Source organism: Papaver somniferum, chromosome 7 (assembly GCF_003573695.1).
Source record: "Papaver somniferum cultivar HN1 chromosome 7, ASM357369v1, whole genome shotgun sequence".
NCBI classification, from domain to species: domain Eukaryota; kingdom Viridiplantae; phylum Streptophyta; class Magnoliopsida; order Ranunculales; family Papaveraceae; genus Papaver; species Papaver somniferum.
Window position 1 is genome coordinate 76,422,455 of NC_039364.1, and position 72,089 is coordinate 76,494,543.

The following is a 72,089-nucleotide window of genomic DNA, read 5'->3' on the forward strand; positions in this document are numbered from 1 at the left end:
ATTTATACCCAATTTATCAATTTAGGGTTTCCCCAAATTCCCAAATTCAACAGTTGAAATTAGGGTTCGACTTTACCTAATTTGACGTGACAAATCACTCAAAAAGGTCGACCCATTTCTTCTCTGACTCTCCTGCTCCTCTCCATGCCTTCCAATTGCGTTTCTAACTCGACCTAATTCATCAATCTCTCACCTAGGGTTTCAGAGATAGAAAAGAGGAGAGATTGATGAAATAGATGGGTAGAAGGCTAGGGTAATGATGGGTTTTGGTTGTTAGAGTGGTAGGATGGTGATGGTAGTTGTGGCAGGTGGCTGAGGCAGTGGAGAAGGTGGTGGCAGGGAGTGGTGGTTCTGCAGAGGTGAGGGAGAAGATGAGATCGATGGTTTGGGAAGAAGGGAGTGTTTGGTTTGCTGCTCGACTTGGGATGTAGGTGTTTGGTACTATGGTGTGTGTCGGGGACAGCAAATGTTGATGCACAGCGAAGATAAGACGTGGGATGTGGAGATGGTGGATCGATCTAACGGCGAGATAGAAGAAAGCGAGGAGCGACCGTTGGATGCGGAAGTACAACGAAATTGACGGCTCAAGATGGAGTTAGGTGCTATAGTGTTTGACATGAGCTTCAGATTTTGATGCACTATGATGAAGCGACCGTAGGATGCTGAGATGATCCAATCTGACGGCTCCTCTTCAAGCCCAGTTCTAGCCTTTTGGTCTTGCGCACAACATTCTTCGCGGCTTCCTTGTGTGATTCCTCTTGGCTTCCACCACTTTTCTGCTTTTTTTGCTCCGTAATTCATCCAAACTTTATTTACAACCTAAAAATGCAAAATTAATTAATAAAAATATTTATTCTTGAAAACAATGAAAATACAGAATATGGGATAAAATGTAGAATTAATGCACAAAAGATGAGTTAAATGCCAAGAAAAATATATAGAAATATGCACTTTTTAGCACTCATAAAATACCCCCAAACCTGAATTTTACTTGTCCTCAAGTAAAACAAAACTAAGGAAATCCTACCTATACCACTGTCGCCGGTCTCTCGAATGCATTTAGCGTATGCACTAAGCCTTTTAAACCACTAAGTGTCCCTAGTGGACGAGTTGAAGTCTCGTGAAGGTTTGCTTAGAACGTACCTACAAAGTTCTAGGACAAAATATAAGCTCAGATTCCATGAAATGTGACATGTGCAAGACAGTAGAAGCTCACAGCAAAATGGAGATGTCAATCTAGCTATCAAAGGCACAATCCTAGCACTGATAACAAATAAAGACATGTGATAAGAGTGTAAAGTGTATCTACACATGTGTAAAGAAATATCGGACGTTATGACTACTAATCACCAAGAGATAGTTTCTCAGGCTAAGAACCGAGGTCGAAATCTAGTTAGCTGTCCGGACTTTACGAGAATTGTGAATGAGTTGGAGGTATTTCACAATTACTCGCGTTGTACATCAATGGCATACACCCTTCCTTGCTTATTACAATAAAACAATAAAAGATGACTCTTTACATGACTCTTATTTACATTGACTACTCTCTTTTATTTTTGGAACAAGAGAGGATGGAATTGATAAATACTTGATTTATTTTATTTTTTTGATTTTTTTTTTCTGAATATATACATCGTTTTTTTTTTTTTTTTTTTTGAAAAAAAGATTTACAACATGGTAACTCTTTTGATACATAAGCAAAAAGAAACAAAAATTACATGACACTTTGCAAGAGGTAGCCCTTTTTGATGCACCCAGTTAAATTCGATGGTTGTCTTTCTTAATGTAACCTCCACCTTCTATCCCAACCAACCAAAGAACAAGCTAGTCAAGTTTCGTTCAGTAAGTGATTGGCAACTAAAACTTCCGATAGAACACTTCAAGGATGAGGCTATACATGTACTGGTAGATCGTGCGCGTGCAAGTTTCTTATCACTATGTGAATTGTGCTAGAATCAGGGTGCCTAAATATATAGACTAAGAATCCTTATGTTTACATACATGCACAAGAGTCAACATTTCAAGGTAAATGAGCTCCATTTTTATGTTTTTATCATTTTCTATTTTTTCATTTTTTTATTTTCATTTTTTCATTTTTTTCATTTTTTTTTTTCAAAAAGAAAGAGTTCAGTTTTCAATTATAGCATGTGATCGTGGTATCTATACCATACCCCCAAATATAAACTAAACATTGTCCTCAATGTTTCAAAATATGAAAAGAATTATAACATACGAACAGGATTATGCTGAGTAGAGAAAAAGGAAAGAGAATACTCGATTTGACGGCGAAAGCAAAATTAGAACTCCGTTATTCAAGGCAAAAATCCAACATATTTCAGTTAAGAGTCACATTGGATTAGAAAAATATGTACAAAAGAAACAAAAGATTTATCTAAGAAACTATCTACTAGATTCTATACAAGAAAATTTGGTTTTTAATGGGATTGGACTTTTGGGGAAAAATTTGGTTTTGTCGGGAGACATTTGGTTTTGATGGGAAAAAGAAAAAATTTGGTTTTTAGGGAAACATTTGGAAAACTTTGGTTTTTATGGGAGAAAAACATTTGGTTTTTAATGGGTTTTGAAAAGAAAAATTTGGTTTTAAAATCGGGAGCAAGCGCACATTGGTGGAAGAATGCACAGCCCACTAGAAATTTTAAAACAGCCCACAACTTGTGTGAAGTGAATCCCAACGAATTAGTTTGAATTGAGCCCAGCAAAAGGTTTTGAAAAAGAATAGGTCCAACTGTTTGGGTTCAGGAGCCCAGAAGTTCAGTTTCAGTTTGGTTTTGGGCTAACAGAATAGCCAAAATTCGAGGCCCAGTTGGGCTTAAAAATTGTTTTTCCAATTTTAATTTGGGTCAAGCCCAGAGTTCAGAAATTCAAATTTCAGGGTTGAAACCCACAGTTCAGAAACAAAATAAGCCCACAGTTCAGCTTAAATACAGGCCCACAGTTTAGTTAAACTACAAGCCCAGCATTCAGTCTTAAAATTACAAGCCCAAAAATTGGGTTTACTGATGGGTTTAGGCTTACTAGTTAGCACAACCCAGCTGCTCAGTAATTACAGTTGCACAGCCCAGTTGGGCTTGGTTCACAGCAACAACAACTTCAGCAAGAGCACCAGAGGCTCATCAGCAACAGCAACAAGAAGAAGAAGCAGCAGCAGTAGGAGGCAGCAAGACAGCAGCAACAACAACACGGAAAACAGCAGCAGCACCAGAGGCTGGCTGTAGCAAAAGAAGGAGTTGACAGCAACAGCAGCATCAGTTCAGCCACAGCACAGCAGCAAGTAGCACCAGCAGCAAGTAGTTCAGTGCAGCAGCAACAAGAAGAAGACGAAAGAGTAGCAGCACAGCTGCAGCAACAACATCAAGAGCACCAGAGGCTCAGCACCAGCAGCAGAAACTCCACAGCAACAGAAGACAAACAGCAGCAACACCAACTACCTGACACTCATTGTGTGTGATCAGTACACAGAAAAGGCAGGGAAAAAAGGAAAACTGCATAAAGCAGTGCAGTTTGCAGCTGTAGTTGGCAAGGCCAAGATGCTTGACAGATAATATGCATCTACAGATGCAGATGGGGGTGCAGATGCAATGAATGATGCAGATGCGGTGAATGGAATGCAGATGCAGTGATGCAATGATGCAATATGCTTACAGCTAAGTTAAAGATGCAGCTAAAGACACTAAGGTTAAGTTAGAGACACTAAGCATAAGTTAGAGACACTAAGGCTAAGTTCAAGTTGCAGCTAAAAAGCTAAAAACACTAAAAGAGCTAAAACAGTTACACTAAGTTAAGGTTACAGCTAACGTTACAGCTAGGTTACAACTAAGATGCAGCTAAGGTTACACTAACAGCAAAGCAAGAGCAAGAAAGCTAAAGACACAAAAAAAATTTTTTTCTTTTTTTTCAACTACATAGCACCAGTCCCCGGCAACGGCGCAAAAAACTTGGCAGGCTTGGGAATGTGTGTAAAATAAGAGAATAAGAAGCCTACATGTTATAACCGCAAGTGCACGGTGTCGTGATGTAGTGTGTGCAAGTGCGAGTCGATCCACAGAGACTTGTGTGTGTAAGTTGAAGTTTCCTAAACTATTCTAAATTAAGCAGTGACAGTAAACAAGAATGTGAACTTCAGTGGCAGTGAGCCAAAGGCAGTGATAAAGAAACAAAGGCAGTGAGCCAAAGAACACAGAGTGTAAACACTAAGAATGAAGGTACTAGGGCAGTGAATCCACCACTAACTTATACTAGTTATTCTACTAGTGATCCTAACCTTGTCCTTATAGTTGATAACAGGGGAGATGCAAGTCTTATGTGTATCTAAGGTAACTCCTATATGAATAAATCAATCACAACAGCTAAGGTATTTCTCCAAAGCATCAACTGTCTGTTTAAGGCACATCTGATCAAAGGGTCAAGATGTGTAATGAATCATGAGCTGCAGTTCTACAACACTGGAGTGTTCTAACTACAATGGATGCATGACATTCATTGTGAAAGGCTAGTGTTGAAGCCCTAAGACTGAGTTTCAATTTAAACATTTAAGCACAACAAGATTAATGCCATTAGCATGAATAATAAGTAACAAACTAGAGCTTCATCTAAACCCTAGCAGATGGAATTAAAACATCATGAACATAATTGACAGTGCAAAACAATTGAAAATAACACAGTTGAGGAACTGGCTAGTCCAGTCCTCTTGGGTGAATCTCTGGCTAGCCTAGGCATGGTTACAACACACACCCACACATCATATTTATACCCAATTTATCAATTTAGGGTTTCCCCAAATCCCCAAATTCAACAGTTGAAATTAGGGTTCGACTTTACCTAATTTGACGTGACAAATCACTCAAGAAGGTCGACCCATTTCTTCTCTTACTCTCCTGCCCCTCTCCATGCCTTCCAATTGCGTTTCTAACTCGACCTAATTCATCAATCTCTCACCTAGGGTTTCAGAGATAGAAAAGAGGAGATATTGATGAAATAGATGGGTAGAAGGCTAGGGTAATGATGGGTTTTGGTTGTTAGAGTGGTAGGATGGTGATGGTAGCTGTGGCAGGTGGTTGAGGCAGTGGAGAAGGTGATGGCAGGGAGTGGTGGTTCTGCAGAGGTGAGGGAGAAGATGAGATCGATGGTTTTGGGAAGAAGGGAGTGTTTGGTTTGCTTCTCGACTTGGGATGTAGGTGTTTGGTATTATGGTGTGTGTCGGGGACACCAAATGTTGATGCACAGCGAAGATGAGACGTGGGATGTGGAGATGGTGGATCGATCTAAAGGCGAGATGGAAGGAAGCGAGGAGCGACCGTTGGATGCGGAAGTACAACGAAATTGACGGCTCAAGATGGAGTTAGGTGCTATAGTGTTTGACTGGAGCTTCAGATTTTGATGCACTATAATGAAGCGACCGTAGGATGCTGAGATGATCCAATATGACGGCTGAAGATGAAGGCGGGTATGGATATTGGAAATGGGTTTGGGTGAGGGGTTTGGGCCTTGGGTATGCCAAGCCCATATCTTCTTTAAGAACAATTCTTCCTCTTCAAGCCCAGTTCTAGCCTTTTGGTCTTGCGCACAACATTCTTCGCGGCTTCCTTGTGTGATTCCTCTTGGCTTCCACCACTTTTCTGCTCTTTTTGCTCCGTAATTCATCCAAACTTTATTTACAACCTAAAAATGCAAAATTAATTAATAAAAATATTTATTCTTGAAAACAATGAAAATACAGAATATGGGATAAAATGTAGAATTAATGCACAAAAGATGAGTTAAATGCCAAGAAAAATATATAAAAATATGCACTTTTTAGCACTCATCACTCACGGGAGATCCTGATACACCTAAAGCCCAGTCATGCGCGAAGGACATGCCTAGCGGAGACAGAGCTAAGTAACTATCCTTAAACTAATGTTTTATATCTATTAGGTATATCAAATAGGTTTTAAATCTCTTAGTGTTGAGACGTGTAAATTCCTCAACACTCACTACTGTGTTGTTAGGCATGCTTCCTCAACACATCCTTTCCTCTTAGTGTTGAGACGTGTAAATTCCTCAACACTCACTACTGTGCTTCTAGGCATGCTTCCTCAACACATCCTTTCTCTTAGTGTTAAGACGTGTAAATTCCTCAATACTCACTACTGTGTTGCCAGGCATGCTGCCTCAACAGACCTTTCCTCTTCGTGTTGAGACTGTAAATTCCTCAAAACTCACTACTATGTTGTCAGGCATGCTGCCTCAACACACTCTTGGTGTTGAGACGTGTAAATTCCTCAACACTGCTATTATGTTGTCAGGCATACTGCCTCAACACATCCTTTCCTCTTAGTGCTGTTGAGACGTGTAAATTCCTCAACACTCACTATTGTGTTGCTAGGCATGCTTCCTCAACACATCCTTTCTCTTAGTGTTGATACGTGTAAATTCCTCAACACTCGCTACTGTGTTGCCAGGCATGTTTCCTCAACACACTTTTCCTCTTCGTGTTGAGACGTGTAAATTCCTCAACACTCACTACTGTGTTGTCAGGCATGTTGCCTCAACACACTCTCCTCTTGGTGTTGAGACGTGCAAATTCCTCAACACCACTATTATGTTGTCAGGCATACTGCCTCAACATATTTTTCCTCTTAGTGTTGAGACGTGTAAATTCCTTAACACTCACTACTGTGTTGCTAGGCATGCTTCCTCAACACACCTTTCCTCTTAGTGTTGAGACGTGTAAATTCCTCAACACTCACTACTGTGTTGCTAGGCATGCTTCCTCAACACATCCTTTCCTCTTAGTGTTGAGAGTGTAAATTCCTCAACACTCACTGTTGTGTTGCTAGGCATGCTTCCTCAACACACCTTTCCTCTTAGTGTTGAGACGTGTAAATTCCTCAACACTCACTACTGTGTTGCTAGGCATGCTTCCTCAACACATCCTTCCTCTTAATGTTGAGACGTGTAAATTCCTAAGCACTCACTACTGTGTTTCCAGGAATGCTTCCAAAACACACCTTTCCTCTTAGTGTTGAGACGTGTAAATTCCTCAACACTCACTATTGTGTTGCCAGGCATGCTGCCACAATACACCTTTCCTCTTAGTGTTGAGACGTGTAAATTCCTCAACACTCACTACCGTGTTGCTAGGCATGCTTCCTCAACACATCCTTCCTCTTAGTGTTGAGACGTGTAAATTCCTCAACACTTACTACTGTGTTGCTAGGCATGCTTCCTCAACACATCCTTCCTCTTAGTGTCGAGACGTGTAAATTCCTCAGCACTCACTATTGTGTTGCCAGGCATGTTGCCACAACACACCTTTTCTCTTAGTGTTGATACGTGTAAATTCCCCAGCTCTCACTACTGTGTTGCCAGGCATGCTGCCTCAACACACCTTTTCCTCTTAGTGTTGAGACGTGTAAATTCCTCAACACTCACCACTGTGTTGCCAGGAAAACTGCTTCAACACATTTTTTATCCTAGTGTTGAGACGTTCAAACTCCACAACACTCACCACTGTGTTGCCAGGTAAACTGCCTCAACACATTTTTCCTCTTAGTGTTGAGACATTCAAACTCCTCAACACTCACCATCCGTGCTACCAGGAAAACTGCCTCAACACATATTTTTCCTTAGTGTTGAGACGTGGAAATTTCATCAACACTCACCACTGTGTTGCCAGACAAACTTCCACAACACATCTTTCCTCCTAATGTTGAGACGTTCAAACTCCTCAACACTCACTGTTGTTGTCATGGTGCTGACGGCTTCACCACCTCAACACTCATCTTTGTGTTAAGTATCACTGCGCCAACACTCCATGGCATCAGCACCCTGTGTCCAAGCCGGAAGTATGCCAACACAAAGATCATAGACTACTCATGCCTCCTGACAAAGGTTAGCCAAATATTCCTGACAATATCTTCATGACTTGCCGTTTTGATTTTATCCTTGTCTGTCACCATCTCATGCTTACCCCGCAACAATGCCACTGTTCCGAGCTAAGCATGGGACTTAATGTTGATGGTGGTTTTTAGCTTAAGGTTAAAATTGTAAAACCTTGCATCTGATGTGACGTCACTTTGTAAGAAAACGGAGCCATGAGTGTTAACCTCTCCACTGGCATATTTATTGAGCCGTTCAGTATATTTACATGAAATTTATCCAGACTGGTGCATGTAGCAACCATCCCAGATGTTTTGTAAATTTCGGCGCCCTGCCTATATTACTTATTAATATGATAATCACTGAGTACTTTTCTTTTGCTATGTTCCCAGGCGGAACCTTTAATATCGGTATGGCATGACGAATTTGTGTTCACTCGCAGCAGAGTAGCACGGATTTCCAAGTACCGAAGTTAAGACCATTGCACAAAACGCTCAGACAGAAAACACACTGCACTCTGTAAATTACGAATTTTTTGGCAGCACACAAAATCCAATTAATTTTGTGATAACTCACAAAAAACTCATGAACCTGACTAATTTGCAAAATTAGGATTTTTGCACCCTGTGTAATATATTAGACCCCCTTGGTCGAAATTACGCTTAAACAACTAAGCAATTGATCCACCGCGGATTAATAGGTGCACAGTCCTGCCCAAAATCACAAAACAAAGAGTAGCGGAGCCGTGGAGAAGGAGCAACAATGAGAGGAAGTGTGGCCACACCACAGGCCACCCGACGCCACTTGCCACGTCCCATGTTACCTAACCGACCCTACTCCTTTGTCGGCCAATCAGGTCGTCCTAAACCTGCCACACTCCCACGAGTTGTGGTTGGGCCCATACTTGTCGGCCCTATTCCCCATCGACCAATCAGATCGCATTAAACCTGCCACGCAAACCAAAAGGGTAGCCATGCCCATGCTTGGCCGGCTCCCTACTTTCATTGACCAATCAGGTTTCTCTAAACCTGCCACAACCTTAAAAGAGGTGGAAATTGTGTCAAGAGGTCGCCATACTAGGTTGGCTTCCCAAAACTATGCCAGCATACTAACGACATGCCAAACATGCCAAAAACAAACATGCTAGGCGCACATGCCAATCGCACACGCCAAACAGGCATGCCAAGTGCACATGCCAAACGCGCCACTTACCGCGATAGCATGCCAAAACTTGCCAACTCACTCTCCGTGTTCAGCTTCACAACGCACTTCAATTTGACTAGCCTGAACCCTAGGCGTGGCCATGCTCTAGTGGCGGTGGATGAAACTCTAATTTTTAATCGTGGCCCAAAACTATGTTACCTCGGGCCCGCAAAATGCCGCAAGCCGTACGGATTTAGGAAACCCTAAAAAAGGCGCCACACCATGGCCACTCGTGGAAATATTTGTTCATGTGGCCGTTTCTACATGGTGGCCTGCCTACGGCTTCTCCGGCATGACTCTGGCATCGTTTGTATAAAATGCCATGACGCGGGCACCTACCGCATGCTACATGCCAAATATGCTAATTAGGGTTTCGACATGCCAAACCCTAATTTAGGCAAAGTTTCCACGCCAACCGATCCAAACAATGTTCCACAGAACATGGGGATCAATGTGGTCATTAAAACCGATGTTGCCACACCACGTTTGAGTCTAACACCAACGTGCCAAAATTTCAGTGGCCATGGCTACGCCAGGCGCTACTTACACTGTGCCGCTGGCATGCACAAACTATGCCAGCCACTCCACCACGCCACTGGCATGCACGAACTATTCCAACCATGCCGCAATGTCACTAGCGTACACTAAAGGCGCCATTGTACCATTATCAGGCGCCAACAGAAGGTAGCCATAATCGACGACTACCTTTCCTCATGAGATGCAATCTCAGCCATCCAAGTCCGCCATCGAGCTGACAGGCTTGTGGCACTTTTTAGGCGACCAGCCGCCTAAATCTAGTGGTCATGGCTACGCCAGGCGCCGCTTGCACCACCGTCCCACTGGCATGCACGAGCCATGCTAGTCGTGCCGCAGTGCCACTGGCATACACCAAAAACGCCACTGTGCCATTATCATTCGCCAACAGAAGGTATCCATAATCAACGGCTACCCTTCCTCATGAGATCCAATCTCAGCCATCCAAGTTCTCCACCGAACTGACGGACTTGTGGAAAGTTTTAGGCGACCAGCCAAGACGTGCCTAATAGCATCACATGTTATTTAATTGCGGCAAGACTCTTGACTTTGACTTGCCGCACATAGCAACCTGCTACACGTTTTCCACGAAAACACTCGAGACATCAAACATGTCACAAACTGAGGGATACTCATCAGGGTATTGGTCTGGCAGTTTACAGTGTGCGGCGTGCAATACGCCCATTATAAGAAAGTGTCATGAAGCGGGACAATTAGTGGTGGCAAGAAGTAGCGGGTGTAAACGGATCCACTTCCTTCATCATGGAAGCATGGGTTTCTGACGGTTATACGTTAATCCACTCTTCCATCATCCAATCGTTCCCACTTCCTACGAGACCAGGGTACGTTTAAATATGACTTGTATAAATAGGCTTCACCTATTTCCACCAAACAACAAGTTTTTGGTCGACAACAACATAGTATCCAGAAATCACTAAGAACTGATAGCTTTTCACTCTGCAAGCCAGTTCCACTTTCTGATACAAGTCATAAAACAAGCGACGTCTTCAGAATTAGCCATTCTGGTCTCAACACTCTCTTCGCTTCCCACCCTAAGACCAACCCTTCTCCTTCACTTTGTGACCGAAACAATCCTGGAACGGCCATTTCTTGGTTTAGGCCAGGATTGTACAGATTGATCTCTCGAATCAAAAGTACTCCCGTACAGTGCATTGTTTAGGGTTTAGATTTGTTTCATCCACACACCCAAAATTACCAAAATCGGGAGAAACAGTTTTCACCCACAAACAGTGTTGTAATGTTTCTCTTTTATTGTTCAAAGTTATTCCTTAATAGCTAAAGGAAGAAAATCCCAGGATCGAAAGATAAATAAGTTAAGAATCTTTTGTTTAAGGTTTTTAATTTTATTTTAGGAAAACGAGAATAGTAATGTGCATTTACTAGTTGAAGATTTTCCAAAGAGATTTTCTGTCAATATTTTGGATAGAGCATTTCCAGGAATTATGGAAACCGAATTTGGAATATATTGCATATCTTGAGAATATTTTCGGTTTTGGAAATTCCTTGGTATCCAAACTTCCTTGTCTATAAATACTTGAAGTTTGCATTTCTAGCAAACTAATCCTTCGTACAGCAAGAACTTTCTCAGTTGTGTTGTTACTGGTGAAGCCGCCTATTCGGAGAGGAGAGTAACCTAATTAGGCGAAATCTCTTACGGTCGTTCAGTTTAAAGTCTTATTTGGGATTGAGAAGCTCTATTAGTACCGATGGTGGGAAACTAGATGATTGCATTGTTATTTTAGTTTTCGATTATTGACTTGATTGACTAACGGTTGTTGAATCTTTGATTGCACCTAGTTTGTTTATTCTTGAGAACCTTGTCTTCTGATATAAGGCTCACTCAAACTAGATCAAGGATTTAACGTTTCTACAGATCTAAGTTTTTCTAGATCTGTAAGATAGATTCATTGATTTGCCATTGTTAACAGACTCCGTTCTGTGCGACAAATCAATAAGGAATCAAGTATGTTTTTGCAGGTTGTTACTTTGAAGATTAATTAGAAGATTGAAGACTTTAAAGATTTGAAGAAGAAGTTGTTGTGAATCATTAAGAAGATCTACTAGATCTAGTCCCAAAGAGAACGTTTGTTCTGCTAGGATATTTGGTATCAAATATCTATTGAAAACTTCGGTTCTGCTAGATATTATCAAAACAAGAATACTGTTGAAGCTGAGTAACTAAGATTTTAGTTTACTTAGTAGTGTCTACACGAAGTTGCAGGTTTATTTTTTGTAGCGTCTTAATTCATTAAGTATTCAATTCTGGACTAGGTCCCGGGGTTTTTCTACAAGATTGTAGTTTTCCTCGTTAACAAAATTTTGGTGTGTGCTTTACTTTATTTCCGCATTATAATTGTTTTTATATTATAATTAAAGTAATTACACTTGTAATGTTAACTAGGCACTTGATATTTATCTTATAAGGTTTTACTATTATCAAGTGAACACTTTGTTGTTGTATTGTCTCGATTTCATATCCATAGACGATCACACAAAGTATATTGGATTTCTCCACTTGACTTTGATATTCTCACATTGTTAGGCCAGTCTGGACTAACCCTATCTCGGGTGGACACTGTGTTGAAATATTCCTTGAGTGATTGTATCTCCAAGAGGTTTATACACAATGGGTCTTGTATAGGTTGTGATCAAAATAAAAGATTGTGGTGTATTTGGGTACCATCGTCTTTTCAAAATGATTATTTGATCAATACGAAACATCCCAAGTTAACATCAAATGATCGTCTCACACTAATCATGTAAGATGTTCAAGGTAATTTTCACATGATCATCTTGACTTAATATTTAGTTTCCAACAAATGAATTGTTTACAATTAAAGTTTTCAAGTAGATGATGAAGCATTCTAAGCTTTAAACTCGTATTTCGAAAATTATATAAACGAGATAAACTCGACTCGAAAGTCCAAATGTGTATAACACAAAGTGTATATTGCTATATGACTTAGTCTCATTAGTAGATAGAATTGAATAGACTTCTGAGTGATAGATAAGTTTTAGTCTCCACATACTTTTTGTCGTCGAAGTTCCTCCAAGCTCTTCAGTAGATCTTCTTCTTCAATCGGTGAATGTCGTGAAGTCAAATGCTCAATTACACACTTTTATCCTAATCCGAGAGATAGCTATAAGTAGAGTAGAAATCAAGATATAATTTTGATCAACTAAACTTGACAAACAAGCTTGAGATAGCAACGTTTGCGAGTTCGACCGAGCAGTGCTCTAACAATGATCTTACCAGAGAAAGGGATATTTTATTTTAGTCATGGGGACCTGGCCTTTTAGATACCATATCCAAACAGACTGAGTAACCCGACTGCTAGCTGAGACCAGACCAACCCACTATATAAAATCCCCTTAATTCTCTTCCAATCCTATTCAATCCATGGTGAGAGGGTGAGGACTGAACCCATGAGCACCACTATTTGGAGATAACGAGAAATCCCCACTACTAGAGAGGGATTCTCTCCAAATACATGAGTTAAACTAATGAACCTATTACGCTTAGTTTTAAGTCTACTACAATAGAGACAAATCCTAAGAAATAGCGATAGAAACTAATTGAACATGACTTCTCTTATATATAGCTCGTGCATTTATTATCAATACCGCAAAAAGTTCAAAAGTTAAAGACCAAATCTTAATTCTTAATTGACGATCCAACTTAAATATTATTTTTTCTCCAAAACCAAAATAAATTCTAACTTTTTTAAATCCGAACTAAATTATATTTCAAATTATCTCTAATTGTTTCTCATTATTCTCACAAATTAATCGATTATAAACCTCAATTCTTACTTTTCCCGCAAAACAAGGTAAACCCTAAGTTTTACTTTTTCCTAAATTAATGTTAGTTTTTCTCTCAATCATGATTAAACTAATGTGGACTGAGGGTACATTCTAATTATTCCCTTAAAAAATCTCCACAACAACACGAATCCAAATGGGATTAACTAATGATTTGATTATTTTTCTTTAATCACCCTTTTAAAACTCCATAAGCATATTCTATAAAAACAAAATTAATAATCTAAGATCAATCGTGCTACTTGACCCGTTGTATAACAGCTGAGTGATAGCGATTCCTGACGTAGCAAACACCGTGGCAGAGAGATGTTTTTCTTTTTATTCACGTTGCCAAAAACTAATAGAAAGGGAATAAAGAGATAAAAGAAGTTCTAATTTTAATCAGAAAATACGAACTACAATTGAGAGAACCATCAAACTTATATAAAAGCTGGCGATGACTGATGGGGTTCTTCATCGCAAATCATTATCATTCTTCCAAATTAAGAAATTGTATATAGTACTTCTTCCTAGTACTTCTCGAGTTAAAAAAGAAAATGTTTGTTGTGTTACTGCTTGAAACTAAATGGTAGTTTCATACAATATTTGGGGTATAAGAAGATTTATCCATGGACAGTTAAGATTTAAGAAACCAGTATACATAAACAAAATTATTTTATTTATTTTTTGATCTAAATCTTTTCGTCGAAACTTATAATTAAATTGAGGTAAAATCCTGAGAAATTGGATTATTCTAGATCTTAATTCATGTTACCTTTTTATGTAACTTCATCCCATCATACTAATTGAAGCAGAGATTTCAAAACTATGATATTTGTTGATTCTTTCAGTAGTTTCAAAATTTTGGTTGTTATGGCCATTATATATGATGGTCTATGATTTAGCAAAAAAAAAAATTGATTGTGTCTTTTTTTATCGATGATTTTTCTCTGTTTAGATTTTAAATTATAAATGGATTACAACAGAAACCTCAAAATCAAATGTCTAATTCATCATTAAGGTTAACAATGCATACTTCAATCTTCTCATCAAAACAAGAAACTCTAGTTGCAGAACTAAGAAGAAATAGGATGAGTTTTCTACCTAAAACAAAATATGGAACATTCTAACATGTATTACACGTGAGATAGCCATGTCAAAGTTGTGGTTACTATAAAGCTTCCTATATAGCATTTTCGATCTAATATCATCCTTTTTTCTCAATTAGGATTACATAAATTTGACTACTCTTCAAAATCATCAATTACGTCAAATGCCTCAACAAAAAAAAACAAAAAAAGTTTATGTCACAGATTTTGCATCAATTCAATTATGAAAATTATGTCATTTTAAAAACACGTCATAACACTATGTGTTCAATTTTCGGGCATGATATAATACAACACACTTAAATCTTTTGAACAATACAGCACGGCACATGACACGCTTCGTATGCTCCGTTGTATGCCATGTTGTGCCAACATAAATTACACCTATAACAAGTTACATGTTTGATGAGGAAAACAGTGGAAATTTTATAGAAGCAGATTCAATGAATTTGCAGTCAAATACGTAAATAAACGCCTACATTCAGTTAGATATCAATCTACCCAAAAAATCTTGCCAACCCTATCAATTACTCGCACTTCCTTCTCCGAAGGAGACAGAAAAAAATCTGTTGACACATTCTATCCTAGTTCAGCTTAACGTTAAGCGAAGTGAAAAACTTGTATATTTCCTGAATTCGGTTTAAAGTCGCCATTTAGAAGCTCTCATCCGAAAAATCAGAAAAATAAATCAATCCAAAGACGAAGGAGACCCCTAAATTAAGATCAAATAAGAATGACTCCTCGAGAAAAGATAAAGATATTTCTCTTAATCACGTTGTTTAAGAGTAAAAAGTATTTATCTATCAAGTTTTAGTAGGATGTTGACAAACCTCACAAACCTATGTTGTTTTTCCAAATTAAATAGGTAACAGTGACGCATACAAGTATACAACCAATATGAAAACGTAGATGTAAGGCCAAAAGATTTAAAGCTTATCAATTACTCAAACGATCCATAGATTTTTTTGAGTAAGAGTTTGATAGTCCCTGATGACAAAGACCGACAAAATACTATACGCTATGCTATAGCTGTGGTCCTATCTCCTGTTGGTGTCTGGTAAAGAATTGAATGGGTTTATAGAGAGCCGTTATAGAGTGTGCAAAACGGATGCACGGTATGAATCTGTCTTCCGGCTTCCTTTTGGCTGCTTTTCCCTTAAGTGAATAGAGACGCAATGATCGGAATGGGACCTCATCTCGACTTCCTAAAATAAAGGTGGTTATTTCCAAGATTTCTACAATTAAAGATCCAGTACCGCTCCAGTACCGCAGGGAAGAAGCATCTAACACATCATGATGGCAAGGAAGCCTTACAAGCAACTTTGGTAAGTGTTGAAAAGGTCTTGCACCCAATATGAACAGAAAACAAAAATCCTCCAGACTCTCGGGAATGAGCAAGCATCCTGTCATCCGGAGACTGAGTTCTCATGTATTGATATAACCTCTCATGTTCATGCATTACATGATTCACAATATGAAAGAAAAACAGTCCAAGGGAGCAGTAAACTGGGGGGGAAGACTCATTTTCAGTATATAGCTATATTCCTTTCCTTGAGCAAGTGGTATAAATTACTATTTTTATAATTTTAAAGACATAAAAAGGCACAACATAGGACCATTAATAATGCAACATTGCAACTTTGTGCATTAGTTGTTACTGCTTTTCACTTGGAAGATAAAACCCTGAGTGCCATATTGTGAGCAAAAACACGACATTGTTGGTAGAGAAACAAACCCAGCTGAAACCATAGTCGAGCAAGGAAATTTTACACTGATTATGTTTCTCCCAAAGCAAGCAGCCAACCAGTTTGTCACCATTGGACAGGAATCCTGTGGAAAACCAAACACTAGATGTGATTAATACTTAAAAGAGTAGAAGACATAATTAATAATTTTGCAATAAGTTGAAGTGCCAAGTGAAAAGATAACCCATGAATTAATAGAAGAGAAGTAGTTCAGAGGAAATAAATACGAGCACATTATTTGTCTCAAAAATGTAACAATTCACCAGCTCAAACACTGGGAATCAGTAGTCAATTTTAACCTAAATTAAAAAGGAATTCATTAGTCGCAACGAAAACACGGAAAATGAAAGTTTGAGCACCGATTGTACATACTATCTTCTAGATGATGGCATATTTACCGAGACCCTGCAGCAAGGATCACTGATGCTAATAAGTTCCACAAAGTAGTAGATACGCTAACCAAAAAGTTCATAGAAAAACACAATGGACTGCAGTAATTTACATTTTTCTGTCAAAACTATTACTCTACCTTCCCTGAAGTTTCCCGCCGAAATTTGCCTGATGTCTCCCAGTAATGTCTCCCTTGTTTTCAGAAGTGGCCAACCTTGTTCGATCATGAACTCCAACCCCACGCACATCAGATTGTACTCCATTTATTTCCAGATGGTCTTTCTGTTTACCCGAAATTTGCACATTCACAAGGCCGTGAACCATGTTAGAGCAATTATCATTAGACTTTCGATCCTTAACTACTGAAGGTTGTGAAGGCTTCTTTAGTCTGAGATTTTGTGCCATTGGGGTCACAGCAATAGAAGTGAAGGATGAGGAGTAAGATGGAGAAGCTACTGCAGCTGCAGCTGCCACTTTCGCGAGTGCTGTAGTAGCTGATATGATTTCTTGAGCTCCTTCGCGGAGGTGAATAAAGTCCCCTTCAACTACAAATAACTGAGACGCAAAGTAAGAACTCCAGATGACACGATATACTTGGAGAACAATGAGCGAGAGAGAGACATACTAAAAAGGTGAACTTACTTCAGGATGACCACGCAAGAAATCATCAAGCCTTCCGTATATTTTCTTATAATCATGCCAATGGAAAGGCACCAGCATTTTTCCAAGTCTATTAGACAGCTATGTTTTTTTTAAGAAAAAAAAGGAGGTATCAAATTGTGGGTCAGATAAATAAGATAACAAAGGTTGAAAATGGCCTATGACTATGCAAAAACTCACAGTAGAACTAATCTTAATTCGACCACCAGATCCAGCTGGAATTGCACGGACAAGGCAAACCAACAATGATCTTTCATCTAAGAGATTTGGATCTGGATGTAAGAGTCGTGGTTGTTCCACCGGCAGAGTGCAGCCTTCATGCGAATCACTGCTCACGGTATCGGTTTTCTCCTGCAGAATTCTATGGTTAGCTCATCTAATAAATAACAAGGTAACTCGTACGTAACAACCAAGAAATCAACGGGGTACGAGAAGTTAATATATCTATTTCCAAACTTTTAAAATCAAAGATAGAAAATTTCAGAGTTGAAAATATAATTGCGGGGGTTACACACCTTTGTCCCAGTGATCTGTTTAAAAGTCTCTAAAGCTAATGCATCTTGATTCTCAGAAGATTCTTCTTCTAAAAATTGTTCCGCAGGCTGGAAGGGAAGTATAAACATTACTGTCAGTTAGAGAAAGAAATATCTACCCAATAAAGCTTCCGCTCATGAAGAAAATACCTGTGCTGCTTCACTGGATTTTAGAGTATTAGGCTCTTTACTAGAACTGATTTGAGCCTCTAAACGTTCAGGATATAGCACTAGTCCATTTGACAAAAAATTAGTGTCATACTGAACGCTCGGCCTTATATTCTTCCCAGCTGGTTGATATGGGTTCTGATTTGGAACATGTGAACTCTCAGATACAACCTACGGAAGAAAACGAAATAATGACTACTCTTAAGAAACACCACCAACATTTATAACACCAAAGAAGTTTTTTTTATTATTATACCTGATGATTCTGCCAATGTTGGTGAGATACAATACTAGGGATTGGTTGACAATGTTCCAATTGAGGTTGTGGAATACCTTGTTGATGCATGACAGAAGGATGGACTGCAGTAACATGCCCATTTGGAAGGTATGCACCCATTTCGACAAGGGAGGGTAAAATAACTGATACCCCAGGTCGTTCAGTCTAATGAAGGATAAAGGAGAGACAACTGAATGAGAAATCCCATATGAGTTTTGAGAGTGAAAAAAAATCAAATCAAAACAGAATATAATAGAAGAAAATGGTTGGCCCAAAAATCGAACCCCATCTCAAGAAGTAGGTACTAATAATACTGGCAAAAAAACGTGAGAATGCACAAAAAGCCAGCAACATACTTACCAAATAATATAATATTCTTATCACTTCAGCTCTATGTTGTCTGAGGCATCGCCAAGGCGCCAAAGTGGCCTGGGATGCCAGCAAGGCGCCGCCTTTTTCAGAAGTACTTTAACTCTTTAAAAAACCCTATATCCAGCATTTAGGCTTCTAACTTACACTTAAACCCAAGGGGACGCCTTGCAGTTTGGGTCTCTTTCATTCAAATTAGGCGTTTTACTTACAAGATATCTCACATGACACTTACTGAAGTCACTACTGAAAGAAACCCATATCAGCAGCTACGTACAACAATTTTTATCTGAAGTGTGTCACATCTAACTATTTCGGTCTGGGTATATGAATATTTTGAACTCCATTCTACCGAAGGAACATATTCCAATTAAAATATACAGTCGAATTTTTTTTTACTATGTCGATCCAAGTTCTTCTCGCCAAATGTCTCTAAATTCTATGATCATAGTTTTCTCGTCATTTTGTACAATTAGATGTTACCATCTTGAAAAAGATTCCTGGTTCTTCTTTTAGCTGTGCTACTGGAAAGTTATACTCCCTCCGTTTATGGAAAGAGTTGCTATTGTTTTTTCAAATTGGCCTGTTTTTAGGCTCAAATGAAAAAGCGATAGTACCTCTTTTCTAGAAACAGAGGTAGTGTATAGTAATATAACACCAAATCTAGAGATATATCATCTCTCAGCCAGCCATTAGTAAGTCCTGGAGCCAACCTCGGTGACCAATATATATTTATAATTGATGAAAATTGGCCTCACGGGATGAGCAATGGTTTATATATTTGGAGAAGTTCCTGCTCAATCATTTGAAGCAAAGTTCCCTATATAACCCTCTCCTTATACTCTATTTGGCAACCAAGATAAACTAAAAGGATAAGATATCAAAAACACCTTTCTTTAGTCTCTTCAATCTAGAAGTCGGCACACCTGATACTACAACTAAAGGTATATCAGAGTTTGCCTAGTGATAGTTACACCAAGTAGATTTAATAAGGGAACAATATCAGTCATCTGCATGGGTTTGTCAATTTAATAGAGGTACCAGTTATCTCATACAGCAATCTCAATTCAATGCAATACAGAGCTATGCTACGCTTAATCTTATAGTGGAAACTAAAAAAGAACACGGTAATCAAACCTAAACATTAGAAACAGGGTATAGGTAAACATTTTGAGGGACTATAATCTCTTCTACTACCCCAAACAAGGCATTAGAAAGTAGAAAAGTTTACCTCAATTCACATAAAAGTAATATCTAAGAATGTGAACCCTCAATCTTACCTTACTCAATGCATTGTTTGTTTCACCATTCATCAAGACTTCGGAGTTACCACTTACACCAGCAGCATTCACATTAAATTGGTTTCCCTTATCCTCTCCCTGCACAGATGCATCTTTAGATTGTGCATGACCTACACGTGATTCACTGACGGATGTACCACTCCTTTCTCTTGCCTCGGTCAGCTCCAACTTAAGTTGTCGAATGGTTTGCAAATGATGCATCTCAACATCCGCAAACTAGCATCATCAACATAAACAAATTGGAAACTAAAACTAGTAATCCGGCAAAATATAAGGATACTACAGTTCATACATATAAATAATGTCAAAGGTGTGAATGAAGATTTCAACAACAAAAAGTAACACACTATCCAACCTGTCTTTGACAGCCAACCCAAAACTGGTTGAACTCGTCTGTCCTTTCTCTTAACTCAGCTTGTAGCGAGTGGTTGGCTGTTGATTGTAAAGCATCCATTTCTTGTGCACGTTGAATCCATGTTTGGGCATCTCTCAGCTGTTCATCTTTGTAGGCAATGGCTTCTTGTGCTACCCGATGCTGCAGGACATATAGATGTTAGGAAAACTAAAGAAACTTTGTCAAGCTGGATAACACGATATTAACTGCAACATTTCTTCTGGAAATACATGCACACACTAAGATGTAGAGTGACATTCATGTGCTTCAAGTTTTTTTATTTCTTTTTAATGAAGCTTTTTTATAAATTAGCAACAAATAGAAAACGATGCACATAACAGCTTAGTAATAACTTAGAAAGATTACATCATGTTTCTTGGTCAAATATCGTATTTGTCACATGAACTTCTAAGATAACGATATAGATTTAATATTATCGAAATGACAAGAAAGCATAGAGATAAAATTAATAATCAGAACCTGTTCTTCCATTTCACGAATCTGCCTTTCTTTCTCTTGACTATATTCTTTAAGATCGTGAATTTGTTTCAGATTTTGGGCTCTTTCAGCTTCTGAGTTGTCAAGTTCTCTTCTGCAAACAACATACACATTCTAAATCATTATCATAAATAACCTCGTCCCCAATTTATGTCAGGTTGGAGGTGGTAAATGAGAGGGTTTTGCTTGTGTAGATACTCCAACTGCAGTCCCACTCTTTGAAGTCTTTACCATCAGTTCTTTCTTAAAAATCATTCTCACTTATTTAAGACTTTATCGCAAACCAAATTGCAGTCTGGTTTACATGCACTAAATTCTACATGGATGATACCTACTTCATAGTCAGACAAGGATACATGGGTAGGAGGTTAAAAGGTATATAATGAGCTTGATATAAGTGGCCGGTGAACAACAATAGAGCTGAGACTACATTCATAACAAGTAACAGACAAGGTTTCTCAAAAACAACACACCGGAAGCTAGCCAACTCTTTGTTTTGCTTTCTAAGAAGATCCTCCTTCGCCCATGCCTGAAAAGATGGAATTAACTTTTTCGTTATTTTGTAATCTACAGGGTATCAATAACATGAAAGAGAAAAGTGAAGTTGCTCAACAGAACAAAGTCAATATAAAACTAAATGCAGAGGATGCACAACCTACCGCTTCATTATCTATAGTGATAGCACGAAGCTCTCTATCTTTCTCTTCCATTTGTAATTCCATCTCGTGTATGATGCTTTCCCTTTCTTCCAGCTGCTCCTACACAGATAAATAAAATAAAATAGAAGTCATCATATGACACTCAAACATTGTCTTTGTTCTTTCAATGAAACAAAACAATTGTGGTGATGATCCACTACATGCAGTAAACCTCAATAAGAGATGAAGAACCAAGAGAATTCGAACAGGAAACTGATCTATTTGTGCAAGACTCTAAGGTTGCTGCTGCAGAACATGCACCTTTGTGCTATTGCAACGTGAAAAAACATTAGATACTATAAAAATATACCAGCAGAAATATCTTGCCCCATGTTGTACAAGTCTGAACAATGATAAGTTATTCTGCCGTAATTGTCATCTTTTATAATTTGCATTGTGACAGGATCCAAGTTTGTGGTTCACTAACTTCAATATATTAGGGAGTGAAGCAGGCTCTTACACTCACTTTTTAGACAGTAATGTTAAACCATTTCTGTTTTAAGTTCAGAGTTTACATTACTCTGGCTAGCTGATTCCAGTTTGGGTTTCATGTGAACCGTGATAACCAAATTAGAATACTCCTATTTAAAAGAAATTCATCAATCACTAGCTAACTTTTCGTACACCAATTACAAAGCTTGGAAGAAAACCTCTTTAAATATATACCGTCGAGGATAGAGACCAAACCTTTAGTTCCGCATATGCATTCACGTGTTCCTTCATCTGAACATCAAAGCTGTTTTTCATTTCAACAATAGCAGATCTAGCCATTATCTGAGCTCGAAGCTCAACCTCCATATTATGCAGATCCTCTCTTTGTCTATACACACTATGAATTCTTTGTTGTAACATCTCATTGTCAAGTCCTCCCCCATCATCTATCGTAATAGAACAGTAATCCCCATGATTTGGCTGAGTTCCATGCTGAACCTTTTTCATTATACACATCAAACTTAAATACAGAAACTACAACTTTTTTACTTTTTTTTTTTTGACTTAAAAAGGGCAAATTTTATAAAAGAGAACTTAGTATCACCAAAGTAGTGACACAAGGAAACAAAAGTTACATGGATGTATGCATCACTGTTAGAGCAAGAGCTATGGGATAGAGTGGTTTAGCACTCTATCCCTTTCAAAACGAACGAGGGACTAGGTGATAGACTACAAATCCCACTATGCTATAGAGAAGGTGACACACTATCCGGCAAATTATGTGCCGTATACAAAAAAACAAGCACGAGATAATGAGTTGATAAAGAGTTAAACGGGGCCTACTGCTGTACGGGGTTTGAAGTTTGAACGAACAACAAATAAGACTGACTTTTCCGAACAAAACTAAACCACATTACCCTAGTTTGCTTTTAAACGGACAATAATGTGCCGTATCATTTCTTATCATTTCTTATATATGCAGTGAACGGTTAACTGTCCCCCGTATTATCTCTCATTCATTCAAACGGCTGACTAATAGCCGTATAGTGGGGACTTCCGACTACTCTTTCATTTGAACGAGTTCATGATTGAGTTTGGGGTGAAAGGGGGTTTCCCTCTACCCATAGTAGCCTCAAATTTGATCAAATTCTCTAAAGTCGTTCATTTTGTTTGAGTCTCTCAACCCCATAGCCCTTGCTCTTACATAACTAAGTAGACAAATCAAACTACAACTTTTTTACTCTCCAAAAATAAAGCTTTACCTCATATACGGTTCTCTCATCAGACTGCCCAAACTTCATTCTATTCACTTCCTGCCAATCAAATTACTTCATTTGTTAAAATTGCTAACAAGCAAACAAACAAAAAACCAAAAGAAAAAGAAAAAAAGCAACCCTAGCTTAATAAAAGGAAATGGGAATCATTAGTAGTACATACCTCATTAGTGTTGTTTCGAACCCCTACATGGTTCGAAACATTACCCTCCATCGTATCAAAAGCTGCTAAAACCCTAACTCTCTCTTTCCTTTTTGAGCAACCAGCTTATAAATAAATAGACATTGATAGGTCTACTTGTCTAATTTCCTGCAAATCAAAACCTTAGTATTATTTGGCCAAAAAATTTAACAAAACCAAAATGGGAAAAAGAAAACCCTTCACTGAAAGCGAAAACAAAGAAAGAAAAAAAAAAGAACAGCTCGAGCAAACCCATACATAGATAGTCAGCTCAAGAAGTTGAAAATGAAACCAAAATGAAAAAAAAAAAAAAAAATTGGATGATTTACCAGAAAAAGGATGAATCTTTTTTCTTCTAGAGACTACAGAGAGAGATGGGAAAGGTCAAAAAAGAAAAGGCGGAGGGATTCTAGAGAGAGAAATTGGATCTGGTTTAATTAGACTCCCGCCATTTAATAGTAAAAAGACTTCTGTGTGGATTGGGAGATTTGGATTCTAGAGAGAGAACGAAACCTTACCCCTCCATCCCTTCCGGTTGAAGGCTGTCTCAAGGCATACCCAATTTTTTGGAAGCATACAAAGTTTATTCTAACTGGTGTAAGTTGATGAGAGGTGTTTTCTAAGGCTAGTTGAATTAGTTAGAGAACTTTGATTATTTTTTTTATTTGCTCCCTCCGTTCCTTTTTAATAGGCTGGTTTTCATAAATAAATGTTTCAAAAAAATAGACCGGTTTCCTAATTGGGAAAGTCAAATGTTACTTTAATTTTTCGGGACCACTTTTCTCTTAAGTTCTTTTGATGACAAGTGTCATGTGAACTATTTCACTTCACTTCTTTTACTAACAAGTGTCATGCAGACCATTTCACTTCACTTCATTTATTGACAAGTGTCATGAGGGCCACTTTCAACGATTAGTTTTCTTAATTTCCTTAAATTTCTCTAAAAACAAAACCAGCCTATTAAAAAGAAACGGAGGGAATATCTTTTTATTTATTTTTCTATGTTAAGATATTATTTTTATTAATTTTATTTTAAAAAGAATTTATGAAAAGTGCCACAGAGGGCTTTTATTAGAAAAGCAAATCAAGTCAAATAATTACAAAGAGGGAGTTGGCAGCCGAGCAACAAGCTGGGCACCAACACCTTTCTGAACAGTAATACTAATTATATGGAAAAGGGAGCCTCCAACTTTGGAATTAATATTCTGACTCGCGAGACAGTTCTTCAACCTTCTCAGAAGCGCACGGGAATCCTCACCTAGTTCACCAAACGTTGAAAAAGTTAGAACACCAAACGCGTAACCGTGTGTGGAACACATGTCTTGATATTTATTACGTTTGTGTGTAACGGCAGCTGAAATAACGTGTCCAAGTGAGAAGTTGGTGGTTCTAGTACTTGTGAAAGGTGAGACACCTGTGACGTCAAAGCACACATCCCAACCGTTCTCCCAGTTGTAAATGAGTAGGTCTGCAGGTCTCAAGGCATGAGCATCATCGGACAAGATGCCACCAGGGGAAGATATTATTATTATTATTATTATAAATTATTTTTTTAGGATAGATATTATTACATGAAACTAGTTGGAAGCCTAACAAGCTAAGCTCCAACGACATACTATTACATTAATTGAACGGGTTGCTGCGCTAACCTACCAGCGAGCCCCATGGGTAACCTAGCCAAGGGAGCCGAAACGGCGGGAGGGGGCTGAGATTGTGTCACAAGGGGGGAAAACTAACACTACCTTCCATGTTAATTCCTGCAATATTACGCCATTGGGGACTCGAACCTGGGACCTCCTGGAGAGCATTAAACTTTGGAAAACGGGGATGACCAGCTGAGCTAGGGGCCCGTTTTGACAAAAGAATCGAATACAAGGTACAATATCGATAGAGATGCCACAGTGGCTTAAATTGAGAAGGACAAAAACACAAATTACAATTACAAAGATTTGGCTAGGAGACGTGCAACAAATTGCGCCCCAATGCCTTTTTATTATTATTATTATTTATTATTTCTTTAAATAAGATTATTTCTCTTTATTGGATGGATATTATTACATGAAACTAGTTGGAAGCCTAACAAGCTAAGCTCCAACGACATACTATTACATTAATTGAACAGGTTGTTGTGCTAATGACATACTATTACATTATTATTATTATTTTTTATAATGTTTTGGACTACCTTTTCTTCTCGTTTTCGTCGAAACTTCTTCTTTCTTTCTCGTTTTTTTTTCTCGTCGAATCCATCAATTTTCAGATCAACTGTACTTCTTCTTCGTAGATTCACTTAGGGGTTTTAAAGAATCGAATTTCTCAGTTTATTGAGTGTGGGTTAGTTGAATCAAAGAGTTGATTAGGGTTTGCTTTGATTAGGGTTTGCTTTAATTGAAAGTGGTGTTTCTGTGTTAGGGGGGTTTCTCTGTTGAGATTGATAGTTGTGTGATTTTGAAGGTGAATTCGTGACGGGTTTTGTGGTTTAGTTGCAAGGGAATCAAATAGCTCTCCATCCTCAGAGTAGGGATTTGAGTTCTTGTTGTTTTTCCAGCATCAGTTTTTGGAAATTTGAAGTGAAGTCTTCCCTGCAGATTCTATTAGGGGTTTCAGAGTGTGAGGATTCAATTATTTATTCTGTAAATCTTCTTTGCAGATTCAATTAAGGGTTTTGAAGTCTGGTTTCTCCCAGGTTAAAGAGGGGTATTTCTTTGGTAGTAGCCAGAGCTAATTGGTGTTTTGAAGCTTCCGTTTGGTGTTCTGTTACTCTTCTTTGTTGGTTCAATCAGGGGTTTGAAGCCTTGATTTTCTCAGTTTGAAGAGGGGATTTTTCATTGGTTGAAGCAAGAGTTTCAGTGGGTAGAGATTTCTTAAGGAGTTTAACTACCACCTGAGTTATGTAAGTGGTTTCTTTAACCTGGTTTTTCTTTGTTTGTAAGTGTTGTTATGATTTCTTAAGGAATTTAACCACCACCTGGTTCTGTAAGTGGTTTCTTCACTCTGGGTGTTTTTTTTATCACAGATTTTGCTCTGGGTGTTTATTATCACAGATTTTCATAGACGTGTTAGTAAAAATCAAATTTGAGCTTTGATTTTTTTTTGTGTGAAAGTGGTTGTTGATACAGCAGTACGGGTGTGCGGGTTCAAGTTTCAGGGTTAGCACATTATAGTAATTGGTTTGGATTTATGCTTTGTGAATGTTTCAACATAATTAGAAGTGTTGAAACTCCAATTGCTCACTTCTGTTCTTTGAGAAAGGTTTAGTTAAGCAGTTTCTTTGAGTATTTAGTGTGTGGGGAGTTTCCCGTAGAAATTTGAAGGTTTTGTTGCAGTAAGTGGGTTTTCTCAGTGGGAAGGTATTCTTTGAGCAGATTTGGAAGTTTTCCTGTGAAGGTTTGTTGTTTTTGTCGTAATTAGTGGGTCAATGAATGACATTTTAAGTTTTCGATTGGGGTTTGCCTAATTTGAATCCTTAATCTCCCATTCCTTAACTTCTAGTTGGCCCTGATTCTTTGTTTTGTAACTGTGAAGATTTGAGAGTTTGTGAAGGTTATACTGTTGAATTAGTCTGAGTGTGTTTTGTCTGAAGGAGGTGTTTCAGTGCATATCAGAGTTTCTTGTATTTCAAGATCAATGCCTACAACTCGATCTACAACCTCATACACTCCGAGAATTCAACACATAGATGAAGATGAAGTCGTGGATTTTACATCTTGTTCGTCGCCATTGCCTCAGACTTCATCCACCTCATCTCATAATGGTAAGGTTCCTTGTATCTTGAGTACTAACAAACCAACCATGACCAATGGAGGACGTATTCAGTGTCCTTTCAAAAAATTTGATGGGTGTTCTAATGGGACTGGTGGTAATGGATACAGCAAGTCGGGTTTTTACAGGCATTTGCGTGATAGACATCTACCAAATACAGAGTGTAAACATGCTTGCAGCGAGAGAATCAGATCTAGCAGAATAGTTTATGAAGCTTGGGAACGAACACTAAATCAGTTACAGATGTGGTTGTGTGCGCCATGTATGCATATACAGGCTTGGAAGAAATCCTGTGCGTCTCATGTAGGTGATGTCACTGTTGGACCACTTACTGGTAATTCTGTGGAATTTCTCATTCATGGAATTGTCAAACCTCTTGAAACCCCTGACACAATTCCATCAGTTGTGCGAGATGACGTCACAGATGTTGTCCTCAACTTAGAATTACTAAATCTTGTTTATCAGAAGCGGTTCACGACCATTGCTAGCATCCCCCCACCATGCAGGCTTCATTTTTCAAGGACTTTAAAGATCGCGTTGGATAAGGTATTATCTAATCCTACAGATTTAGCATCATGGTTACAGCTTTTACTATTGCCAATATGCACCTTAAATCTTTACATGCCTAAGAACTCAAGGGAAGAGAGGGCTGGAATTAGAAAGAAGCTTCAGATGGATAGTATCCACCAAGCTTTGGTTCAGTGGAAGGAAAGTGGTGGGTGTGTTCATCTCATTGAACAACTTTTGGCTGAATCCGAGAAGAGTCAGCAAGTCTGTAAATCAAACAAGAAGAAGAAGTCTAACCTTAATGTGCAAGCATGTAAGAAGAAATTGAGTCAAGGACGTTACACTGCAGCTGTGAAGGTCTTATCCTCCGATGGTATATCTCTGGACAATGCAGACACTCTACAAGAGTTAATCCAGGATCACCCAAATCCTCCACCACCATCTATCCCCCCTGAACCAGTTGAAGCTGCTGCTTTGTATGTTGATTCTAAAGCTGTCCTTGATGCCTTGAAGAGTTTTCCTAAAGGCACGACATGTGGCAGAGATGTGCTTAGGGCTCAGCATCTCTTAGATGCTTTGAGTGTTGCGGCTACTGCTGTGAGTGATGAGCTTTTAGCATCCATTACGGGGGTAGTGAATTTATGGTTGGATGGACAATGTCCATCTGCTTTAGGGGAGTACATTGCGAGTGCTCCCTTAACTCCTCTTCTCAAGCCTGGAGGTGGGCTACGACCAATTTCTGTTGGTACAATTTGGCGAAGATTATGTTCGAAGCTAGCTGCTAAATCAGTTTGTAAGGATCCTTCTTTATATCTATGGGATCCTCAGTTCGGGGTTGGGGTTCCTGTGGAGCAGAAGGTATTCTTCACGCTACTTACAGGATTTTAGAGATGAAAGGTACACAAAATACTATGTCCATGCTTCTAATTGACTTCTCTAATGCTTTTAATATGGTTGATCGAACCAAGTTAATTCAGGAATTTATACTTAGATGCCCTAGTATCTCCAGATGGGTGGATTTTTGTTATGCATCTCCAGCAAGACTTTATTATAATGAGGTTGTACTTTCATCTACTTGTGGGGTCCAACAAGGGGATCCGTTGGGTCCTCTATTATTTTCCTTGGTTCTTCACCCTCTAGTGAACATGATTTCAGGACAGTGCAAACTGGATTTTCATGCATGATACCTTGATGATGGTACCATTGCTGGTGATAGTATGGAAGTAGCTAAAGCGCTGTCGATAATTCAGGCTGAAGGCAGTAGCCGTGGGATACATCTTAATGTTCGCAAGACAGAGTTATTTTGGCCCTGCGTTGATCCTAGAAGTCAAGCTGACGGAGTCTTTCCAGCTAACATTAGTAGACCTACTCGTGGTGTTAAGCTGTTGGGAGGGCCGGTGAGTTGTAATCTGCAGTTTTGCAGTGACCTTGTGAAGCATAAAATTGATAAAACTTTACAGCTCATGGAGTCTGTAAAGCAATTACATGACCCGCAGAGTGAGTTATTACTATTACGTAGTTGCGCAGGTGTTTCAAAGCTGTATTTCAATCTGAGAACTACCCAACCTGAGGCTGTTCAACAAATTATTTCTTGTTATGATCGTCCCTTGATACAGTTTCTGCACCATATTGTTACAGGAGATGGTGCATGGTTTGGGCTCCAGAAACAACGTATTTCTACGCTGCCAATGAAGGATGGGGGTTTGGGAGTTCACACGATGGAAGATACGAGTAAATACTGCTTTCTTGCTTCTTGTTATCAAACAAGAAACCTGCATGATATCATCCTTAATCTTCCACCGGAATCTGAGCTAAGCCTTTGCTTTCAGCGTGCCTTGTCACTGTTCATGCAGGTATGTGAGCTGTCTTCTTTCAATATCAACACTATTGCCACACGTCCTATGAAATATTTGTCAATACAGTATTTTGAGGTTGTTAAGAAAGATATGCCTTCCAAATTTGTTATGTCAGAACGTGATACTATAATTTGGCAAAGCAATAGGCTTGATCACGCTCAGGATTACCTCAAAGCTATACCAATATGTGGGCTTAATCAGACACTTGGACCTCGTCAATTCAGGGCAGTTGTTAGTTATAGACTTGGAATACCTATGTTTAATAATATTGATGTTTGTGCTTGTTGTAAGAGGAAAATGGATGTTTATGGTGATCATGCTCTTCATTGTGCAAGTGAGGTGGGCGTAAAGTTTAGACATGATTTTGTTAGGGATATTGTTTCGGATATATTTTACAAGGCTGGAGTTCCAACTAGAAAAGAGGTCAATCTTTGGCTCTCATCAGATGATGGTAAGGATTTGAAATCGACCGACATTCTTGTATGTAATTGGGTTAACGGGAAAGATTTTTGTTTTGATGTTACGGGTGTTTCACCTTTTTTCGGTATTCATGGTCGAACTTTCGTTCCGGGTGTCGCCATTTCTAATGTTATTTCACGCAAGAGGGCGAAATATTTGGATAAGGTATCTAATCATGGGTTTGGTTTTGGCGTTCTTGTTTTCTCCACTTTAGGCGAACTTAGTGAAGACATGGTGTTTCTTTTGAAGAGGTTGAGAAATTGTATAGCTAATTATGATCTCAATTACAAAATAGGTAATTCTTTTTTTAATAGATTAGGTATTTCAATTCAAAAAGGTGTAGGGGCTCAACTTGTTGCTAGGTAGCCATCTATCGACATTGTACCTTGTGTTTGATTCTTTTATTATTATTATTATTATTATTATTATTATTATCATTATTATTATTATTATTATTATGAGGAGCTAATCTTTTTTTTAATTATAAACACCACCTCAGAGGGCTTAAAAAGAAAAACAAAGTAATTACACAGGGTTAGCTAGGAGTCTAGTAACAATCTGTGCACCCACGCCTTTTTGAATAATAATACCTAAACGATGAAAAAGAGAACTACCTAGTTTTCTATTAACATCATAACTAACCATGCAAGTTTTCAACCTCTTCACAAAGAGAATAATGTCTTCACCATGTTCTCCCATAGTCAAGAACGTTAAAACTTTAAAACCATAACCAAGAGATGAACACTTGTCCGCGTATTTGTTATTCTTACGTGTGATAGCAGCCGATATAGCGTACCCCGGAGTGAAGCTTCGATTACCACCTTTGGTGAAGGGAGAAACCCCGATAATATCAAAGCAGACATCTTGGCCATTCTCCCAGTTGTATACCATAATATCAGCCGGCCTTAGAGATGAACACTTGTCCGCGTATTATTATTATTAATAATATTTATTATTATAAAAACCGAAAAGTATTTACACATGGTTTGCTAGGAGTCTAGCAACAATCTGCGCTCCCACGCCTTTTTGAATAACAATACCTAACCTATGAAAGAGAGAACCACCAATCTTATAGTTGGAATCATAACTAACTAAGCAATTCCTTAGATGTTTCAGAAAATAAATAGTGTCGACTCCGAGTTCACCTAATGTAGAGAAAGCCAAAACACCAAAAATGTACCCATGAGTCACACATTTGTCGAGATATTTAGTGCATTTACGAGTGACATCCGCAGAAATAGCATGTTCGGGTATAAAATTGCAAGTACTAGCACTTGTGAAGGGAGACGCACCCGTGACATCGAAGCATATATCCTTCCCATCTTCCCAACTATACACAAGAATATCAGCTGGTTTCAAGCCATTTTCAGTATCCGACAAAAAACCCAATTATTAATGTTTTCCTTATTATTATTGTGATTGTGATTATATTATTATTATTATATGGAAAATAATACTAATACACATCGATAGAAGGTATCCGAGCGACAAGCTGGGCATCAACGCATTTTTGAATAATAATACCTAATCTATGGAAAAGATAACCTCCGATTTTGCAATTTGCATCTTGGCTGGCGAGTCAATTCTTCAACCTTTTTAAAAAAAAAACACATGTTTCTTCGTGTAATTCGTCTAAGGTTGTGAAAGCTAGAACACCAAACTCATAACCATGTGTTGAACACTTGTCCAAATATTCATTACGCTTGTGAGTAATGGCCATAGAAATAGCACAACCTCGAGTGAAGTCGCTAGTCTGGGAAGTTGTGAAGGGAGAAACCCCGGTAACATCAAAACACACATCACGACCATTTATCCAATTGTATACAAGTATGTCTGGGGGTTTCATAGACGTGGCATTCTCGGATAAAAAGGCCATAGGCACCTCCTTGCGAGCAACAACCCCTGCCTTATAACAAATGTCTGCTAAAGCATCCCTTACCAAGTCAAGCTGGGTAGACTAGCAACTTCGATATGTATTACTATTATAAAAAAAATAAAATAATACTAATACACATCGATAGAAGGTAGCCGAGCGACAAGCTGGGCACCAGCACCTTTTTGAATAATAATACCTAATCTATGGAAAAGAGAACCTCCGATTTTGCAATTTGCATCTTGGCTGGCGAGACAATTCTTCAACCTCTTTAAAAAAAGCACATGTGTCTTCGCCTAGTTCGCCTAGGGTTGTGAAATCTAGAATGCCAAACTCATAACCATGTGTCGAACACATGTCCAAATATTTATTACGCTTGTGAGTAATGGCCATAGAAATAGCACGACCTGGAGTGAAGTTGCTAGACTGGGCAGTTGCAAAGGGAGAAACCCCGGTAAAATCAAAACACGCATCACGACCGTTTATCCAATTGTGTACAAGTATGTCTGGGGGTTTCATAGCCGTGACATTCTCGGATAAAAAGGCCATGGGCACCTACTTGTGAGCAGCAACACCTGCCTTATAACAAATGTCTGCTAAAGCATTCCTTACCAAGTCATGCCTTATTATTATTATTATTATTATTTATTTTATTTAGAAGAAGAAAGAACAACTTGTAATAAACGAGTATTTACAAGTGGTTAGTTGGCAGCCTAGCGACAATCTGGGCTCCAACTCCTTTTTTTTATTATTATTATGAAGGCAATATATTAATCAAACAAAGGAAATTTACAAAGAGTTGGTGGGTAGCCTAGCAACAAGCTGGGCGCCGACACCCTTTTGAATAATAATGTCTAACCTATGGAATAGTGAACTAATAATTCTATGGTTAGCATCATGACTAGACATACAGTTGCTTAACCTCTTCAAAAATACAATAAAATCCTCACTCAACTCTCCTAATGTAGTGAATGCCAAGAAACCAAACCCATGTCCATTAGCTGAGCATGTGTCCAAATATTTGTTGTTCTTGCGCGTGACAGCAGATGTAATAGCTTGCCCAGCAGTAAAAATGTGAGTTCTAGCACTCGTGAAAGGCGAGACACCTGTAATATCAAAACAAACATCTTTACAGCCTTCCCAGTTATACACTAAAATGTCAGCGGGTTTCAAGTCATTAGTGTCGTTCGATAGGAAGCCTAGTGAAACTTCTTTTCTGGCAGCAACCCCTGCTTTATAGCATATGTCTGCAGTAGCGTCTCGAACCATGTCATGCCTAAATTTTACACCCACTTCCTTGGCACAATGTAGGGCGTGATCACCGTAGATATCCATAGGTCGTTGGCATATCAAACACAAGTTGTCTTCAACAAACAATGACATGGCAAGTCTATACTGCAAAACAGACCTGAATTGCCTAGGCCCAACATCTTGGTGCAGACCATGAATAGGAATAGCTTTCAAAAATTCCATAGCATGCTCTTTTCTGTTACACAGCCAAATGAGTGATTCACGTTCGCTCAAAGTAAAACTAGAGGCTAAATATTCCTTGACAACACCAAAGTAAATTACCGCCAAAGACTTCATGAACTGGGGGGGGGGGGGGGTGTGTCATTGATGTTAAACTCAGAAATAGATAACCCACAAACTTGTGTAAATACCTGAAGAGCGTGTTCAAAGCTGCGGCTTAACTCAGCTGAAGGAGAGATCTTCAAGATGGTGTGTTGCAATTGTTGGGTTTGAGCAGTAGATGCCAAATTACAGTAGGTGCCTATATCAACCATCGTGTATACTCCCAAGCCTCCATCCTTGATCGGCAAAGTGACTAAGCGCTGCTGGACAAGACCTAAACCTGCACCATCACCAACTATGATATGTCTCAAATATTGAAATAAGTGTTCATCAAAACGGGAAGTTACAGCATGAATTTCCAAAGGACTTGTTGTCCTGAGAGTGAAATAGAGTCTAGAGACGCCGGTGCAATTACGCATGAGTAAAAGTTCACACTGAGGGTCTTGCAATTTCTTGATCTTTTGCATCATCTGAATGGTTTTATCAACCCTGTTGAGAACCATGTTGCTACAAAATTGCGCATCAAGGCTGACAGGACCTCCTAGCAGCTTTACTCCAGTTGAAGCTTTACCAATATTTGCAGGAAAGAGACCATCTTCGCTGCACCTGGGATCTGGTGAGGGCCAGAAGAGTTCAGTTTTCGACAAGTTCAGATATAAGCCCCTCTTAGGTCCTTTATTTTGTATGATCTTCAAGGCCTTCTCCACCTCAAGCGTATCATCTGCAAGTGTACCATCATCAAGGTACCAGGAATTAAATTCCAAGGTACATTGTGAAGCAATTTGAGAAATAAGGGGGTGCAATGCAAGCACAAACAATAGGGGGACAAGTGGGTCACCCTGCTGGACACCTTTAGCTGATGAAAGAACTACATCGTTGTAGTACAATCTAGAAGGTGAAGAATAACAAAACTCGACCCATTTTGCAATGCTTGGGAAGTGAGTTCTAACCTCCCGAATCAAAGTATATCTGTCAACAAGATTGAAAGAATTCGAAAAATCTATGAGCATCATGGTCTGTGTGTTGCAGTCACCCTTCATCTCCAACAATCTGTTAGCCGCGTGTAAAATGGCTTCACCACCACATGGAATACCAACACCAAATTGGTGATTACCCAGATATGAAGTGACCTTATTTCATACTGAGGTAACAGCCATCTTAGAGCATAATCTTCTCCAGATTATGCCAACAACGATTGGCCTAACACACCACCTGGTTTTAGCAACGGAATCAAAGGCGCACTAGCCACGTACTCGCCTAGAATTGGAGGACAAGCACCAGATTAACCACACAAGTAATCGAATCAAGTAGTTCGTCTGCAACAATTGCAACGTTAATTTGGTGCTCTTAAGCCATCTCTACCGCATGACGTGCCTGTGGGAAAGCTTTTTAAAGCAGACAAAACTGATTTAGCATCCACAGATAAAGGAGGTGATGAAATATCCTTAACGGGTATGTGCGGAGAAGGTCCATCAGGATGTTTCTGCTGAATGTCCAACAGTGTGTCTGGATTGGGCGGTGCTATATAATTTGAATTAAGGACTCTGATAGCAGCAGAGTAATGGCCATAACTAAGCTTCTTTCTGCACGCTTCTAGTTTAGTATTCTCCTTTTTCGTCTTGCTGTATTGTTGTAGTTTGATGTTATGCTTACATAGGTCGAGCAACTTCTCAGCCATAATGAAACATGCATTGGGTTCTTTCCATTGTTGCAGGGCTTGATTAATTGCAGCAGTTTGCAATTTCTTCCTCATACCAGAACGCTCTTCCGAAGAACATTTAGGCACATAAAGATTTAAAGTGCAAGATGGTAGCAAGAGGAGTTGTAGCCAAACATCTAAGTCATTGGGTTGTGATATAACTTTGTCTAAAGCAATTTTTAAGTTCTTGAAAACCTTAAACGACATTGAGAAGGAATACTCACAACGGTGGTGATTTGTTTTTGAAAGACCATATTGAGCATTTCCACATTAAGACCCCCTACATCTTCATCAACCCCTGTAGAAGCAGATACATTGTTTGCAGAGTTAACATGAAGAGTAGATTGAGGCCGCATAGTGTCGTCTATAAGAAAATCTGCACCACTACCATTAAATAGTCCTGCAATGACAAACCCAGTGAGATGATTTCTGCAGGGATTCTTCCAGGCATAAGTATGCAAACAATTAATGCATAACCAAGATTGCAGATCAGACAAGGTTCTCTCCCACACATCAAAACAATCCAGATTATTGCGAATTCTCTCCCTACATATATCTTTGGCAATTGCAGTAGGAAAGTGCCTATCTTTTATGTGCCTAAGGATTGCACTCCTTGCATATCCTCTACCCCCAACACCACTGATACAACCATCAAAAATTTTAAAGGGACAAGGGACCTTGTCATTATGAGATGATGAAGTGGTTGCGAACTGAGACGGTGAAGACGAGCCCAAAGGAGAATCTAAAGATGCATCATTGCTGCACTGCTGATACTCATTAGCATTTTGACTAACACAAACATTGTGTCTGACTATTCCTAGTAACCCTTGGCATAGTAACTCAGAGAAACTAACAACAGTAATAGCAACCGCTACCTCAGAAACTCAACAAGATTGCGATAAAATCAATAGAAATCGCAAATCAAACACAATGAGAGAACCAGAAGATAATTAGGACTCAAAGAATGTGAAAATAAAAGTTCAAATTAGGTAAACAATCCCAATTCAACCCTTAAAATACCATTCAATGAAACGCTAATTAAACAACCGAGATAAACAGGACAATGCCTCAAACCAAGAACCCAAAAGCAAACTTCAAACACAAAGCACTGTTCTTCACTATGACGAACAAAAAAAAACCCTATTACTGCTTCAACACACACGCACAACTCTTGAATAAACCTTTTACTACAGCCAACCATACACACAAGGAAACATTAAACCCCTGTTCAAACACACTCAGAAGAAAACAGCTTCAACAACAAGCAACAACCCCTATGCAGAGTCCTAAATACAACACTCTACACCCCTGATCCTGGTTCCTCAAACCCACACAAATTAAAAACCACAGCCAGAAACAACCACAGAACCCCCTACTTTCAATCCTCCAAACTAAAATAAGAAGAATGATTCGCTTAAATTGAAATAACACCAGTAATAACAAGCCCCATCCCCAACAACATCTGCAAGCCTAACCTTCCAAAACCCTAATTATCTATATTCACCCCTGAGGATTGAGAATTAGAAAAATTAAGCCTCTCCTTTGCAATCAAACCACGAAACCCACCATTAATGGAAGACTACCATTATAATAATGGAAGACTACCATCAAGGGCATTTATTAACAAATAATAGTTTTGCATGGGAATGGATAGGAGCCGAGCAACAAGTTGTGCTCCAACACCTTTCTGAATAGCAATTCCTATCCTATGGAAAAGAGAACCGCCTACTTTAAAATTTGCATCATAGCTAGCTAAACAGTTCTTCAGACGCTTCAAAAAGGCAATCATGTCATCTCCTAATTCACCGAATGTTGAGAAGGCTAAAGCGCCAAAATCGTACCCACTAGCTGTACATTTGTCGAAGTATTTTTTGTATTTACGCGTGACTGCAGTAGAAATAGTCTTTTTCGGTGTGAAATTTTGAGCTTCATATCCAGTGAAAGGCGAAACACTCATGACGTCAAAGCAAGTATCTTTCCCATCTCCCTAATTGTAAACAAGAATGTCAGTTGGGCGCAAAGGTGAATTGTTGTATGACATGAATCCTAGCGGAACTTCCTTCCTAGTCGCGACTCCAACTTTATAGCAAATGTCAGAAAGTACATCTCTCACTAAGTCATGCCGAAACTTAAAACCGATGTCTTTTGCGTAATGGAGGGCATAGTCACCAAAGATGTCCATGCATCTGTTACAACTTGAACATACATAATCATTATGAAAAGGGGATACCAAGCCTATATTGTAATATGGCTCTGAAGTGACGAGGTCAAGCACCTTGGTTGAGCCCAACAATAGGTATTGCTTTTAAATAATCTTGTGCATGTTCCACTCTGTTGCTCTGCCAAAGGATTGAGTCGCGTGTTGAAAGAGTGAATTTTGTAGGTAACTCTCTCTTAACAACATCGAAGTAACGAGCTGCCAATGATTTCATGGATGGGGGCAGCAGCACTGGTGTTGAAGTCGTAGGGAGATAAACCACAAATGTTCACATATCTATCACAGACAAACTGAAAATGATGGCTTGGATCAGACACATCTATAGATTGGAGAATTGTATGTTGTAAGCTTTGTGTCTGAATACAGGATGCTAAGTAGCAATACTGGCTCGTATCCGCCATCGTATCCACACCTAAACCACCATCCTTAATTTTATTTTATTTTTTAACTTCTATTAGGAAAAAAAATATATGATTCTTTTTAATATTGTTTTTGGTTTTTCGTTATTAACTTTTTTAGTTTTTTTTTCTTTTCATTTTAATTTTTATTTTAGTTTTTTTTTTTAAAAAAAATCTTCCCTTCTCGTTTCGGCCTTCTCTACTTGAACCGAACTTAAGTTCGGTTGTTTTATTTTTTCGCTCGGGTCAGCCAAACCTAATTGAGTTTGCCAGTTAAAGAATAAAGTTCGGCTGATAACTTATTTTCTGAACCTAAATTTTTTAAAAAAATATACCTAGGTTCGGCTGATAACTTGTCAGCCGAACCTAGGTCTAGGTTTTGTAAAAGAAAATTTTTAAAAAAATCAAAAAACTAAAAAAAAAGTATTATAAAAAAATATATAAATAAAAAATAATTATAAAAATATAAACATAAAGATATTACTGTAATAACTGAAATATGGTAGATAAGGGGTTATTGATTTTACTACCTAGTGGCTCTATTTTGTCTTTATTAAATATGCCTCAAAAAAATTGAGTATGCCACAAAACAACCTTCTTCCGGTTAAGTGATGTTTTGTTTGTTTTGTCCTACCGAAGAGATGTTTTGTTTGTTTTGTTTCTGTCGTACAAGTGAAAACTTAATTGTGGTAAGCTTGGAAGCCGAAATTCCTAAGGTGGGATTATGGGTCTACCGATTGGGTGGAATTACAATTCCCTCATTATGTTTGGTTGTCCAAATTTATTGGATTCACGTTTTCATCAGGATTTATAATTCTACCAAATTTTCCGTTTTGAATACCATCTCTCTGTCTAAAATTAACTGGTTAACTTAAGAGAGGTTTGTGGACTCGTGTCTTTTAGGACATTCTCTTTCTAGAGAGTCTATGAACACTACGTGGAATTTAAGATAAGAAAATCTTATGAATTTTAGGGATTTTTACTCGGCTACCAAACACACGAGAAATTTACATGATTCCCAATATTTATAATCACATGTGATTATATCTCTCTCAGAATTGTGAATTATGCAACCAAACACACCGTTGTTTTTTGCATTTGAACTTTGTTGTTTTTTGTTTGAATAATTCTTAGTCTACCTGGATAAAATCACGGGCATATCATGTGTGAGAGGGGTGGCGGGACCCACTTCCATCATTCCCCATCCAAATGATAGTCGTTACCTATTGATGAATCAACTGAAACATACCAATGACAGTCTTTCTTAGCTAAAACCAGCTCCTTTGGTATGACTTTGACATGATACGTGAACTCCTCCAGCAGCCATTAAATGAACTGTATCTATAAAAACAAGATAGCTAATCGAGCAAAGAAAACAAAAGGTAGAAAGAAAAGAAAGAGAGTAAGCTCATCTGACCGAAGGTCTGACAATGATCTCTGATCCACTGCACAATCTCCTGATTAAATACAATTTTACATGACACATAATATTTCAGAATCTGGATTATGAATCATTTATCGGGTTTTCATCATCTTCTTCTGGGTTGACAAAGAACTCAATATAAGCAATTCGACTAGGTTGTGGATAACCAGCAGAGTCAATGTGTGTGTGTTGAATGGATGATCTTGACACTGAAACCAAGTGTTGGACTTTCAACATTCCACCTCTCCCAATTGTTAGTTTGCTTCCTCTGTTTTCTCTTATGACACTAGTAGGAATGTTCGAAGTTGTTGCCTTAAGAAACTTGTACTTATACCTGCATGTAGGAAAAGAAAAAACAACTTCAGATCTAACAGTGAAGCAAAAGACTCCCAATCTCCCTCCCACATTTTCTCTACCACACAGATATTTCTGGCGCATGTTCTGCTTTTCATTGAAAACAGAGAATCTCTTTACAAAACTCTTGTGTGCAGAGAACTATAAAACAACCATCTTTCTCTCTCTAATATAATGGGTGATTACCTGTAAGAGGTACGTCGATCGCATTGAAATGCCATCAATAAATCAGTGTTTGCGTAGTACATGAAGTCTATCTGTCAAAAGAAAACAAGCATGCTTGATACTGCAATGAGGCTTAAATCCTAGGAACCAATTACTGTTTGGGAGAAGTAAAAAAAAAGAATGGGAAATTTACCTGCAAGTCCCCATGGCCTTCACCTCTAAACGTTACACAGGGTGGGTCGGGTACTAGAGTTATTTGGATACTTGCACCAGGCCACTCAAGATCATCGACAGCCTCCCTTAAAGCTGCAGACTAAGAATTCATGACCAGTGAGGTGAGATATAAAGCGTATGTCATCAGGAGTAATATATTTAGAAGGAAAAACATGAATACCTTAACAGTAAAACTCAAGGGTGTACTTCCTGCTGGCTCAAAATTATGATCCCATGAAATGGTTTCTGGGATTCTGGTCCTCAATTCCGCGTAGATACAAGCATCAGGTGAGTCAATTGACCTGGATTTATATGGATAACTACCATTACTACAAATATACATAAGTTACAGCTACAAAGTTAAGAAAAGGGAAAAAGGAGTTCAACCACGAATTATGACCTACAAAAACTAGTCAGAGATGGTCATGGACTAGACAAGAACCTATATATTGATAATTTGATATCAATCAAAGAGCTAAATAAGCTACCTTAAAACAAGGTTAAATCATATAGGGGCTGTGGTGCTGCCAAATAGCTCCATTTTCAAATTTATTATTGTATAAGGCCATAGCCCTTTAAGAAACCAGGCCGTTAGGGCATATGTGGGTGATGGTGGGAAATGCTGATGGATATTGGCAAGGTCGGGGTGGTAAGTACTCGACTGAGTTTCAGTTCTCTGTTTTCCCAAGAATCTATCTCAAGATAACCGGACGAAGAAAGTGACAAGCAGTGGTGTGAGCATGGGGTTATTCTTCAAGAAATAAGCGGAAGGTTGGTCGATCTTCTTCTGCATTCCAAGTTTCTCAGAGATATTCCAAGTTTCTCTGAGATAAAATGAAGTTTTGGTATATAAAGTGGATAACAGATACACCATGGTGCCACATATTTTGATGTGATTTCTGGGCCTAAAAAAGAGATTGCCAGGGTAAACAATTGCGAGACAGATTCTTATGAACAATAAAATGAGTGGGAAGACGATTGGCAAGGTGACTTGTCAACCAAATCCAAAGGGGATGAGCTGGATATAAGTAGTGCGAGGTTGAAGGATATAAAAACTTCCTAGACTCGGTTCAGTAGTCAATAACGCAACTTTTCTAGGTTAGGTGGCATCAAGGTATATGAGCATTTCCTATGAGTCTTCCATTCAGATATAAGATCTCAAAAAATTGTAAGAGACATTTTCAATGTTGATCGAAAACGAAAATAAGTCAAGATAAAAATAACTAAAAAAAGAACGGGCAGGTAAAATGCATGAAAATATCTATCTACTAAAATACTTTCCTATTAAGATACTTGTGATCAGAATTATGAATTGAGTCTTAGGAGAATTGAAAGCTATCTACTTGATTGCAAGGCTAAAATGCATTCCAGTTCACCAACATATAAGTAATGAAAAGAGAAAACTAAAAACGTACTTGAAAAGAAGCTGCATATCAGAACCAGGGTACCGAATTTCGATTGTATTTAACTGCCCGGGTAAAGAGAATGTGTTCAGACAATCAACAAATAAACCCAAACCCACTCCAAATCTAGGGCGTCCTTCAGCTTTGTAATCATAACTTAGGAATAGCTACAACATCAAATCGAACTTCAGTAATTTGATATTTCATTGGAATTTAAGAATCTGAATTTGAATGAAATGAATCCGTAATAATAATACCTCACGTTTCAGATATACTTTAGCTTGAATACAACCAGAATCTTCAACAATCAACACAATACCATGTTCGGATAATTCAAGAACTGCGTCCTAGAAAAAAATGAATAAAAAGAAAGAAATTATTAGATGATTCTCCTAGAAACAAAACCCTAGAAATGGGAAAACAAAGAATTGGGGAAGAACCCTAGAGTCAGAAACTCTTTCACTAAACCTGATGACGTTTCCATCTAACAGAAGATAAGGCATCAACCATCCCCTGAACGTTATCGATCTGACAGACCAGATCAGGGAAATCCGGTTCTACCTCAGAAGAACTCATATCTTCTTTTCCCGCCAAAATAATCCACAGTTGGGTACAGTGCCCCTCTTGTTAATGCGAGATTATGATTTTATACTATGAATTTATTTATTTTGGAGGGTGGCTGGGTCCTATAGGGGGCATCCGATTCATCTCCGATTTACATTTACACGTTCCCTCCTATCCAAAAACCTTGGGTGCATCGTGCACGAGTACTCCTGTTTTAGTTCGGAACAAGAAACTTATTACAGGGGTCCAAGAAAAGAGTTTTGAGGACTCCTAATGATTCAAATATCCTACAACAAAACTAGTCATAAAACACCAAGGTCTTATGGAGCAAAAAATCCAGCCATATTATCTTTAATAAATAAAAATCATTTGACTAAAAAGTGGCACAAAAATCCCACTTCAAATTATAATGAGTAAATTTAGTTTTTTTTTATTTTATAAAAATCCAAACATACCCTTTATACATTTTCTTCTTTCTTTCTTTCTTCCGTCTCCTTCTCCCCACCGCCAGCAGCAACAAATCTCCACGAACACCAGCAGCAACACCTCCGTCACCACAAGCAGCAACACCTACGTCACCACCAGCATCAATTTCGTCTTCAAAATTTGATTTTCTTCTCCGTAATAGTTGAGAAAGAGGGTTAAATCTAGATCGTGGTTCTTAAAAAGGGGTTAGTGCATCAAACCTCTTTAATTCTTCATTGTAATTCGTATCTCTGTAGTTTAATTTTGCTTTGATTGAGAGTGATGTTGTTGAATCGATTATTGAAATCAGAATTCACAGAAAAGGTAAATCGGAGGTCAAATTTAGGGTTTCTGTTTTGATTGATTTTTTTTATTAAATCTCAATGGTTTGTTAGAATTAAAGTGGGTTTGTTCTGATTTGAAGTAGAGATGGTAGTATGAAGTTTAATTTTAATTTCGTAAAGAATTATGGTTTATAATCTTCCATAAATTAAGAAACTAGGGTTCTTCTTTGACATTGATCTATCTGCAAAATTTAGGGAGAGGGGTTTGATTAAGAAGGAGATGATTGAGAAAAGGATGTTGATGAATTTGAATCTCTGATGAGTTAAGAAGAGGGATCTGATTTTAAGTTGAAATAGTGGAAGAGATTGTTATGTTTCTTAACAAATTAGAAGATTGAGTTGCTGCTGCTGTTTGGTAAATGGGTTTTGGACCTAGAAAGATATTTACTGAGATGTAGTATATCAATTGATAGAGTTATAGATGTCCTTGAAACTGCAGTTGATAGTTGTGATTATTAGTTTAGGTTATGATGAGTTGCAGGGATTATGAAGCTACAAATATGATGAAGGTGATGGCTTGAGATGTTATGGAGTGAACTGATGATGAATTCTTTTAATGGAGATGAAATAGACATTTCAGTTGTTGATAGAAATGAAATAGACATTTCAGTTGTTGAGAATTTGATGTGTTTAGGTTAATTAACTTACAAAAGTTACGGAAACAGACTTGGAAGTTTGTGTTGGTGAAATGAAAATATGTGGAAAAATGATGAAACCAATTTCGGTTTCATCTAGTTTTGGTGAAACCAATTTTGGTTTCCATCATCTTTAATTTGTGTTGTTCTTTTGAAGTAATTGGATTCATTATACTATGACGTTGTTCAATTTTGAAATATAAATTGGTGATTGGTGTTTTCATCATTTGTTTTGAAGTTCTAAGGGAATCTGATTTACTGAGTTTGGGGTTTGTGTTTTCAATTGTATTGGATTTTTGAGGGAATTTGATTTCTGAGTTGGGGTTTTGTGTTTTTTTATGTTTTCATTCTCAATTTATGTGTTTTACTTTTTTTAGGTTGATGACGTTTTGGAGTTAAAATGTTTATAAGAAAACCACCACTTCCTAGAATGCTGCTAAACAATGTCTCATGCATGAGAAATGCCCAATTAATTATTCGAAACATTAATGCATCAGTCGATGACGGAGGTGCACTCATGTTAACAAGAGCAAATGGTGCAGGAAAATCCACTTTCTTAAGAATGTTAGCTTGTTTCTCAAATCCTTCAGCTGGAGAGATCCTACGGAACGGTCACGACATTACAAAGGCAGGAGTTTCTATCCGGGTATAGGCAACTCATTTACCTATCCAGATTGAGGATGCGATGATATTGAGGTTGCCATATAGGTTTCAGAGAAGGAAAACCATGGTGGATTTGCTTGATTGATTGTGGAGATGTATGGAGAGGGTTATCTGGTGGTTTAATTTTTGTTGCAGAGGAAGTGGGATTTTATCCGTTAAGGTAATACGTGTAACCTGATCATAATTTAACCACTTCCTAATAAGAAATTTGTTGTTTAAGTCTGCACATATTATTGTGGATTGAATTGCTAGATACTAATCTATGAATTACAGAAAATAATAGTAGTTAGGCATAAATTTTGAACTTCTCCTTGCCAAAGATGCTTTATACTTAATAAACAATTCCTGTATATGCAATGAGGTCCGTCGTTGCTCCATCATGTATAAAATTGTTGATGTTGTTTTTTGCATCATTTCTTTTGGAAAATGTCGTAGTTCTTAGGCACGTCTTTGCAGGATTCATGCCTTATTGGGTACTATAGTAAGAGATTCTATCCGGGTATAGGGTTGCCTTCTGCTTACAGTATCACTTGAAGTTTTACGACATTAGCAATTTACCATAAACTAACTATACCATCAATATTTAAGTACTGAGGAATCCATATATCTGAAGCATAAGCTCCAGAGCTCCACTAAACAAGCAAAAATTCGGTAGAGAGAGACTGACTTCCTTGAATATATACTTCAATGTCATTACCGTGCTAAGATTATTGTCTGTTTTGTGAATTAGTAGTTTCTCCAATTTGTGTTCAGTTTATTATGCTTTAGACATTAAATTGTATTATGCAAGCCAACTATCTATATTTAATCAGATCTTTTGGTTTATGTGGGCTTCTTATCCTGGGCACGTTATAGTATCAAATATATTAGTCCTGTATTAACCAGTTTTTTCTTCATCTATTGGCAGGTTCAGTTCATCATTGAAGTTTGTGTTGGTGAAATGAAAATATGTGGAAAAATGATGAAACCAATTTCGGTTTCATCATTTTTTCCTAGTTTATTTTGGTTTGGTTTCATCATTGAAGTTGTGTTGGCGAAATGACAATATGTGGAAAAATGATAAAACCTAATTAGGTTTTATCTAGTTTTGGTCATTTTTGCCTAGTTTATTTTGGTTTGGTTTCATCATTGAAGCTGTGTTGGCGAAATGACAATATGTGGAAAAATGATGAAACCTAATTAGGTTTCATCTAGTTTTGGTGAAACCAATTTTGGTTTCATCATTTTTTCTGTTTGGTTTCATCATTTTTTTCTTATTTTGTTGAATATTGATCAATGAAATTCATTTTTTGTGGCGGTGGCGACTGGATGGTGGTGGTGGTCGGCGATAACGATGGTGTTGCTGCTGGTGGTGGTTGGCGACAGTGGTGGTATGTGGTGGTGGTCGGCGGTGGCGCGGTGGTGGTTTTCGGGGATGGAGGTGGTGGCGCTGTGTTGGGTGGCGGTGGTGGCGCTGTGTTGGGTGGCGGTGGCGGCGGCGGTTGGCGCGACGGTGGTGGAGGCGACGGCGGTGGTGGTGGCGGTGGCGCGGCGGTGGTTGACGACGGTGGAGGTGGTGGCACGGTGGTGGTTGGCGGCGGTGGAGGTGGTGGCGTGGTGGAGGTTGGCGGCGGTGGTGGTTGGCGGCGGTGGAGGTGGTGATGGTGGTGGCCGGTGACGGCGGCGGTTGACAGTGGTTGTTTTTGGCGACGTCGGTGGTCAGTGGTGGCGGCACAGTGGTGGTTCTGCTGGTGGTGTTATTTTGTGGTGGTGATAATATAATAGAAATTAATGGTGGGGTTGATTTTTATTTTTGTTGGGGTGATTTAAAATTAAAGGTGGGGTTGTTTTTTATTTTTGTTGGGGTGATTTAAACTATAAGGCTAATATAGACAATTTATGTTAAATGGGGTTTTTGTGGCCAATTTGTTTTGTTGGAGTTTTTGTATATGGATAGTGACACCTTTGGGGTTATAAGTCGCGGCCAAAATGTTCGGCCAAAATCTTCAACAATCAACACAATACCGTGTTCGGATAATTCAAGAACTGCGTCCTAGAAAAAAATGAATAAAAAGAAAGAAATTATTAGATGATTCTCCTAGAAACAAAACCCTAGAAATGGGAAAACAAAGAATTGGGGAAGAACCCTAGAGTTAGAAACTCTTTCACTAAACCTGATGACGTTTCTATCTAACAGAAGATAAGGCATCAACCATGCCCTAAACGTTATCGATCTGACAGACCAGATCAGGGAAATCCGGTTCTACCTCATAAGAACTCATATCTTCTTTTCCCGCTAAAATAATCCACAGTTGGGTACTTCGGTTATTCTTTCCAGTGCCCCTCTTGTTAATGCGAGATTATGATTTTATACTATGAATTTATTTATTTTGGAGGGTGGCTGGGTCCTATAGGGGGCATCCGATTCATCTCCAATTTACATTTACACGTTCCCTCCTATCCAAAAACCTTGGGTGCATCGTGCACGAGTACTCCTCTTTCAGTTCTCAATAAAAAAACCTATTATAGGGGCTCCAAGAAAAGAGTTTTGAGGGCACCTAATGATTCAAATATCCTACAATGAAAATAAGGGGACCCAATTCATAAGAAAAATTCTAAAATACCCTTAACCTATTAAATATTGAAACCTAAAACTAATTTGTTTTCATTCCTCTCCTTTTAAGTTTTAACTCTTCCATTTTCTTCTTCCCCATCACCTTCATCGCTTATTTCTTCGATTAATCATCAATTCTCAAAATAATTTATTATCGGTTAACACCACTTAGTCCGCCCGCAATGACTTTAATAAGGTAAAAATGAAAACAAAACCATCTTATTTCATTAGTTTTAATGCATGGATAGGCGGATCGATCGAATTAGGTTTTCCAAAAAACAGTTTCAGAACTGTCTACGGTTGGGAAACCCAAAAGTATATTCTGGGTTCAAAAATCCTACGGTTTGAAAAAATCATACTTTCATACCGTAACTTGTACTTACGGCTGGGAAGTATGAATTTTCCCAACCGTAGGTTAGCTTATAGTTCGAATTTGGGGGTATTCAAAAGCAGAAATAAGTGATGGTTTTCTTAATTTTTTCTTTTTGTGATCGTCTTCTTCATCGCGACGGGGAATAAGAAGAGAGAAAGAAGAATTATGGGGTATTTTTATGATCCTCATCTTCAACATGATTTATGAATGTAAAGAGAAGGAGAAAATAATAGATTTAGTTTTTTGTATATGATCGTCATCTTCATCATGATGAAATTATAATCATCATCTTCATCATGATTTATGAATGAAAAGAGAAGGAGAAGGTAATAAATTTAATTTTATAATTCATGGAGGGTAATTTAGCCACTACAAAAAATAGTTGGATATGGGGTTTTGTTGATTACTATTTCATAACCCGATTTTGTCATCTTGTGAGCCCTCAAACATGACAAAATATGGGCTCTAAACATTGGGTTTTGAGGGCTCACAAGATGACAAAATCGGGTTATGAAATAGTAATCAACAAAACCCCATATCCAACTATTTTTTGTAGTGGGTAAATTACCCTCCATGAATTATAAAACTAAATTTATTACCTTCTCCATCTCTTTTCATTCATAAATCATGATGAAGATGATGATTATAATTTCATCATGATGAAGATGATGATCATATACAAAAAACTAAATCTATTATCTTCTCCTTCTCTTTTCATTCATAAATCATGAAGAAGATGAGGATCATAAAAATACCCTATTATTCTTATTTCTCTCTTCTTATTCTCTGTCGCGATGAAGAAGACGATCACAAAAGAAAAAACTAAGAAAACCCATCACTTATTTTTGCTTTTGAAAACCCCCAAATTCGAACTATAAGCTAACCTACGGTTGGGAAAATTCATACTACCCAACCGTAAGTACAAGTTACGGTATGGAAGTATGATTTTTTCAAACCGTAGGATTTTTGAACCCAGAATATATGGTTTGGAGTTCTTAACTCCAAACCGTAGATAGTTTTGAAACTGTTTTTTCAAAAACCTAATTCGATCAATTCCGCCTATCCATACATCAAAACTAATGAAATAAGATAGGTTTTTTGATTTTTATCTTATTAAAGTCATCGCAGGTGGATTAAGTGGTGTTAACCGATAATGAATTATTTTGAGAATTGATGATTAATCGAAGAAATAAGCGATGAAGGTGATGGGGAAGAAGAAAATGGAAGAGTTAAAAGGAGAGGAATGAAAACAAATTAGTTTTAGGTTTCAATATTTAATAGGTAAAGGGTATTTTAGTATTTTTCTCATAAATTAGGTCCCCTTATCTTCATTGTAAGATATTTGAATCCTTAGGTGCCCTCAAAACTCTTTTCTTGGAGCCCCTACAATAGGTTTCTTCTGGAACGATGGCCAAACAACGGTTTTTCGGAACAATTACCCATTGAACAACGACTAGGTACATACTAGAGGACAATAAACCTAGGATATATGTTATTACAGGGGGTCCGATCCCCAAAGAGTGGACGGAAAATGTATGTTTCCTTGATTTTCAAATCGACAACTTCTTGGGCGAGTTTGTTAACCGTGAGAGGTCCAACAATATTTTGCTACCATTATGTCAATATTCGTTGAATTTATTTGTACTGTTTTTCCTAGAAACCTACATATAAACACGTTCCTAGAAATACATCTTTCTTTAGACACAAAATCCAATTTCAAAAGACCTCAAACTTACAAGCACAAGGCGGTATAACACTGGAAAGCCAGATGAATAGGAGTTGGCATCGCCACTCGAAAGAACGATAATACTGTTTTCCCAGTAAAAAAGCGAAGCCAAATGGATTTCATGGTATTGCCTCACAACCCCATAAAGGCTTTGAAAAACCAGTTGCTTAAACCCGGTCTTAAGTGGTAAAGAGTTCCACCAACACAGGGTGCAGCACATGGGATATGGTGTTTTTGAACACCGAATTGGAAAAAAAAACCCACCAGAAGTACTTAACCGTACAGAGAAGATCTCACAAAATACTAGTGTAAAAAGGTCTAAATAGACATGATTTGAAGTTCATAAAGGTAACATATTTGAGAGGTCCATAACCATCCATTATGGCTCAACAGAATCAAAAGAAAATAACTAAGAACTAAAGTCCAATCTTAAACATCTAAACTCCCTTCCTGAATTCCTCCAACGTAAGTAACAGTACTAGAGTCCCACAAAAGATCTATTTGATCTTCTTTTTTGGCCTCAACTGCATTTCAAATCACAAACAATAATGTCATCATGGCATATCTTTTACCTGGGAACAAGCAACAAACATGCAAACAACATAGAAAACTTTACCTGGTTGCTATGTCCACATTTCTTTTTGCGGCAGTTGACAGCACGAGGGTGAAGACGTGCATAGCACCTACGAAATTCCCACAAATATAAGGATCAATCATTCGAAGGGTGACAAAATAACAACAGCAACCACTAGTGTAGTTTCTGATAATAATAAATTTTGATGTTTCAAATTCAGCAAGAGAAAATCAAAAACTCTAGATGTTACAATATCCTTCCAAGACGTACAAAGAAAGTAAGTTGCACGCTCAGTGCATGATCGTTTGTGGAAAGTCTAAACTATGAAACTAGTAGGAAGGAAGAAATTAGGATCATACACTAGATTGAAGCTAAGACTTATGCCTTAACCACTCATGATTCATGAGAAATGTTTACAAGGTACACAAAGTTTGCATTCATATGCATAATTCTATTTAGAAAAGTTTTAACTGTGAAGCTAATGCATACACCTTGATAAAACAAAATCATTATAGCATAAATCGGATTCTTAGACCACTTGTCCATCAGTTGAGTAGTATCTATATCCTGTGCAAGTAAATAACAATTAGATATCTGCTGTTTCTAGTTCCAACTATAATCATTTATAAACCCTACCAATTAAGGTTCAACAGCATACAAAGATACAACTGTACCTATATAACGATTCAAGAAACTACACTACGTTAACAGATGAATGAAGTAAGATACATTGTCACATATATAAGCTTCACAAAAATAAGCAGATAAATTAATCGTTATCAAAATCATATTGGAAATCCAGCAAAATACAAGCAAATAATACTGTAACGATGTCAGTTACTTACTTCCTGCAGATCATCTTGTCCTGGTTGTACTTCCTTGCTAGGGCCATCAAAGATGGTTCAATAATTCCACCACGGAGTCTCAGAACCAAATGAAGAGTTGATTCTACAACATCATCAGACGATCAGTTTCGTCCATAAGAAGTCCTTTAAAATTTGAGCTGATTAAAAAACCTAAAAGCGGAGTAAGATCAAGCAAACCTTTCTGAATATTATAGTCAGCAAGAGTACGGCCATCTTCGAGTTGTTTACCCGCAAAGATCAATCTCTGTTGATCCGGAGGAATCCCTGACAGAAGAACAAGAAATCAATGAAATAGTTGAGATTAAATCTTATGATGGAGAAAAATGAACACCTATTCAAATCACAGATTTAGTGAGTGTATAGACCTTCCTTGTCCTGAATCTTAGCCTTGACATTATCGATTGTGTCACTTGATTCAACCTCTAGGGTGATTGTTTTCCCAGTTAGGGTTTTCACGAAGATCTGCATCCTGTTTTTCAGAAGTTGTCCGTTCTCCTGCTAAAAACCTTAACTTTTGATTCTCTCTCTTAAAAATGTTTCTTTATATAGTGGCTTTCTACTAGGGTTTGTGTAATGATAACAAAAAATTGATGCGTTATTGGGCTTCCACCGGATACACTCATGGCCCTATTTATTCTGTTCCTGTTACGACGAGAACACCCTCGACGAGGAGTGAGCAAAAACACCTAAATCCACGGATTTTATCCAAATCAATCTACATTTTGGCGGGTGGTCACTCAATCCGTTTCATGGAACACGGGTAAATTTTTGAAACCGATTGTTTTTATGGGTTGGATGCGGGTAGAACATCACCCATCCGTTGAAGACCCGACCCAAAGGATAATGTCAGTTGAATGAACATCTCTATTCATATTTGAATTTAAACTGGGAAATTTAATCCCCGACACTTTGTGTTCTAGTTCGTTCTAGAGTCGTCCTCTATAGACCTAGGTTTCCTCTGAGAAACATAATTAGGTCTACGACTAAAAGACTTCACTTTGGGAATTCGTGAAGCCAGGTCCGACTATCTTTATCTTGATAGTTTGAATACCCTGATCTTGTTTTTTTTTTGTTATCGAGGTTTTCATAATCTCTTTCAGGCAAGATAGATAGTAATCACAAAGTTCTCTTCGTCTCAAACTATGTGATTCCTCAAGTTAGATATCTGAAAACTGATCTTTTGAATATTGTTCTTGAGAGGTGGTTCAGAATCTAGGCTGCTCTTTGGGAGTAGTAAGTTCCGGATTTTTGAGGTTTGCTAGCTTTATCTATTGCAAACAGACTTCTTCAGCTTTATCTTGGATCTAAACGGAAATCAAATAGGCATATTTGTTAGAGGCAGATTGGTATCAAAAGTCTTCACTTAGGTTGAAGCAACTCTTAGGCCGTAAAGGATGTCAGCTAAGGGAATCAATTGCGTAGAGCCTTGCAAGTTTCAAGAGACGTAAGGAGCGCGACTATAATTAAATTACTTTGTGGGTGGATTCAGTCTCAACAACATTTCAGTCTGAAGTCTGATAGTATGCTAGTGTCTGTCGCGGCTTAATACAATTCGGTGTTCAAATATGGATGAGGTCCTGGGGTTTTCTGCTATTGCGGTTTCCTCATTAACAAAAATTCTGATGTCTTGTGTTTTTCCTTTTCCGCATTATATTGTTTATCTTTATTATTGGATTTTCACAGGTTTGTACATATTCAATCTAAGTATATACATTTGCTTAATTGGAATCGATTACGAGAGTAGTTTCTTTTAGAATTCGTATCTTGAAAGATAAATAACAAGTTTAATTACTTGGAAGAAGTCCGATTGGATTATTTGGATACAACTAGATTAATCTTGGATATTGATTTTTGAGATCGTCCAAGTACTCTGCTTAACAATCAGGTTCACGAACTCTGTCTTTATATACATACTGATTGAGTAGAGGTTAGAGATATAAACTCTATATACATATTGTCAAGGATCATTCAGTTGGTTTACTTGCAATTGTATTAAATTTTGTCCATACAGGTTGTCGAACGAAAAAGTTGGGCGTGTACTTGGTACCCCTGCGTTTTCAATTGGTATCAGAGCAGGAAAACACTGTTAGACCTAATAAATCTATGTTTGAAGCGATCTGTAATATGGACATCAGTGAAATCTCTGATAATGTACCACAAGATCCAGGAGATTCAGAATCTTTTTCAATGGTTGAATTTTTAAAATCTGTTGAAGAAATTCTGACAAATACGTCTTTTGTTTAAAAAACCCTTAAAGTATTCAATGATCTTGTGAAACAGTTAGAAAACCTTACTCTTGATGTGGACTCATATCTGCAGAAGGAACAAGATTCTCTTGATAGATTGAATAATAACATGATGGAAAACATGTTTGATGAGGTAGATATTGATAAGTTATTAAGTGAGTGTAATACTCCCTCTCCTTATGATGTTAAAGAACTCAACGTGCTTTTTGTCATTCCAAAGGTAGAGACTAATCCTTATTGCTCAGAATGTGCTCTACATCATGATCTGGTACACCATAATAACTGTATCTTGTGTGTTCATAAAAATGGTGTGAAACAGAATTATCAAGATAGAGTTAAAATCTTCCATGATGAAAATTTGAAGAAGATTTTTTGTAACAACAAGGATACCTTGCATGGTGTTAAACGTTATCTCCATGCGCTTTTACTAAAGAAGTGTAAGACAAGGCATGTAGGTTGTTCACCTGTTCACATTGTTCTTGACGTGTGCAAAAGTAAAATATCGGTAGTTTGGGAATTTCTCCCATTTACAAGTAAGTACCCACTCAATCATGTTGTTGGTGGAAGGAAGTTCTCTCATGGAGTCATTATGTGTTAAAATCATGTTTGTTTGTGACTAAACTTATGTTTCTTCTCTCAGTTGAGCCTTGCTCCAAAGAGATGTATTTCTATTTGGAAAAGAATGCTCAAAAATTTCTTGACTGGCACATGTGCGGTTCATGCACTATGAAAGATACATGTGAATCTAGTTCTGGAACTTGCATGTCCGGTTCATGAACTATCCATATTTCACATTAAAATAGGGATTTTTTTTTAATCTCTTTCTTTCTTCTCAACAATTTGAGAACTAGAGAGAAAAACCAAATGGTTCTGTAACTTCTCATCATCAAAATTTCATTAAGAAATGAAATTTTGATCTTTTGATTTCCTTGTAAATTTCCATTCAACTGGTTAATAATTATTTTTAATTTCGTCATGGTTCTAAAGCTTAATAATTCTCAACGGTTCGGGTACCCGATGAGTTTCTCTACTTGTTCTTGGTATTTTCTTGATTCCAAACTAGACTGGAAGGAAAAGGAATCACCATGGAGAAAGTTCTAATATAAGAAATGTCGGTAGGAACGATAAGCATGATGGGCGATACTTTGATTCTAGTCTTCAAACCCTTTTTGTAAATGAGCATGCTTTTGATGTGTATAATGAGTATCTTAGTCGAAAAATAATCATGGAAAGGATATATGATGTATCTGTTCTTAGGGTTCGTAACCTCCTTCAATTCATGAACTCTCATGAATTGGGTCTTATTCACCGTGGTCTGGGATCTGCCCATTCCGAAATAGCGATTCAATTTTATGCTAATTTGCATGGTGCAGATATTCGAAACTGCACGTTCAGTACCATTGTTAAGAATACAACCTTTGTTGTTACTCGTGGTGTGATTGTTGAATTGTTAGACTTGCAACATAGAAGTGATTTTGAGGTTCCTCAACCCGAGAATCCGCGACCTTCTCAATACAATGTGTCTAATCTTCTCATGGGAAAATCTGTTGGTTGGAAAGAAGGTAAATTACATGTTCATGAGGCTGACTTATGTCTAAAGCAGTTGGCGAACTTGTTGCTTCCAATTTCATGCCAAACACCATTGATAAAAAAATATTTGGACCAAGACTATTGCTAAACTAGCTACTATCTCGCTTAAGAAATAAACATTGATTTTTGTGGACTAATTATCCGTTAGATAACCAGTGTTAGTCAGGTAAGAAAATCCACTGGCTTTCCTTGTCTCGTTACCAGGATTTACAGTCACTTTGGAATCGCTCCTTTTGGGTCCTCCTCTGGAAGCCCAAAACCTTTGACCATGGACAACATCGAAAAAAATGAAAAGAAACACTGCACCTGCCTCTCATCCTGAGATTGCTCAACTACGTCAAAAAATTGCATGTCTTGAAGAACGGGTTAACTTTGCATTGGAAGTTCATCCTGATCTTGCTTAAGGGATATTTGAGATTGCCGAAAATCATCGTCGCAATAACGCTAATGCTTGAGTGTTTTATATTTATTTTCTCTTTATGTTATGGTTACAAGAACTTCATTGAACTTCTTCTGCTTCAGTTGATGGTCGTATGATTTTGATGATATTTTAGATTTGAATGAGTTTTTCTTCAAATTAAAAATGCTAATCGGGTCAAATTCATAAGAAGTACTTATTTTGTGAGAATTGTTCTTTGCTATATATTTTGGTGATTAGAACATATACCTCGTATTTTCTTATAAGTTAAGCTCTTTACTCTTTCTAAAGAGGAGTAAACTATTTTGAGAATGAAAGTTTTGATCTCTCCACGATTACACTTTAGTGAATAAACTATTACAGGATTCCGTAAGATGTTGGATCGACTTACTTCCTCGATTGCGTCACCGCCAGGAAATAAATGGTGAATTTTAATCTTTACGTTCGTACATGGCTAGAGAAGTTATAATTCTTATGTTGAGTCATATCACAATAATTTTTCTCTTGTTCGTAACTGGCGTAGAGAATAGTTTTTGTCGACGATTATTTTTCTCATGAAAATCTTGTATCTTAGTGCCTCCAACATTAAGATCGTTATTTTTAACTTCTTTGTTGGTAACTGGCGAGAAGTGAGAAAAATATTGGGATACTTATTTACTTTGTTTGTAACTGGCGAGTAAATTTGTATGTACAAGGAAAATCCTCCTCTTGTGAATAGAGTTAAGGTCGCTCATGTTGTTCTTTCGGGAATAACATCAAATGGGGGAGAGTTCTTTTGAACTTATGCTTAATGGTAATATCTTTGTGGGGAGAGCGGATGTGAAATTATAGGAGATTCTTGTACCTTTATATCTCCTTAACGTGAACCGAGTTTACTTTGTAAAATCGTCCAAAATAAATGTTGGTATGTATTCTCTAGTCTTGAATACTCTTTTCATTAATTCATCTTGACCCCAATTTTTTGCCTTTGCCAATTTTTTTGACAAAAAAGGGGGGAATTATTAAGTATTATCTTACTACATTACATATGGCTTTTCGGAGCATTATGTGGTGGGGTGGGGGGGGGTGAATTGTTATCTATATGTTTACTTACTTTGCAAAAGGAGTAAGTATTGACTAAGGGGGAGAACATATCATCATAGTATTGCTTCGAAGTTGTTGTGCAATTGAACTTTGAGGAAGGTAACAATACTATGTTTTTGTATAACAACCGATGAGTAGAGTGTGTTACCTCATTATAACAAAGCTATTTTTGAGTATTCTCATAAGTTGTTATCGCTATGGATCCTCAACAATAAAGGTGCTGGACGAACATATGCAGAACCATATAAGAAATTGAAGTACGAAGAATTTAAGACGTTTGTTGAAGAATCAAGGAAATCAAGCATAGTGGATTAAGCTGGAAAGTTTAGTTATTTTTTATCTATATGTATTGAATATTTTTGTCACTAAAATTGACAAAGGGGGAGATTGTTAAAGCATTGCTCGGTTGAACCCACAAATTTTGCTATCTCAAACTTGTTGTCAATGTTAGATGATCAAAACTATATATTGATTTCTAGTCCACTAAGTCAAGTCTCGGACTAGGTTAGAATTTGGTAATTGAGTATCAGACATCGCCCTTGAAGATTGAAGATCGACGAAGATATTTGGAGAACTTCGGTATCAGGTATGTGAATACCGAACCATTCCATTTTATTCACTAACTTACTATTCTATATTTTTGAGACGATGTCGTATGACTTCTAGTAGATTTACAAACAAGAAGTTTCGAGTCAAGCTTGTATTGTTAAAAATCTCAATATATGATTCTAAGCAAATATGTTCAACGATCCTTAACAATATTAGTTCTAAAAAATTTATTGTGTGAGTTAATTTGTGGATCAATTGAAAATTGCCCACGCAAATGATTTCATCCTAAGGGAATGTTTCAAACATCATAAGAGAGAAATATTGAACTTTCTGATATTTCTACTCAGGTTATATTGGAAAATCAGTTTGCAAACTGCAAGTTCAATTGGGGACTGTTTACGAACCGTTGCACCCTGACTCATGAACAAGCCTCACGGTTCACGAACCGTTGTACCAACTATCCCAGTTTAATATTTTAGTATATGCTCAAAGACTTATTTTTAAAAATATGTTTAATATTTTTAGAACTCTCTCAAACACTTCTTAGACTTCATTAATCATTGAAACACTTATGTGTGTGCATTATGAATGAATTCTTAGGTGTTTAAATGAACATCAAATTGCTTTAGTTCTTTTGCGTACTTTCCAAACTGAACAATCATTATACGCGGTTCCAAAACCCGTTCTTAGTGTATATTCTTCTATTGTATTTTCAAGACCTAAAGTGTTTGCTTGATTCTCAAGTTATCTTACCTTGAAATGTGAGAAACCCAGGTTCTTGAAATCTATAAATAGAGATGTCCTTTCAGATGGGAAATTCAATCCCAGACACTTTGTGTCCTAGTTGATTCTAGAGTCGTCCTCTATAGACATAGGTTTCCTGTGAGAAACATAATTAGGTCTACGACTAAAAGACTCACTTTGGGGATTCGTGAAGCCAGTTCCGACTATCTTTACCTTGATAGTTCGCGTATCCTGATCTTGTTTGTTATCGAGGTTTTCTTAATCTCTTTCAGGCAAGATAGATAGTAATCACAAAGTTCTCTTTCTCTTAGACTTTGTGATTCTTCAAGATAGATATCTGAAAACTGATCTTAATTGATCTTTTGAAGATTGTTCCTGAGAGGTGGTTAAGAATCTAGGCTGCTCTTCGAGAGTCGTAAGTTTCGGATTTGTGAGGTTTGCTAGCTTTGTATATTGAAAACATATTTCCTGACCTTGGTCTTTGATCTAAATGGAAATCAAATAGGATTATCTGTTAGAGGCAGATTGGTATCAAAAGTCTTCACTGTTGAAGCAACTCTTAGGCTGAAAAGGACGTCAGCTAAGGAATCAATTGCGTAGAGCGTTGCGAGATTCAAGAGACGTAAGGAGCGCGACTGTAACTGAATCGCTTGGAGGGTGGATTTTGTCGCAACTACATTCCAATCCGAAGTTTGATAGTAGGCTAGTGTCTGTAGCGGCTTAATATAGTTTGGTGTTCGAATATGGACGAGGTTTCAGAGTTTTTTTTCTATTGAGGTTTCCTCGTTAACAAAACTTCAGGTGTCTTGTGTTTTTGCTTTTCCGCATTATATTGTTTATGTTTATAATTGGATTTATACATGTTTGTACATATTCAATCTAAGTAGATACGTGATGCGTGTCGTAACCACAACAAATTAATTAATATTTTTCTACCTAATTAACAAGTAATATAATGTACTCAAGTTCGTTCCCATAAGGAGCAAGAGTATTTAGTTGTTTGATTGTCACAAAAGAGGGGTTTTTCTTGTTTTAAGTTTGCAAAAGAAAACAAATAAAGTAATCAAAAGTGTAAGTTGAAATTAATAAGAGAAGTTAGATCAAGGATTCGTTCTTCGTTGCAAAGCAATGGTTTAAGTTATGTTCTTGTCTACTTTTTATTAGTCACAGATTTTCATCAACTGTAGGTTAATAGGTTCGCTTAGCTAACCCCCAAAATTCCGTGTTTCACTGAGTAACGAGTTATCCTAGTTATCAAATTATATTCTAAAGAACCACCTTGAGGTTCGATTACAAGATGTAATCCAATTGAATGCATTAAGATTTATGAATCTAGGTTTGATACTAGTAGTTAGACTCGGTTTGCTCGGTCCACTTTCTAGCGTTGTTTTCACACACAATTGCTCTATGGAATCCCTCTGCAAGGTCTTGTATTTTCTACTTGTGTAGTAAGTTATTCAACAATTACGTATTTCCTAACCACCACTAGCTTTAGATTAAGAAACAAATCAATTTAGTTGGCCACCTAAACGACCTATTAATCAAACATAAACATTAATATCAGTAAAAACAAATGAAAATCATGTGAAAAGTTCAAAGTAGATTTAAAACAAAACTCAAATCATGTTAAGAACTAGGAATTCATCCTCAATCAATAAGGAAATTAGCTACTCATGTTTTTGAAGTTCACACAAATATTAAAAGAAGGAAAGATGTGAAGCAAACAAAAACCAAAGTGTTATGTGTGTAGAGGTGTAGAGAAAAGTTGTAGAGAATTTCTTTATTTATAGGATTCAATTTGCTTGCAATGTTCTTAGGAATAGGATCCCTTTCCTATAATAATTAAATTTCCAAGTCCAAGTCTTTCTCAAATCCTTCCATCTTCTCTTTCCAAATTCAAGCCCAATTTGAAAAAAAGCGGGGGTTTAACAACCACACCCAATATTTCGCTTAGCAATCTGTATGGACTAATTCCAATATACTTCCAAGAGAATCAACTAGACATTCAGACTCAATCTTAAGAAAAGTATATCAAAGAATTATATCTCAATCTCTTAATTCAATCCGCAATCAAACAAACAATAATTTGCGAGCCCGATTGAATCTAAGAGAGATAACTTGAACGGTACCAAAGACCAATGTTCAAGAATCAATCAATTGCAATCAGCAACCAAAGGTTGGATTTACCAATTGATCGATTCAACGCATAACCAGTGATATTTCAATTATATAACAAAATATAATGCGGAAAAGAAATAACACAGACACCAGAAGTTTTGTTAACGAGGAAACCGCAAATGCATAAAAACACCGGGACCTAGTCCAGATTAAACACACACTGTATTAAGCCGCTACAGACACTAGCCTACTATAAACTAACTTCGGTCTGGATTGTGGTTGAACCCAAATCAATCTCACACTGATCCAAGGTACAGTTGCGCTCCTTAGGTCTCTGATCCCAGCAGGATACTACGCACTTGATTCCCTTAGTTGATCTCACCCACAACTAAGAGTTGCTACAACCCAAAGTCGAAGACTTTAGTAAACAAATCTGTCTCACATTACATGAATAGATAAATCTGTCTCCCAAAGAAATACCTACGAGCTTTGTTCCGTCTTTTGATAAATCAAGGTAAACATGAACCAATTGATATAACGGACTTATATTCCCGAACAACAACCTAAAAATATCAATCACCTCACAATAATCTTAATCGACTAGCGAAACTAGATATTGTGGAATCACAAACGATGAGACGCAGATGTTTGTGACTACTTTTCTAACTTGCCTATCGGAGATATAAATCTCAATTCAATCTTATTATTGTACTCAATCATGATAGAAACAACAAGATCAGATCACGAAATTACAGAGAAAATAGTTGGGTCTGGCTTCACAATCCCAATGAAGTCTTTAAGTCGTTAACCTACAGGGTCTCGAGAGAAACCTAAGGTTAGAGGAGAATCTACTCTAGCTTACACAACTAGTATCACACATGAGGTATGGGGATTAGGTTTCCCAGTTTCTAGAGTTCTCCTTTATATGGTCTCCAAATCAGGGTTTGCAATCTAAGTTACCTTGGTAACAAAGCATTCAATATTCACCGGTAGATGAAAACCTGATTAGATTCAAGCTAATATCTTTCAGCCGTTAAATCGAACTTAGCTTGTTATACACAAATGAAATGCACCTTCTTTTAGGTTTGAGTAACCGTACCTAAACGTGTACACTTAGTTGGTTCAACAGTAGTTAACCAATGGTTAGCCATATAAGCACTTTCATATCAACCCTATTCATCTTCACCAAAACTAGTTCAAATGACTCAAATGAACTAGTTAGAGAGTTGTTCAATTGCTTAGATCTCATAGAAGTATACAAGACACAATCGAAGAAAAATCGGTTTTGATTCACTCAAATCGATTCATGAACATTATAGCCACGGTTTGCAAAGATTGCATTCCTTATTATATAAACGTTTAAGTTCATGAACAAACCGATTTTAGAAAGTAACCTACCTAAGTATGCGAACAGGCACGCGTACTTAAGTAACCGGGTTGAGTTTGTTTTCACTTCCAAACTCCAGCAGAAATTCACGGATGTGAACTTTCGCCAGTACGCGTACGGGTACGCATACTGTCCCGGATTTCCAACAATCGCCAGTGCGCGTACGAGCACGCATACTTTTGGGTCCCCGGTTTTGGACTTTTACACAAATTTTAAAACACACTATGCTTATATCAAAATATGTTTACATGTTCTAAACTCTCATTTCAATCATTACATTCTTAGAGGATGTTATATGGTTATCCACAAACTATTTTTCATCAAAGCGATTTTTAAGAAATTAAAATGATCAACATGACTTTCATCACGAGTAAAGATGAAATTGTCCAAGGCAAAAGCTTACCAACACATATTTCGAGAAATAGATAAGTGAGATAAACTCGGCTCGAAACAACAAATGTGTACAATGGAAGTCTATATAGAAATACGACTTTTGTCTCAAAATTGGAGATAAAATAGATAGACGTTTGAGTGATAGATAAGTTCAAGTCTCCACATACCTTTTTGTCGATGAAGTTCCCCCAGTTCCTTGAGTAGTTCTTCGTCTTTGCATGATGAATGTCGTGGAGTTTAAAGCTCAACTACACTTACTATCCTACTCCGAGACATAGCTATAAGTGGACTAGAAATCATGACCTATAGTTTTGGAAACTAAACTTGACAAACAAGCTTGAGATAGCAACACTTGCGAGTTCGACCGAGCAGTGCTCTAAAAATCTGTAAGGACCCTCAAGCTCGTCAACACTATTTGACTGGTCTAGTGATGATCAAGAGATGACTTAGCCGCTAATGACTCAATTAGTTAGTGAAATTTTAATTATTATAAATTAATCTAACACCGATCTAGATACGAAACTAGTATCACTAGATAGTTCTCGAAAAGTTACACGGAATGGACTACTCGAACGTGTCATTCGGATACCGGACGAAGTAGATATCATCGGATTAGTATAAAGGGAAAAATAGTCTTTTGCACTCAAACTGACCTGGCTTCCCACATCCAAAAAGCCGGGTGTCCTAGTAAATCCCTTTGGTTTTATCTCAAAACCGTTCGAAGAAGAATTCATTTATTCTTTTCTTCTTTCTTCTTCTCTTTCCCATGTTCTTCACAGCTCGTGATTATGTGAGAAGATTTTATGATTTTGAGACCAGAAACTTAGGAGAAACATTAAGAATTGATTGTTGGTGGTGATGTTGGTGTTTATTGAGTTCGTAAAGAGAAGGAGATGATGTTGTTATAATCAAAATTAGGGTTTATAGGGTTGATTGATATTCGGAGGATTTAGAAGATGAATTATGGAGTTATTGTTAGATGAAGAATTATGGGTAGATGTTTAATTGAAGCTTTGAAGTTTATTCAGTGGAGAATCGTTGAAGAGATTTGAATTAGGGTTTCATGAGAATTGCAGAAGAGGATGAGAAGATGAAATGGAGGGTCTAAGGAAGCGATTAGAGATGGGTTTGACGTGAATTAGAGTATTAATTGAAGCAGGGTTGTGTTAGCAGTGAAGATTGATTCGATTTAAGAGTTAGGATTTTGGTTCTACCCCAAAATAGAATTAGGGTTTGATGCCTTTGAATTAGGGATGTAATGGATTTTGAATTAAGATGGGGAGTTGTTGTTAGTCTTGAGGCGAGTTGATGAACTGAGTCAAGTGAAGAAGAAATTGAATCCAATTGTCAGAGTAACACATATTTGAGGTAATTGTTTTTTTCAATAAAGATTAGTTCAATTCCAATATTGAGTTTATGAGTTTCTCAATGAACTATGGATGAAATATGGAATCTATTGAGGTTGAATTAATGGTCAGGGTATTATTGTGATCTTGACTGAGTGGCAAGACTGGATTGAATTGTTGTGGTTGTAATGGATATGAGGTGGATTATGTTGAAGTACATAGAGCTTGGGTTACAAGCTGAGTTGATATTGAGTTATGGGTTAGACGTGCAGGTGGTTGTAGTTGGAGTTTGAGAAGATCAATTTCAGGATGAAGGTGAAGCATTGTCTGTGTTGAATTACATGAGACTTAAATGTACTCACGGAGTTGCAGGTGAACTCTGTTGGGGGTATTAGTGGTTAATGTAAGTTATAGATGAATGTATATAGGTTAAAAGTAGTAGTGGTGATGAGGTTGCAACTGAAATGGGTTGAGCTGTAGTGTTTAATGTTGGTGGTAGCAATTCTGTTGTGAAGTTATTGCTGCAGTTAAGAAGAGTTGGTAAAGTTATAGTTGTTGGAATTCGAATGTGCCGTTAAGACGTATGAGCTAAAGTTGATTGAAATGCTGAAATAACAATGGTTTTAGTGAAAGCTTGCAACGGCAGATCAAGGTAGATTCAAATGGTAATTAAACGTTCAAGTTGATGACAATGATGATGATGTTTGTGGATAAGAAATTGTGCACTGGAATCTTGAATTGGAGTGGTTTGCCTTCAAATCAGGTGGGAACTCTGTAACCTTCTTGTAATCATTAAGTTTTCTTTATATGCGAGCATGATGAGACTTTACTATTTGTGTGTATGATTGTGTGTACTTTGATGTATTACTTCTGTGTTACTTTTGTATGAAATGTACATTATATCTGCATGTATGATGTTTGCCACGATGTGTTTGTCTGTGATATGCATTGTGAGATTTCCTTGCGAGGAGTATCTGTGATTCCCCGCGGCTCTTATCTAAGTTAAGTATGTCGGTACGCCATCCGGTTGAATATTATTTAGTAGGGCGGTACGCCACCCGTATGTAATATTATTATAACTATTTCATTTAGTATAGCGGTACACCATCCGTTTTAATATTACTGCTTATTAAGATAGTAGGGCGGTACGCCATCCGTCGGCAATAATATCTAGTAGGGAGGTACGCCATCCATCTTGATATTATATATACTATTTTATTTGAGGAAAATCGCTCGTATGCATATTATACTTGTTTGTCTAACTTTCTGATCTTGATGGTAATATTCTGAATCATGGTTTGTAAGGGCACTCTGTGTGGACGATGTTATTATTATTGATTAGGGTTACTTTCGCGTCGTCTTCTCAAATGAGTTTGGCGATGTTAGAGTGACACTTGCTTCATGATGCATAAATTGCTGATTGATTAGTTTCTTCTTGTTTTCTTTCAACTTATATATTCCTTTAGAACAGTGATGCATGTTAGTGATTACTTGAGAGTTACATGTTTCCATTGAGCACCCTTTTGGGATGATGTGCTCACTTGTTCCCACTTCAGTTTTCAGTTATCAGAAGAAAAGGGTGCAGTGAGGATATCCGTTTTCGTAGATTAAAATGTTATCGAACTAAGTTATGTTCATGTATGTTTTATATGTATGTTTTTCTTTATTTACTGTAAAACAACACACAAATATATTTATATCATTTGAGAGTTCTTTATCTATCGATATCAGAGTGTTTGGGTTTAACTGTTAGGGTATGGTTTTAGTTCATTTTATGCATTATGATTCTTAAATCGTTGATCTGGATTTGATGCTTCAATTAACTTGTAAACCTTTTAGCTAAGTAGGTTTAGTAAATGGGGCGTCACAAGTTGGTATTAGAGCTCACTATTAGATCTTACATGGGAGACAATAGTTAATAGATGATAGCCAGTACTAGTTAGTTAATTTGATTAGTTTAGAACTGGGTTGGTTTGTGAGATAAATCTTAATCACTAAAAGCTACCAAGAACTAAAAGATTTAATTGTCTGATTGATTTGTTTTCCTTGTTTTGCGTATATAATATGAAGTAAAAATTATAGTTAACAAATTACATCATGGCTTAGAAGTTGATAGAGATTAGAGAATAATTAACATAAATTTATGTACACAGAGACAATACAACACTAGGAAATTAACGAGGTTAGTATAATTGATATATCCCGAATTTATTTAGAAATTCATTGAGTACCTTACTTTTGTGTAGGGCCATTAATCTATTGAAATGGAAAACTATTAAGGCAGTGACTAAATACAACCCATAGTTTGGTTAAATAAAATCCAAATTACACAAATATGATTTGAATAAATACAACCCACGGAAATACAAACAGAAAATTAGTATTTAGGGTTTCACAATCACAGGAAAATTATGTTGTGGAGAGTTCAATGACGGAATGGAGATATCAAACATATTTTGATTGAAACTTGATCTAATCAGAGTTGTTAGACTGATAGTCTTGAAAATCAAATCGTTTTGATCAACCTTTATTTTACTACCATCAAACCATGAAGATAAGTTATACCCTAATATTCATCTTTCATTAACAAAATACCGATTGTTTTTACTATTTTCATTATTTTTTAATGAGATCATTATCATCCATTCCGTTCATGATCTTTCATCTTAACTTCAGATTTTATCAAGTATCAACCCAACAATTGCTTTTTCTCGCTTGCACAGGGAAGTAGCGGAAAAACAAACGTAGAAAATAAAATAAAAGAAGACCTGTTTGGCATATGGGTTATATTTAGCCTTTTTTGTTTGAGAAAAAAGAAAAGTAAAATGTGGGTTGTAATTAACCCAAACATGGGTTGTATTTAGTCACTGCCATTATTAATGCTTATCTAATGTTGAGTTTGGTAAATTAAACTAATCACAAATTAGAAATATATATTTTGCGTTTAAGTCAGATAGTTAATATAAAATTACTAGGTTAGACTTAAGGAGATCATGATATATTGCATAAAATAAAGGACTAAAATAATTAGGTTAGACATAAGGACTTAAATGTTAATAATCTCATACCTAAATTATCTTTAGTCCAATAAATGATTCAGTAAATCATTAAAAAAATAAAAATAAACAAATACACAGGAAGTTGTAATATAAGTATTTGGATGTTTAGTACAATTTTAGATTTAAAAGGAAGTAAATTCGTATATTAATAGGATACTTTACATTAATAGAAAAATCTAAAGACCATTAGGATATATTACAATCTTATGCAGACTCAAATTTAAAACATATTAAATTACCAAGCCAATATTTAACAAGTTGTAGTATACGAAATCAAAATGAATAAACAAAATCTGTGGTAAAACTTTACGTGAATGTAGAGTCATATTTAGAAAATTAAAACTTAGTGAGTGCCAACTGGACTATCAATAAAACCAATAACGATGATAATAAAAATAATAGAAGTAATAACACAATTGATAAATGATATTTGAGTAATTAGGTTAATAGCAAATTTATGGTAGAGTACATTTGGAAGAAAAAATTGTATACTGTATAACAGTAAAATTAAAATATCAGATAATGTAGATTGACGTGAACTCAAATGTGGATTAGTTATATGGATAAATATTTATAACAAACATGAAACTACATCAAATTAATAAATTACTAAATATTACACTATAAATAATAGTACGGAGAACTTAGACATAATTATTTGTTAGAACATAAATTATGTAGTTGAACCTATAGCTACAAAACTATAGATTTTAGTTGTAGAGAACCAAATAGGTTTGTATTTCATTTCTTGTTGCTTCGAAACTCATTTAAATGAGTTGGGTTTTCTCGCAGTTATAAGTATGTGCAGTACTTACACTTATACAGGAGATAGTATTTCTCTATAAGGTGGGGAGTTTTTGAAGATTAGAAGGATGGTTCGATTTTCGATGACGAAAATGTATAAGGTGGGGAGAATGTAAGGACCCTCAAGCTCGTCAACGCTATTTGACTGGTCTAGTGATGATCAAGAGATGACTTAACCGCTAATGACTCGATTAGGTAATGTAATTTTAATTATTAGAAATTAATCTAACACCGATCTAGATACGAAACTAGTATCACTAGATAGATCTCGAAAAGTTACACGGAATGGACTACTCGAACGTGTCATTCGGATACCGGACAAAGAAGATATCATCGGATTAGTATAAAGGGAAAAATAGTCTTTTGCACTCAAACTGACCTGACTGCACATATCCAAAAAGCTGGGTGTCGTAGTAAAACCCTTTGGTTTTATCTCAAAACCGTTCGAAGAAGAATTCATTTCTTCTTTCCTTTTCTTCTTTCTTCTTCTCTTTCCCCTGTTCTTCACAACTCGTGATTATATGAGAAGATTTTATGATTTTGAGACCAGAAACTTAGGGGAAACATTAAGAATTGATTGTTGGTGGTGATGTTGGTGTTTATTGAGTTCGTAAAGAGAAGGAGATGATGTTGTTATAATCAAAATTAGGGTTTATAGGGTTGATCGATATTCTGAGGATTTAGAAGATGAATTATGGAGTTATTGTTAGATGAAGAATTATGGGTAGATGTTTAATTGAAGCTTTGAAGTTTATTAAGTGGAGAATCCTTGAAGAGATTTGAATTAGGGTTTCATGAGAATTGCAGAAGAGGATGAGAAGATGAAATAGAGGGTCTAAGGAAGCGATTAGAGATGGGTTTGACGTGAATTAGAGTATTAATTGAAGCAGGGTTGTGTTAGCAGTGAAGATTGATTCGAATTAAGAGTTAGGATTTCGGTTCTACCCCAAAATAGAATTAGGGTTTGATGCCTTTGAATTAGGGATGTAATGGATTTTGAATTAAGATGGGGAGTTGTTGTTAGTCTTGAGGTGAGTTGATGAACTGAGTCAAGTGAAGGAGAAATTGAATCCAATTGTCAGAGTAACACATATTTGAGGTAATTGTTCTTTTCAATAAAGATTAGTTCAATTCCAATATTGAGTTTATGAGTTTCTCAATGAACTGTGGATGAAGTATGGAATCTGTTGAGGTTGAATTAATGGATGGTTATTATTGTGATCTTGATTGAGTGGCAAGACTGGATTGAATTGTTGTGGTTGTAATGGATATGAGGTGGGTTATGTTGAAGTACATAGAGCTTTGGTTACAAGCTGAGTTGAGATTGAGTCATGGGCTAGACCTGCAAGTGGCTGTAGTTGGAGTTTGAGAAGATCAATTTCAGGATGAAGCTGAAGCATTGTCTGTGTTGAATTACATGAGACTTAAATGTACTCACGGAGTTGCAGGTGAACTCTGTTGGGGGTATTCGTGGTTAATGTAGGTTATAGATGAATGTATATAGGTTAAAAGTAGTAGTGGTGGTGAGGTTGCAACTGAAATGGGTTGAGCTGTAGTGTTTAATGTTGGTGGTAGCAATTCTGTTGTGAAGTTATTGCTGCAGTTAAGAAGAGTTTGTAAAGTTATAGTTGTTGGAATCTGAATGTGTCGATAAGACGTATGAGCTGAAGTTGATTGAAATGCTGAAATAACAATGGTTTTAGTGAAAGCCTGCAACGGTAGATCAAGGTAGATTCAAATGGTAATTACACGTTCAAGTTGATGACAATGATGATGATGATGTTTGTGGATAGAAAATTGTGCACTGGAATCTTGAATTGGAGTGGTTTGCCTTCAAATCAGGTGGGAACTCTGTAACCTTATTGTAATCATTAAGTTTTCTTTATCTGCGAGCATGATGAGACTTTACTATTTGTGTGTATGATTGTGTGTACTTTGATGTATTACTTCCGTGTTACTTTTGTATGAAATGTACATTATATCTGCATGTACGATGTTTGCCACGATGTGTTTGTCTGTGATATGCATTGTGAAATTTCCCTGCGAGGAGTGTCTGTGATTCCCTACGGCTCTTAGCTAAGTTAAGTATGCCGGTACACCATCCGGTTGAATATTATTTAGTAGGGCGGTACGCCATCCGTCTGTAATATTATTATAACTATTTCATTTAGTATAGCGGTACGCCATCCGTTTTAATATTACTGCTTATTAAGATAGTAGGGTGGTACGCCATCCATCAGCAATAGTATCTAGTAGGGCGGTACGCCATCCGTATTGATATTATATATACCATTTTATTTGAGGAAAATCACTCGTGCGAATATTATACTTGTTTGTCTAACTTTCTGATCTTGATGGTAATATTCTGAATCATGGTTTGTATGGGCACTCTGTGTGGACGATGTTATTATTATTGATTAGGATTACTTTCGCGTCGTCTTCTCCAATGAGTTTGGCGATGTTAGAGTGACACTTGCTTCATGATGCATAAATTGCTGATTGATTAGTTTCTTCTTGTTTTCTTTCAACTTATATATTCCTTTAGAACAATGAAGCATGCTAGTGATTACCTGAGAGTTACATGTTTTTATTGAGCACCCTCTTGGGATGATGTGCTCACTTGTTCCCACTTCAGTTTTCAGTTATCAGAAGAAAAGGGTGCAGTGAAGATATCCGTTTTCGTAGATTAAAATGTTATCGAACTAAGTTATGTTCATGTATGTTTTATATGTATGTTTTTCTTTATTTATTGTAAAAACAACACACAAATATATTTATATCATTTGAGAGTTCTTCATCTATCGATATCAGAGTGTTTGGGTTTAACTGTTAGCGTTTGGTTTTAGTTCATTTTATGTAATTATGATTCTTAAATCGTTGATCTGGATTTGATGCTTCAATTAACTTGTAAACCTTTTAGCTAAGTAGGTTTAGTAAATTGGGCGTCACACAATCTCCCCCTTTGTCAATTTTAGTGACAAAACTGTCAATACATATGGAATACAAAATAAATAAACTTTGTAGCTTCTCATCCAAATGCTTGATCTTCTTGGTTCTTCAACATTACTCGAAATCTTCGTCACTTCCAAATACTCAAATGATTCCAAAGGTATTCAATTCAGCATCATCGTTGTTGAAGATCCGTAGTCATAACAATGAGAAAACAATAACTCTCAATCATTGTTACACAGTGTCATAGTATTATTACACAACATCGAAGTTCAATTGTATCACAACTTCGACAACAATACTATGGTGATATGTATCACTCCCCCTTAGTCAATACTTCATCTCACATGAAAACCACTCCCCCTTACATAATGATCCGAAAACCATATGTATTTGTAGTGTGAACTACACATTAATTCTCCCCCCTTTTGTCAATAAAATTGGCAAAGGTACGAAAACTAGTGGGATCCTAATGAAATTTCCATAACATATCAACTTTTTTTGATGCAATCATATAGCCGAAACTAAATGCATTCATCAAGGAGTTTCTAAAGATACAAAATAACCCGATAATATTCCACAGCCGTACTCCCCACAAAGATTTAGCAATTAAGCACAAGTTCCATTAATAACTCTCCCCTATAAAATTTCATTCCCGCAATGACCACTAGCGGGCCTGTTTATACCCTGGTCGGTCGAACACATGCTATGCCCTAAAACAACCACCGAACGCCAAACTGAAGTAGGATGGTTGAGCTGGTATGGAGAGGCTCGGAAGAGCTCGTATGAGCAAGGCTGTCAAAGACAGTCTCAAAAGAAATCACGACCATCCAACTTCGCCGACCTAGTTGGACGGCTTGGATCGTCCCACAATCGATCGGTGAAGTGCTGGCATGCAAATTGGCGGGCCCACTTCTCACCTACCTGACCGACTATCTCACAGCCTAGCCATAGAGCAAGAAACGTTTGATCGAAGAGAGGCTGGCGTGATGCTTAAAGGGTCGCGGAAATTCCACTAGCGTCTTAAAACAATCACAACCATCCAACTTCGCCAACATTTTTGGATAACTTAGATTGCGCCTAAGACCATTAGATAAGTGCACACACGTTAACCGTCGGCCCAACGTGGTCCCCACACGATCGGTTCTTCCAAAAGAGGAGCATAACTTGCCAAACCGTTTGGCCAAAATCGTGTGTACGTGCTGTTTTCAAAACCCTAATTAGCGTTTGCGGCGCTGCATAACTGTCGCAGTTCGATCACGACCATCCAACTTCGCAAGTTTGGATGAAGGGTGTAGATATAGACTTAAAAGGTACCAAGCATGTCAACATGATCACTGTGGGCCCACCTTTTCTTAGAGATGGTCGGACTAGGCAGAAGGACTCGACGACCTCGAAACGCACGCCCAAAAGTTGTGTGCCGAGAAGCTTCCAAATCCTTTGCGGCAATGGATTTCTGCCGCAAACCGATCACGACCACTCACCTTTTCCGATCAAATTGAGTGGCCTAGATCGCAGCTCCATGAGACAAAGAGGAATGGGCATATACACCGGAAGGCCGTCTACACGCATGCCTGGTCGGCCCCACCAAGACTTGCACCCAGGCCTGGATTCGGTCAAGCATAGGAGTGATGCTCGCGCACCTCCTAAAACCTTAAAATCCATCAACGGTCATAGATGAGGGTCTTAAACCATTTCGTCTGTCCAACTTTGCTAGCTTGGTCGGACAACCTAGGTTGAAAGTTAGACGACCAGTGAGGCATCCCGATGATCACCGTCCTCCCCTCTTCCACAGGGAGTGGTCGACCAGGAGATAGCTCGCCCATGCAGCCTCCAAACCATTGCTCGAAGATGGTTGGGCATGCAACTATTTTAAGACGCTTAATCCGTGACTTACTCCGTTAAGCTTTAAAACAGCGATGCTTCATACATATTGATTGCATTCGATGCATTACATGCATAAAGTATACACGATATTTCATAAATATCGATTTCCCAAATAACTCAGTTATTTAACCTAGCACCGTATGCTACTTCTTGTGGCTCCCATGATCCACTCATTCAAGACATCAAGCATCTCACAAACTGGGGGATACTTACTGGGATATTGGTCTGGCGGTTTACAGCGTGCAGCGTGCAACGCGCCATTACAAGAATGTGTCAGGAGGCATGGACGGTTAGCGGTGATGGAATAAATGGGCAAAGACGTGAGTCACGTGATCGTGTAATAATCACCACTTATACACGACCCCACTACTCCATCACTCCACTTCCTACGAGATGAGGTTTGCGCTCAATGACTTGTATAAATAGGTCCTTCACCTATTTTCCAAACAACACGAAAAAGAGACAAGCACAGAAAACCAAGTGTTGTCATTCGTATCCAGAAAACACCAGAACTGATAGCTTACATTTTGCAAGCCAGTTCAGCTTTCTGATACAAGTCATAAACAACCAACACCTTCACAATCTCAACACCTTCTTCCCTTCCCTCCCTAAGATCAACCCCATCTCCTTCACTTTGTGACCGAAGCAAGTCTGGAATGATCATTTCTTGGTTTAGGCCAGAATTGTATAGATTGATCTCTCGAATCAAAAGCACTCCCGTGTAGTGCATTTGTTTAGGGTTTAGATTCATTTCTCATCCACACACACCCAAAATTACCAAAAACAGCAGAAATAGTTTTCACCCATAAACAACTGGCGACCACAGTGGGAGATTAATCTCTTGGTTGTGAAGTCAATTTCTTCAATACCCAATCCCATTTGGTTGATTTCAAAATGGTTGGTCTTAGGACTCCACCAACAACTCTAAATCCTGGTCGAAGTTCCTCCAATGGAGATACCCCTCTTCCAAACGGTGTATCTGATGGTGTAGCCGGCAGAATCCCAACATTGGTCGAGTTAGCATGGGTGCAGGATATTCACACGAAGAACATGGAACTGATCAAAGAAGCGATAAACGGCATACTTGATCTCCTTGTCAAGATGACATCAGAGATGAGCGGTCCTATCACAGAGACTTCTACACTGGAGACTGATTCCCCTCAAATCAACAGTTTCACTATGAACCAGAGGCCAGTGGATCAGGAAGCGGCTTCTCTAGTGGAAAGTTTGTGTGAACTTTTACACCTCTCGAAGAATCAGCGAGCGGAGACGTTTGCTACGATTAACCAGATAGCCCTGGACGTGCATCTAACTTCTTCACGTCCAGAAGTCTCAAGCACAT

The 72,089-nt window shown here is 37.5% G+C and overlaps 4 protein-coding genes across 11 annotated transcripts; all 4 read right to left on the reverse strand.

The window, feature by feature from the left end:
• Positions 1-15,904: 15,904 nt before the first annotated feature.
• On the reverse strand, positions 15,905-24,108 carry LOC113297670. Of its 7 annotated transcripts, none has more exons than XR_003333582.1 (17): positions 23,799-24,071; positions 23,452-23,598; positions 23,277-23,327; positions 22,270-22,512; positions 21,544-21,642; positions 21,358-21,413; positions 20,867-20,978; positions 20,348-20,527; positions 19,972-20,208; positions 18,302-18,487; positions 18,028-18,216; positions 17,860-17,946; positions 17,525-17,695; positions 17,327-17,425; positions 16,824-17,229; positions 16,667-16,699; positions 15,905-16,379 (listed from the first exon to the last, which is right to left on the reverse strand). XR_003333582.1 is itself a non-coding variant. In XM_026546227.1 (17 exons), coding segments are annotated over exons 2-17 (2,205 nt in total). In that variant the 5' UTR covers positions 23,503-23,598; positions 23,988-24,108; the 3' UTR covers positions 15,905-16,378. The 7 variants fall into 7 exon arrangements, 6 of the variants coding, with proteins under 6 accessions (XP_026402012.1, XP_026402009.1, XP_026402011.1 ...); XM_026546227.1 differs by having other exon boundaries at positions 16,824-17,239; positions 22,270-22,506; positions 23,988-24,108; XM_026546224.1 differs by having other exon boundaries at positions 16,824-17,239; positions 23,988-24,108.
• Positions 24,109-32,732: 8,624 nt separating this feature from the next.
• LOC113292800 lies at positions 32,733-34,699 on the reverse strand. Of its 2 annotated transcripts, XM_026541657.1 has the most exons (3): positions 33,914-34,699; positions 33,588-33,778; positions 32,733-33,032 (listed from the first exon to the last, which is right to left on the reverse strand). In XM_026541657.1, exons 1-3 carry the CDS (start codon positions 34,536-34,538, stop codon positions 32,886-32,888), a joined length of 963 nt encoding a protein of 320 aa, XP_026397442.1. In that variant the 5' UTR covers positions 34,539-34,699; the 3' UTR covers positions 32,733-32,885. The 2 variants fall into 2 exon arrangements, with proteins under 2 accessions (XP_026397442.1, XP_026397441.1); XM_026541656.1 differs by having other exon boundaries at positions 33,588-34,699.
• A 4,497-nt stretch (positions 34,700-39,196) lies between these two features.
• LOC113297671 lies at positions 39,197-41,974 on the reverse strand. The gene is made up of 7 exons (XM_026546230.1): positions 41,840-41,974; positions 41,629-41,718; positions 41,384-41,538; positions 40,150-40,270; positions 39,949-40,068; positions 39,777-39,847; positions 39,197-39,570 (listed from the first exon to the last, which is right to left on the reverse strand). Exons 1-7 carry the CDS (start codon positions 41,945-41,947, stop codon positions 39,318-39,320), a joined length of 918 nt encoding a protein of 305 aa, XP_026402015.1. The 5' UTR covers positions 41,948-41,974; the 3' UTR covers positions 39,197-39,317.
• Positions 41,975-49,004: 7,030 nt separating this feature from the next.
• LOC113297672 (ubiquitin-60S ribosomal protein L40) lies at positions 49,005-50,701 on the reverse strand. Its single transcript, XM_026546231.1, has 5 exons — positions 50,540-50,701; positions 50,352-50,438; positions 50,154-50,256; positions 49,351-49,417; positions 49,005-49,258 (listed from the first exon to the last, which is right to left on the reverse strand). The coding sequence occupies exons 1-5, from the start codon at positions 50,640-50,642 to the stop codon at positions 49,232-49,234; spliced, it is 387 nt and encodes a 128-aa protein (XP_026402016.1). The 5' UTR covers positions 50,643-50,701; the 3' UTR covers positions 49,005-49,231.
• Between the last annotated feature and the right edge of the window lie 21,388 nt (positions 50,702-72,089).

Coding starts and splice junctions, on each gene's coding strand:
- LOC113292800 (XM_026541656.1), bottom strand. CDS start 34,538: ATGAAGGGTGACTGCAACACACAGACCATGATGCTCATAGATTTTTCG. Junction 33,033..33,587: donor GCTTTGAACACGCTCTTCAG/GTATTTACACAA, acceptor TTGATATTACAG/GTGTCTCGCCTTTCACGAGT.
- LOC113297670 (XM_026546224.1), bottom strand. CDS start 23,502: ATGGAGGGTAATGTTTCGAACCATGTAGGGGTTCGAAACAACACTAAT. Junction 22,513..23,276: donor ATGAGAGAACCGTATATGAG/GTAAAGCTTTAT, acceptor ATAATGAAAAAG/GTTCAGCATGGAACTCAGCC. Junction 18,488..19,971: donor CAAACAATGCATTGAGTAAG/GTAAGATTGAGG, acceptor ATCCTTCATTAG/ACTGAACGACCTGGGGTATC.
- LOC113297672 (XM_026546231.1), bottom strand. CDS start 50,642: ATGCAGATCTTCGTGAAAACCCTAACTGGGAAAACAATCACCCTAGAG. Junction 50,439..50,539: donor TAAGATTCAGGACAAGGAAG/GTCTATACACTC, acceptor TTCTTCTGTCAG/GGATTCCTCCGGATCAACAG. Junction 49,259..49,350: donor AATGTGGACATAGCAACCAG/GTAAAGTTTTCT, acceptor TTTGAAATGCAG/TTGAGGCCAAAAAAGAAGAT.
- LOC113297671 (XM_026546230.1), bottom strand. CDS start 41,947: ATGAGTTCTTCTGAGGTAGAACCGGATTTCCCTGATCTGGTCTGTCAG. Junction 41,719..41,839: donor TTAGATGGAAACGTCATCAG/GTTTAGTGAAAG, acceptor ATTTTTTTCTAG/GACGCAGTTCTTGAATTATC. Junction 39,848..39,948: donor AAGGCCATGGGGACTTGCAG/GTAAATTTCCCA, acceptor TTCTTTTGACAG/ATAGACTTCATGTACTACGC.